Source organism: Passer montanus, unplaced genomic scaffold, assembly GCF_014805655.1.
Source record: "Passer montanus isolate IOZ18808 unplaced genomic scaffold, ASM1480565v1 scaffold16, whole genome shotgun sequence".
NCBI lineage: Eukaryota > Metazoa > Chordata > Aves > Passeriformes > Passeridae > Passer > Passer montanus.
The window spans coordinates 10,332,239-10,404,327 of NW_024363160.1; the positions used below are offsets into that span (position 1 = coordinate 10,332,239).

Sequence of the window (72,089 nt, forward strand, 5' to 3'; positions counted from 1 at the left end):
CTGGTATATGAGTATCTGGGAATTTACAGAAAATGCTGAATAAGCTCATTTGCCTATATCTCTCTACAGTGCATTAAAAAGAAAAAAAAACTCCTCTGAAAAGGATTCATTTTATCCTTAGGGCACTGTGCATCATTCATGGGAAAAGCCATTATTCTCCAGAGCTGGATCACCAATATGCTTTAAATACTAATTACAAGACTGCCAATGATAGAATTAAATAATATCACGGATTAAATGTTATTACAAATAATTCAGTTCTGTATATAGCTTTCACTGTGGTGCTTTTAAAATTTTGGATATTTCTTTTTTCTTCCCCTTCTAGATTATTCAGCAAGTAAGTCTGCAGTCATTGCATTGATGGAAGCCATACATTCAGAACTGTATCATGGAGGAAAACGTGGCATTAAAACCACAATCATTTGCCCTTATTTTATTAGCACTAGGTTAAGCAAAGGCTTCAAAAGCGCGTAAGTAAAGCTTAGATTTGTACTGTTTCGTATATAAAAAATCATTGCCACTCACTGGGTATATCACGTTCAGTTTCTGGCTGGTTGATTTGATTTTCAAGTCAGTATTTTTGCCCTGTTGGCACAGACATAAAGAAATGTAAGTCTTGCATACAGTGAATAACAAGAACTGTGCAATAGCCTTAACCAGTCTTAGGCAAGGAACAGCTGGGGCTACACAGCAGCACTTGAGGGTTAAGGGAACCTTATTTGTCAGGAGAGTGCTGGTGTTCTCTGCCCCAAGTAATTTTGGCAGTATAATTGCAGTTATGGCTGCCAAGATACCCATGTCCTGTCTTTATTAAGTGTCTGCACTGGCAGGGACCTTACTTCTGAGTGAGAACAGCTGTGGTGATGGTACCTGCTGGGTGGCTCTGTGGGTGCACTCATGGGAGAGGCTGCAAGCACTGAATGAGCCATTGCAGGAGTGCAGTACCAGTGATCTTGGTTTTTCAGTGCTCTGCTCCTGCTTGCACCACTCATCATCTTGCAGCAGCACATGTGTGCAGAGCAGAGCCCTTCTCCTGGCCAGTGACAAGCCTGGTCATGGTCTATCCAGCTGTCACCTCATCATTTACAGCAGAAAAGGACTGCTGGAGAGCAATGATGCATAGCACATTGTATGGTTTGTTAAGCTTGGAAGTTTCCAAAGCTGCAATCAATGTGGGTATCAACTTCATTGTGGTCAGTTTACAAAAAAGTCTTTAAATTCATAACATCGTCAAAGTGTTTTCAATTTATTTTGATGATAGCGGGAACAAAAAGGTTTGGAGATTCCTTTTCAAGACTATGTGAGGGGAAGTGGGGAAATGCATAAATTATTCAGTTATGTATGTCTGTGTATTTATCACAAAAGCTAAGTTTTATAATGTCATAACCCTTTTTTCTTGTTTTACAGAAGACCCTATTTGTTTCCTGTTTATGATCCAGAGTATGCAGCCAGCAGGATCGTGGAGGCAATTAAAAAGGAGAAATTTTATCTGATCATGCCTCCAGCTGTATGCTTACTTGGTCTCAAAATGTAAGCACATGACTTGCCTTCCAGCATTACCTTCTTTCCTTTGCCACTTGCCTGTAAAAGCAGCAGGAACATTTAGTCAAAACAGTCCTTTAATTAATATTTCTGCAGTCAATCCAATTATATGTACCCAATTTTAAAGAAACAGTGAGTTTGATTTTTTTAATAATCTAGGTGAATAACATTCCTCTGGCCTCTTCTGTCTCTAAGAAATGTTTTAAGCTGCAGTTGGGTATAGCAACTTTCAAAAATTTTCCTGAGATGGTACACTGGGAGCAATGTCTGGTCTAGCACTGTCTGCTTCCAGACCCTGCTGCCACTGCAGTCTGGGCTTTCACAAAATGTCTTGGTCTGTCATTCATTTTCCCAATTTATAATATTGAAGTGCCAAATGTTATTTGCCAAAAGTGTTACTACCAGACATTAGAAGTATTGAGCACATATGACGTATTTGTCATTTCTTTATTTGCAGAGTACCTTTACCTAAAAAAAAAAAAAAAATAGGCTAATTCAATGTTTGTCTCCTCAGTTTCCTTCCTAGAAAAGCAGCGCTATTCCTCGAGTCTTACGTTAAGTTTCCTGAGAGCATGGAAGAAGCCTTTGGTCAGAAGAAAAAGGATTGAAACAAAAAGTATTCTGAAGACTTCAAGTGCTATCTAATTGAACATTTTCAGTAAAAAAAAAAAAAGGATTTTAAATCCTATTTATTCCTTGATTAAAAAAATCATTTATTTTATGCTATTTTACATTGGCCAGCATGCCATTTAATTCTTCACAACTGTCTTTTAAGCCTTTAAGTATGATTACAGCAGTCAATGCAAATTGACATGACATTATGTTTGGGCATATATTGAGAGCCCAAACATCTTAATGCATAATTTCATTGCTGGTGCTGCAGAGCTTAAAAGCAGGGCTCATGAGGTGAGAAAAATGTATTTTAAATTATTTGTGAAACAAAACTCTAACTTGAAGTAGTGTCACATGCTAGTGACATTAATATATGGTTAAATGTTAAAGGTCTCAGGCTTAAATATTTGCAGGCAAGGAGCTCATTATAAGGGCTCACTTTTAAGGATGCCTTTCTTGTTTTCAGTTGTTTTAACTAAAGTCTATCTACTTTACCACCTACATCTGCAGTTATAAGTTCACCAACCATATAGGCAGGACGTGAGTAGGTTAAGAATAATGCAAAGGAAATAATACCCTATTTTCTAAGCTATATTTCAGCTATTCTGCACAGCCACCTTGCAAATCTTCGTTCTGTACTGCTGCAACCTCAGCCAAGGGCACTTTTGGCTCCATATTCCTTTCAGGCTAATCTGCTTGTCTCAAGAAGGAATTTGTAAAGCTTATACTTTCTAAGTCTCACAGTGATCTGTCAGATTTTCTTATCAGTCCTAGAAATCAGTAGCTCACTCTTTTCTGTGAAAATACCAGGAAAATAGTTTTGGGGTTTGGGGTTGGTTGGTGGTGGAGGTGGTGTTTGGGGGGAGTAGTTTCTTTTTCATACAGAAGTGTGATAGATCCAGTAATACAATTCTAAAACTGTAAGCCAAAACCTTCTTATTAAAGCTCAGAAGATGCATTTGAATGGTGTTCATGTTTTTTTAATAGAAAATATTTCATATTTTGAAATATTGTGTGCCACTTAAGTATCTCAGACTTCTCAACAACTCCTGAGAATTGTATCCTTTCTCTGAGGCTTTCATTTTATTTGTAATTCCTTCATGACAAAAACATTTTTACAGGAGAAATTCTGTTACTACAGAAGATGCAGATGAGACTGCAATAGTTTCTGTTAATTTTTTCTCATTGTTTTCTCATTCCTTGTTCTCTGCAAAACTGATTAAGAAAGGCCTGTGTTGCTGCACCAATAGTGAGATAATCTGTGATGTCAGTTTCTTGTACTTGTTTTATGCCCATTGGTGCAGCATAGTCCTTGAGAGCACATTTTTCATATAAAGGAAGTTGTAGTATTGTGTATCTTACGAAGAACATTAGTCATATTGAAATTATAAGCATTTTGAGAAAGAAACATCTGAATTATTCTGGGTCACTTTGTAATCTAAATCTTTGAATAAACCTTAGAGGCAATGATATGCAACTTTGATTTCTCATTAATTTCATTCTTCTACATTACTATGTTCCTCTTTTACTTCAGAGTTTAATGTTTCCACCCAAATTCATTATGTGTTCCCTGTAAGTCATTATTAGAGTTTTCATAGATGCTCAAGTTCTTCATTTATATACATAAACATGTAATAAAAGCCCAGAGACGCTGAGATGCAACTTGCAGGAAATCATAGAAACAACTGGACTTTCCCAGAAATTCTGATAGCCTGTTCTGCTTTATCACCTGAATTGGCATTGCCCCATTAAGTTTGAAAACATTCCCTTAAAAACCTCCATCTTTCTGAAGGCCTGATCACTCTCTATTATTTTAGAAGGATGGCTTTCATAGAAGATACTCAAAGAACACTCAAAGCTAATTTGAAGCAAGTTTCATATACTAAAATGAAAAACATATTTCCAAATCCTGCAATATTTGGAGTCTTTTTCATTAGTAACTTGTATTTTCTCAGCCTACCTCTGGAAAGATGTTTAGCTCACAGTTCCCACAGGTTATGGGACAATTGTGGAGGGATAGATTTGGCCCTGGAAGTCAGGAAATTCCATGTTTCTCTGTCACTTACCTTTGTCTTTGACCTTATTTGTACCCTGAGAAACACAAAAAATAGTGGAAGCTGCATAAACTATAGGTGTACTGTCCCTGTCTTTCATCCCTGTCCTGGGAAAAGGAGACTTCATGCTTATACAATTTTTCATGGTAACTAGAAAAAGAATTTTCATCTCTTTACTTTTACACCTAGAGAAATGTTACTACTTTCTATATTGCCTGATAATTTTCAATATTTCATATAATTTAATGAGGAAGAAAAATCTGAATCAATCCAAGGAGCCCAGTTATTAACAGATCAAAATTCTACATTGATTACTATTATGGATTTTTCTAAGTTCTTTCTTCAGTCAATACAATGCCTCTGATCAAGACTTCAGATCCTTCAGGATGCTACAGAGTACTAATAAAGAATGACTGTGTAATTTAAAAAATAATTAATACAGCTCTAATTGCCTTCTACCATTGCACAGAACTGTTGCTGAAGCCAAATAAATGGTCAGGTGGCCTTCCACTTCTTTAACTAATCTCAGCTGGCAGCAGTGCCTGAGGTAGCAGTGATTTTAAGTCACAAGGCATTGCTCAATGCTTTCATAAACTCCACACTTCCACGGTGCTCATTGATCAAGTGCACTGTGGTGGTGGAAGGGGCATTCTAGTTGCTCTGTTGCTTCCTCCATAGCTTCTTTCTCAGAAATGTAGTTAACAAATTAAATGTTAATAGTTCCGATAGCCATTTTGGATGGATATTGGATTTAAAATCCAATTGGGTATTGGACTTAAAGATACTTTATTTTCTGCAGCTGAATGGGGTGAGTAGAGCTGTCCTCAAGAGTCCACCGTGTTGCCTGTCTGCCTGGGATGATGTGCTAGCAGGTAACAGGAAATAAGGAATTAGATACTCCTACAGAGCAGGAAAAGAAGCCAGAGAGTGTGACAGTCCTGAAAACATCTTTGAAAGGTACTTAGAGGGTGAGAGCAAATAAATTAAAAGTAGGAAATCAGGCTAGACCTGATGTCTACTTTGTTGTCTAAAGCCCTTCATTATCTATAACTTGGATTTCTCTGGAAGCTGAAGGAATATGTGTGCCTCAGCTGCTAAACTGGCAAATCTAAGAGTCCCCATGCATGCTAAGAGAAGACCCATGATTCTAACCATGTCTGCAAAAGCAGGAGATGAGAGACCACACCATGGAACCATGCAGCAATGGAAATCAGAAGGAAATTGTTCCTCTTCAATATTTAAGCCATGTTACATAGGACTCTAGTTGCCTTACACACATCTGTTTACCACCTGGTAAACTGGTGATGGTTATTTAATATGCATAATTCTTTAATATATCATTTCATGACAGCTGATTTCCTGTTTTGCAAAGGTTTTACAATGACTTTCTAATCAATTATTTCCTTCCATTTGCATTTTTACAATCTGCTTTCCAAGCAAGGAATATACTTCTACACGAAAGTCAGAACCCACTGCAATAACTAAAGTAAGAATCTGAGAAATAAATACCACTTCTTTTACGTATGGAAAAAGTTTTTCATATATCAGCAGAGGCAACACACAAGAACAACCCCCATAATTTGACAATCCTGGTAGAGATGTCACAATGGAAAACTTAAATTACTTCAGCCAGTTATAACGGCAACTTGACGCATTGGAATAAATTCTCATCACACATACTTTGTAAATGAAAGGTGTTTCCATCTTGGAGATGGCATCATATCTAGTGACGTTGATGATAACAAGTAGTTTTAGTGGTTTGCATTCCACCACAAGCAAAATACCTTTAAAATAGCTTCTGCAATACTATTGCAACACAGATGCATTCAAATATTTCTTAACCTGATAAAATATCTAAAAGGGAAGTGTAGAAGGCTGTTATTAGAAGAATTTGATAATACTACACTTGCAGCATTGTGTTGCTTTTGTAACATTAATAGGAAATGTCATCTTTCTGGGGAAATATGAAAAAGAAGCATTTAATATTAGGTGGTACTTCATGCAAGAGAGAAGTTGTACATGTTTAATTCTTAAGTGCACAAGCCTTCTTTTTGTCTAGTATTTTTATGTTTCCAGCTTTTTGATTCTGGATTCTTTGCTTTCTTATTAGAAAATTATCCTTAGTATTTTTTATGTGCAATTTTAAAATTTTCTCAGAGACAGTTCAGTCACTGGCAATCTTCTTTGAAGCTTTTGAATCATTCTTATTTCCCCCAAAACAATAAAATCGGAACTTCAGGTTGTATGAAAGGCAGTTTGCCTTAAACTGAGACACATTTGGACCTACCCTAGTGCTCTAGGTCACTGACAGAGAATGCAAAAAAGAACATTAGGTTATCTGGGCCAAATGATGTGTAAGGAATGCTTGCCTACTAACACGGCTGCAGGAGTTAGGAGGAAGGCCACAGAGGAAGGACAGGATTTCTTGCTCATGTGTTGTTATTCATTAAAGGAGTAAATCTTCCAAAATCATGTATTAAATTGTGACATTTGGGAAAGGGGAGTAAACAAACAGGTCTATGGTCTTTCTCTAATTCAACAAGGAAGTTGTAAAAACCCATTTAAACTGTGTCTGTAATAAATAGCCTCAGAACATACTTCACTTTAAACTTTCCCATAAAGCATTTTAGCTGCTTTGGTCAAAGATCAGGATTAACTGTAAAAATTGAAGTTTTTCCCTTTATCTGGATGAGACTCATAGTTTCCAAAGGATACCAAGAAAGAAAAAGGAGAAGGAAACTTCTGGTTTTTCCCTTTATGTTTAGTCAAATGTGTACGAGCAGCAGTGCCTGGTATACTGTGGTTTCAGGGTGTGTCTAGGATCCAGGACAATGGCAGGGTCTCACAGAGCCTCAGCCTTGCTGCTGCCTCCTGCCTGGGTGGCACAACTAGAGGAAAGCTCTGCTTGTGATGTTCACCAGAGCTACTGCACAAAGACCCACCATGCTCTGCCTTCACTTGGCTCTTCTACCACACCTCTCATCAGCTTTGCTGTCTGGCACCTAAATGTTGCTAAAATCTAACAGCCAAACAATATTTCACTGATTGCAAATATGAAAAAAATCCATTTTCTACATCTCATGGCTTGTAAATGATGCCTATTTACAAAAGACAAAAACTTCAAAGACTCTTTCTTACAGGGAATACTTATCTCCACATTTATTTCAGCCTGTCAAAGTCAGAAAGAACTAACCACCTTGCCTACAACTGTAAGTCACAACAAGGCAAATGAAAAACAACAAAATACAAAGCTAAATGGAAAAATATTTTTAGCACCTTTGCCAAATCAGTGTGCAAACTCTCAGGTATGGAAGAGTATTCTTGTTTGCTTCCCTAGAATATGCTTTTAAGCAGACAGCAAGGAATTACTGACATGAGTCACAGTTTTGGTAGAAAGAGCCAACAATTTGGCAGAAAGCGGATTTATCCTGAATAGATGTTGGCAGAACAAATTACATCTGTGATACCAGTGACCTCCTGCTTCCACACAAATGTGGGGGGAAAAGACCCAGAAGTTTGCAGTTGTTTTGGGAAACACATATCAGAAAGGTACTGGATAACAATATGTCTCCAAACAATGTAATGATCTGCTGAAATATTCTGTAAAAAAATGGCTATTTCACTAGTAATGTACATTTTCATTTAAGCACATATCAGAAAGGTACTGGATAACAATATGTCTCCAAACAATGTAATGATCTGCCGAAATATTCTGTAAAAAAAATGGCTATTTCACTGGTAATGTACATTTTCATTTAAGCGGAAACTGTTCCTGCAAGCCTGATAAATGCCTACCTGACCACTAGTCCACAGCTTAAATTTTCTTATCCTGAAAAAAGGAACCAAGGAAAGAGTAGGTGAGTCAGAAAAAGGAAAAGTGTGTTTAAAGTTGGCTGCTGCCATTCTCAGCACAAACAGGAGAGGCTTGTGTTTGTAAGCAAGGACACTTTCTCTGAAAAATACTGCTTCACAATACTAAGAAAGGCAGAAAAGCTGTCTTCCCTGCCAGTAAAATTCTCTGACTGAACTAAAAATACTGAGGGAGTTGGTTTTGAGGTTTTTTTAACCAATCATTGTGAAACAGTTTTGATTAATAAATTTCAAATATATTTACAGCATTTTTCTAGATGTCCTATTTTTCCTCACATAAAAACCACAGAATAAACAATGCTAATTAAATCTGTTTGAATCTTTCCTAATTTTCACTTTATAATAACACGATAGCATTTACTTTACTTACACTTTAACATTTTCCTTTTAATCACCAACTATCATGTAAGATCCCTGCAGAGCCTAAACAGCAGAATGAATATTCCTGATGGTGCTAGTTTGAATTCAAAGTGCAATACATAGAATTGCGACACAATTTAAACTGAAGATTGAACTGTGCAGCACTTGCTTATTTAAGCCAAAATGTATTTGCTCACCTGAATGATCCTGCAACAGTAAGCAAGTGATCTGCCTCATTTAATTTTAGTTATCTGGAGGTGAGGTGGCAGACCCAAACTACTCATTTCACTGCCTAATTGCTTTCTGAGAGTAGCAATTTATTTCCACCAGCAGATGAGGAAGTTTGGATGGATTTCCTATCCTGAGGTGTCCACTTTATTGTTTAAAAATGGGATAAAGGAGTTTCAACCTATACTCTTATTGATATCAGCTCAAATATTTGGACATTTAATATGCACCACAAAACAGACAGGAAGGATATAGCTAATTTATATCCAAGTTTAAACATATTAAAAATAACATGTATATTATAGCTACATGTAATGCCAAAACATCACCATGCTGTCGATATGCTGGATTCTTCCTTCTTTCTTTACTTCAAAGATTAGCAATTACTTATAACTAATAAATTTGTTGGGCAAGCTGGAAACAATGGATTCTCAGTTGAGTGCAGCAGGCAATTGAAACACCAGATGTCTTCCCTATGGCTGTTGAATTAGCAATAGGTGTTCAAACTGATATTTTAGGTAAAAAACCTTCTTCTGGAAAAGTCTGACTGACTCATTCCTCATGGAGATCAATGTGGAGTGAAAGGTTTTTACACTTTAGAGGATATTATCCTCAAAAATGCTGCTGAAAGTTAGGAATGAGGTTACTTCCCATTTCTAAAGCAGCTTTGGTAAATGTGGTCTTGGCTGAAAGGTTTGCCTGTCCTTTCTTATTCACAGCTTCAGAAAGGAAAGAATGTCCTGAAATGCACAGATGTAGACATGAAGTTTGAGTTCAAGTTCTGATTTTTTTTAATCTCTTTATTATCATGCAAATTTCCAGGGTGCCCTTCAAGATTTTATGTTAATTAGAAATGCTGGCTTCCACTTATGAAAGCTAAGTTGTTATAAACCTGAAAATTAGGGCCCTTGTATAGGTAAACAGGGTAGGCTTAATATGGAAGAACAACTAGAAAGAGTGAAGAGTGAGTTGATTTCCAGAGTGGAGGTGGGCTGTTTGGGAAACCCCAGAAAAACCTGTGCTGAGGGCTGTGCTCATTTCATGTTTTTTTACTTATCTGGAATAGAGGATGAAGTAGCAAAATCATCTGACCATATTAAGGACACCTGAATTATTTATTTAACTCCCTTTTTCATTTGGCACTTTTATGTCCCAGGCATCCCTAGAGTAGATGTAATAGCTTAACTAAGGCAAACCTGTTTCATTTTTTCCCCAAATGAAAACTGGTCAACATTTTCAGGTTAGTTGATGGAAGGCATGACTCTGTGGGGATGGTGAACTGCTCTATGGTCAGGTATTTGAGCAAAGGGAAAAGGTGTCATGACCATGTCACCCCCAAGTGAGCCTGGCACTTGGAAGTAACTCAGCTTTACATACCAACAGTATTTGAGCAAAGGGAAAAGGTGTCATGACCCCTGTGAGCCTGGCACTTAGAAGTAACTCAGCTTTACATACCAACATGTACACTAAACTTCAGAGAACACCCTGGCACAATGACATTCCATCACAGACACATAGGTCAATGTTTTATGTTTGGAAAAGACCTAAAAGGTCATCAAGTCCAACTGTTAACCCAGCACTGCCAAGCCTGCCACTAAACCACATCCCTGAGGGCCACATGTACATGTCTTTAAATACCTCCAGGCATGGGGATTCCACCACTTCTCTGGGGTTCCTGATCCAATGCTTGACTACTTATTCAGAGGAGACTTTTTTCTTAACCTCCAGTCTAAACCTCTGCTGGTACAATTTGTGTCCCTCTTCCAATTTCCTCTTCTCTCTGGTTTCTCTCCCATACATTACAGTTCTCACTGAATTTTCCTGCAGCTCATCAGCTGCTCCTGAAATTACGGAGGGCAGGAGAGACCACAGTCCTGCACGAAAACAAACCTGCCCTAAACCTGCTCCCTCCCCCGGTTCCTAGCGGGGACGGGACGCCCCAGAGCGGGTGCCCGCCGGTGCCCCGCGCCCGCTCGGGCCGGCAGCGACCCGCGGGCGGCACCGGGCACTGCGGGGCTGTTAACACCCCCGGCAGCCCCGGCAGCCCCGGCAGCCCCCCTTCCCCTCCTGCTGCTGGGGGCGACCTGCCCTGCGCACCTCCGGGTCCGGGCTGCTTCGTGCTACCGACCCACGCACTCACGGCTATACTCATGGCGTATTCATGGCTACTTATGAATCCTGTTAAACTGGCATCCTCCACACCAGGAACATCACCTATTGATGAAACACCATATGAGCACCTCGTTTTTATTTTTTTTTACACATAATTTTTAATACGCATCAGCTGTCTGGAAAGAAGGAGAAAAACCTTCGAGAGTCGCCAAACCACAAGTGCACAGCCCTCGGCGGCGGCGCTGATTCCCTGGAGGAAGAAGAGCGCTCGTCCCGGGAGAGCAGAGGCGGCAGGCGGGACACAGGCTCCGCTGCCGGGGGTCGCAGCAGGAGGAGCATCGAGGGAGGAGCATCGGCCGCTCCGTCCTGCATCTCTAAGAGGCAATTTCACAGACTCTTCGTTTGTTCCTCGAGTCCTGTAGCCAAAACTTGAAAGGCAGAAGTGTACTTGTGCTTAATTCTTTACCTTTTTCCAGATGGTGGCGATTTCTATTTCCCGCTCACGCTGTGGTGTGTGATTTACGGCGAGAGCATTCACCACTGAGGGGTCAGTCTCTCTTTTCACTCCCTTCTTCCACCCCCGGCCTTCACAAGCCCCCAGAATGAGAAGATAGCCTTTCAGTGACACAACAGAGTTGTACATCAAGAAAGAAACGGGACGGAAACATCCTCACATAACGCTGTGAGGATGTTTTATAACGCTGTTATAAAAGCGCAGGATCCTAAATCCAGCCGATCTCGCCTGACTGTACTGTGCTGTACAAGCCTTGTGCACTCAGGAGTGCCCTCTAGTGAATAATAATATCTGTATATTGAAAGCAATATTTTGCCGTGAACATTTCGGAGTTAAGAGAAATTGTCACGGTTTTGAACTGCAACTAATTTTTTGCCTTTTCTTTAGAAAACTGTCCCATGTATGAGAAAATCCACATAGACCTTCTAAACCACCTTGTAGTCATTCATATGGCAGGGCACTTCTTTAAGATTTTTGGCAAGAGCATTTATAACACCTTAATAATTGAAAGCCTGGCAACTAGAAAAGAAAGGGGACAAGAGTGAAATCAGTGCAGCAAATTTTTATGGAAGTACAGCAAGATATTTAAAAAGAGAGGTGCAGATCCAAAAGGATCTGGATCCAAAAAACTAGACATGAGACAGAGCCAAATTTGGAAGCCCTCGGTAACATGAAATAGCAGAAGCCAATGATGTTGCCCAATGTTTATGAGGAAAGAGAAGGATGAACACTGAAAACTGCCAAAGAGTTGGGGATGGAGTACCTGCACATGGGGCAGTCTAAGAGTAGTGAAGATACAGTTATGAGTATGGAATAGCAATAGTGTCCTCCATGCCCTGATAAAGAGGCAAATAAATCACTAGTCTAATTTACAATAACAAGTCATGTACTTGCAGGTTACTGCAGGAGACAGTTGCCCTCATTCACATTCCAATGAAGATTTCCTCTGGCATTACACAGCTGAGATATCTTTAACAGAGGTTTTTCACTTGCTGTAAACATGAGGATATCCAGGATGAAGAGCAGTGTCAAAAGAGTGATGTCCCTGTCGCACAGGTCTGGCACTCAGGAAGACTTAGTCCTCCTTCTCATGAAGCAGATGAAGTTCCCCACGGAAATCAGGTACTCAGCAAGTATCCTCAGAAACAAACAAAAAAAAAATTTTGTCCTAGTGCAGACAAACTGTGTAAAACTGTAAAACACACAAGCTCTCTCACTTGCTGGCTCTGCAAAGCCTGCACATCATGTGGATATGTTTTACTGGCACATCCAAACCAGAGTGACCATGAAGATAATCTGTAGCTCTCTGAGGCACAGACACCCATTGCATGGCTATACACATTTGTGATAAAATCTTTGTATGTTCCCAATATGCTTCAGTTCTGAAAAACAAATGCTTTCTCCCCATCAAGTTTAGATTTGGTTTGAACACCCCCCCATCAAATAACATTGTAATTCTTCATGCTTTTCCTTCAGTTTCCATTGGAAAGCACAAGTATTTTTCTGAAGCGTAACAGGGCACAAGAAAGAAAAAATTACTTTCCCAGAAATGCTGGCATCCTTTTTAGTTGCCTAGACAGATGATATCCCAAGAAATGTTGATAAGGTTTGTCCCAGAAGTACAGCTCATCAGCCATGAGCCTCAGCTTTTAATACATTCTATTTAATGAATTTGCTGAGAACTATAATCAGAATTGCTGGCATGAAATCCCCTTGCAGCCAATGAAAAGGCCAAGAAAAGAAGACTGAAGGCAGGTAAGTAGTCTGAAGTACCACAGAGATTTTGAGCCCACTTTGTACATGTGAGTGTGCAAATTAGATCTGCCTTCCCAGAAAAGGGTCCATATTGCTGCAGGAAACTGCAGTCACCTTCAGCTGGCCCTGGTTAGGCATGCATTTACAGGCACAGAACCCTGAATATTTACACATAGCATGAGTTAGTAAACGTTTGAACAAGTCCGTTACTGTGGGAAAAATTCCTATAAATTTCACCAGGCTCTGGAAGAAGTGTTATTTATTCATTGTTAAAATCTCACAATGTCTGCAGCTGTTCTTACAGATTTTATTGAGGTAATTCTGTGAGACTGGAGAATGGATACTGAAATAATTTGCTTTAAAACAAGAAAAGCTGGAAGTGAAACTTTACACTTTTTTAGATCCCTATTTCTTATTTTATCAGGTGCACATTTTCATTTTCTACTTAGACATAGGGTACGCTGTCAGAAAGACCAGGCTTGAAGTTCAAGTGGAAAAACTCAATCACATTCCTACTTAAGCATTTAAGGATGTGTTTTCCTCCTTATGATCTCTTTCTTCTCTTTGCCAATATCAATTAGCAAATATCTATTGCTACAAATATGGTAAAACCGTGCAATAAAATGAACTGTCGTGCTCATGGTCATTTTCAATCTGAGTCACAAAGAAAATGTGTTTTCAAATTTTATGCTCTAGATTAATTAGATATAGAGACACATGCTTCAGATATATTTTTCCAGTCCTATGCATGCATATATTTAGTCCAACAATTTCCGTTAGTCTAAAGTAGAATGCTCTGGCAAAATGCCCTCTGCAGGAGGAATCAACAATTCCCAGTTTCTGAAGCCTCTGTTACTGACAGTTCTCTCAGCTACAGAGGATAATTTAAGTAAGGGTCCTTCTTCATCTGCAGCCTGAGAAAGTCAGCTAGGTCATGAAAATAAGTGTTGGAAATATAAATGCAAGATGGTACTTTTTTGCAATAACTATATATAAACATAAATGTTACTAATTTAGTGGGGGGCAGGGTTGTAGATATAATGAAGGGTTTTCAGATATCATTAGTGGGGGCAAAATACTATATTTTCAGGCCTAATTAGAAATGTCTCCTTGGTTTGGCACCTCCAAAACTGGTGCTCACATTGCTCGTTTACCTTACTTACAATCTTCCACTGAATGAAATTACTCAGTTTGTTAAAAACTCGTGATGAAAAAGAAATTATGAAAGAAAATGGCTCTGAAGACCTTAAATGCCAGCAATTTAGCAATTTCTATTACTGCATTTACCCTGTGTTCTTGGCCATATGGGTTCTTCTACTTTTGTTGCCTCTTGAGCAACTTCGCAAATACAACATTAATTAAAAAGCCCTGGAGACTTAGAAAAAATTACCATGGACCATGACTTAGCCACATTCATTTTAGATTGGTTTATTTGGGATGAGGAAGAAGAAGGTGACTTTTACGTATCTTAAGAGGAAGTCTGTATTTGCCACCTCACTTTTGAAACAAGGAAAACAATAATATTTCTTTTTCATTACTTTGGGATTTTCAACTGCCTATATAACACCATTGTTCAGAAAAGACTGAAACTAGACATATTTAAAATTTTGCTACTAGTGAATAAAACTTATTCTTTAGTCACTTGCAGAATTAATAAATTACTTATGTTTTATTTTTCTTTAGGTCATATTTTCTGTATGACACCCATACAGGTGTCATACAGACAGGTTGTTATTCTTAATATCTGTTTAAATAAAAAGATGTTGTGAAAATTTTTCTTCATTCTTTCATGCATAGAGTTCTGTTCATTATTTTTAAAAAAGCACATAACACATTGAGTTTCACAAGAAATCTAGCTGGACAATCATCTCTTTCTTATAAATCAGTAAAAGAAAAGAAGATATTTTAGTATATATTTATACATTGCAGGTAAAGCAGGAAAGGAAGTACTCTCACACAAGATCATTTTTCATTAATATCTGTTGTAAGCTCTGTAAACTGTGCTTTATTCATCAGTAAATATTTGGGAATTTGTTATTTGTAATTTCTAATCTTCAATTTGATGACATATGGGGCTGTGAAGAGTGTTAAATCACTGCCTTCAAACAATAACCCAAGAAAATATTTGAATACAAACAAGGTTACAATTAAATCAGAAATTAGTTTTAATTTTTTTAAAGGGATATGCTATTATGGAGCAGGTCTAATTTCTTTCTAAAATCTAGTTTTATCAATAGATTCAAGTGTAAAATGAATTTTTTTAAAAGTAATAAAAAATAAATTATCGCCTTGAAGTTTCCTGAATTTAGACATTTTTTTAAACAAGTATTCTAAAAAGGTCCTTTATTCCCCTAATTATTTGCAATTTATTGAATTACAATGTGGTACAAATAAATCACAAAAAGAATTCCTTGCATTATGGCATTCATCTGCAAATTCTGTATCATTTGCAGATATGTACAAGTTTATGTACACAGTCAAATAACATACACATTGAAATCACATTTAAATCCAGAGAATGATAATTCCTCTCACAGAGTATTTTGGATGCGTAAAAGTAACTGACTACAATTCCAATGCAATGCACAGTTAACCCCAGAATAAAGAACCAGTGTCCCAGATAACTTCTGAAATATATTTGCAGCTTCTTGGTAATTTATTGATCTCTGAAAACAGTAGCAGTGGATGTCTGGAGAAAATGGTCCTTGTAAAAGCAAAATTTTACCTCTGTGAAGGGCAGTTAACATGCTTTCACTGTACCTGCCTTTTGCTAGCATGTCTTTCAGCTGCTTCATCCCAAACTTAGTCCCACACCTGAAGAGGCCGGGAAGCCAAAAGAGCGTGCAAGCACAGTGGACTGGGTCAGCACAGGATGGTAGCTCCAAGAGCATTAGGCAGCTGCAGGCTTCATAATGAGACCTGCTGAGGAAGGACAAGAACATACAAAGTATAAAAATGATTCAGTGGTGGCTCTGGAAGTTACGAGGAGTCTAAATGAAAATAAGCTTCAATTAATATTGGGTAGACTTAAATATATAATATTTTAGAGAAAATGTGGTGTCATTTATTACTGGTGTTTGCTCAGCACTGTCTACAGTGGTCAAAATTATCTATGAGCTCTAAAACGAGTGTCCCTGTAGAGGTAATGTTCATACTTATTTATATATTATGGAAAATGAGACATGGGAATTAATTTACTCTCATGTCTTCCATGAAATTTTGACATGAATCTCTTCCACAGGTTTCCAAGATGCTGGTTCCACTGCAAGTATTTCTTTTGAGTGCATTTTAGTGAATGTCACTAAAATGTCTTACAGTTGAAGTGTTAAGTATTTTTAGGTTTCTGCTGAATTCTCAAGATGTAGATGATGAAGGAAGATGAATTCTCATAAAGGCAGAACACAAATACACGGGCACCACCTTCATTTAGTTTATTGCTCTATCAGTATTTGGTTTTGCACTTTCCTATCAACACGATAATCGTGTTCTTAGCTTGCGTGTTTACGTGTTTGTTAAGTCAGCCTAAGAGCTCTTGTCATGGATAGGAAATCTGTAAGCTTAACAAAAAATTTGGCAGCTGGCAGAGGGAGTAAAAGGTGGAGCTCAGGGGTTACAAGTCTGGGGCTGAGCACAGAGAACTCAAGGTGTTTTTGCAGCGTCTGGACCTCAATCACTAAAACTCAAATAAGAGAAATATACCAATTTTGCATGTCATGTCCCATGATAGTACTGCAAATGTTCAAGTAGCAGAACCAAATGCATTTGAAGAAAAGGGTGTGCTTACTTCCTCAATGCCATTTACATGTTGCCCAAAAAAGCAGGTATCAAGGCTGCACTAAAAAACCCAAAAACTTACAGCATGGGAACTAGGCTGTGAGCAACTTTCTACTCAGTTTTGCAAGAGTTCCTTATACCTCACTAGCATGGCATTGGAAAGTCATTCCAAAATACATTAAGCAGCATGACTTCCTGCTTGCTGCATGCTGTTTGTTCTCTCCTCTTCTTCCCAAGGGAAGATGCTTGGACAGTGAAGTCTCGTCTATTTGGTACAGTTGGTTTGATTATAAACAATTATGTTGCCTCAGTGTTTTTGCTAGAAGTCAAATAAATATGCCTTGAACTTTGATTGGAAGGTCAGGTTTGTGACTGTCCTTATATCCCAGGATATTAATTCCACTGTCTCAGAGTGGTCTCCAAGAACATTCTGTCTCCTAGACAGACAACTTTTATGACAGCATTTACCCCTACTGAGGTGGAGATAGTGAGCAAAGGGAACAGTCTGCATGGACAGATGAATGCAGTTGTCAACACCAAGCTCTAGACACTTTTTTGGCCATTGTGGAAAAACCCCACGGCGATGAGAAGAACCATCTTCTTGTGGGGAGAGATTGTAGACAGCTGAGGACAGGTCTGATGATACACTCAAAGTAAACAGAATGGCTGAGGGCTTTTTATTGTAGGTGAATTGTTCTAAGTGCTGAAAGCCTGGTGACCAAACACATCAGACTCCTGTAGTCCAGCCAGGAAGCAAGTGAAGCATGAATAACTGAGTAACGTGTCATCGTCTGCCAGCATGGGATGGGATCTTCTAGCCAATCAAAGCTTATAGAAAGCATTACTCATGGCTAATGCTATGTCCAAACTTAGCACAATCAAGGAATGCAAAAGGACTTCTAAATTATAGATTCAGCTGATCAATTACAGATGTGCAACAACTAACTCCAAAGTAGACTGCACTCTTCAGAACGGCTTTCCTCACATCATGATTCTTGCATGGGTTCAGTTTCACACAGATGTTTTTCATCCTTGGGCTAACTTTGTCCAACTACAGAGCCGACAAGGCAGAAACAGCAGCACAGTTGTATGGAGCAAGTAACAGAGCAGTATCTCATCTACCATTTTCTAGTACTTGAGTTTATGTCACCTGATAAGCTTGACTTGATAATAAAAAAGACCCAAGAGACATCCTTCTTGAACACCACATGTGAGTAGCCTGATAGTATCTAGCAATTATTCATTAGTGCAAGCCTGCAGAAAGGACTCAAAGCAGTTAATACATTCTCCCGCATCCTTCCCTTTCAGAGGAAACAACTAATTTTCATGGCTGACCATCTTGAGTGCTGTGGATATGGAAAGGATACGAGAGGGTGTGAACATGCTAGCTCTCTCTAAGTAGTCCTTTCTCTTCATGTTTGTGACATTTAGCCACTCAAGCTTAATGGCTCTGCAGGTCAGTGTCCAGACCTGAGATCAAGTAACCTTATTTCTTCTGTAGAATAAGTACTTGCTTGTGGGAACTCCCTGGGGGCTGACATGTCATCCACCCCTTAGCTCTGTAATGCCTGGCATTTCATTTTCTTTAGTTAATTGATCACAATGAAGACTGAAGGTTTAGTATTTAAATACAATGAGTCTGTCAGTATTTCCTTTTCCTAATTCCTTTCCAGTCATGACAGTCCTTCACTTTCTTATTCACATCAGAACAAACTAGTGCTTAGTCAAAAAAGACTTTCTGTAGTATTGCTTTACATTTTCCACATCTTCACTGCAATGGAGTAGGAAAAAAGTAATAATATCTGTTTACTAAAGGGTAGTTGTCTCTGCATAAGGACTCGGGAAATTCTTGATGATAAAATATAAATTCCATCAGCAATATTTCTTGACTGAGAAAATTGTGAATGGTAGATGTGCAATGTATACATTGCTGCAGCTCTATAGAAGATCATTAAAGCAGTGCAAACAAACCAAGTCAAGTCCAGAAATATCTTTTTTCTGAATGGTTTCAGGTGTCCATTTCCACTCATATCATTCAATGTACCTCTAGATATACTTAGTATATCTGTTTTCTGCAAATGACTGACACCAGAAATAGAGAATAAATGCAGAATTTAATATACTTTAGGAAAGCTACTGCAATTGCTTCACAGATGTATCTCTGAAGTAACCAAGAAGCCTACAGACAAGGGTGAAAAATTTAACAGTGTATACAGATTCTAAAAGACATTTGACAAGATTTTTTTTAAAATTACACTGATAAGGGCTAGCAGGAAAACCCCTTGTGCTATTACAGTTGTTAAAAAAATAGGAGTAAATGCCAACTGCCACAAACCGCATGGTGTTCTGATCCAAAGTGTTCATCATATCCGAAATGACCACAAAAAGGTGTGACTCAGAAGGAGACATGGTGTGCTGCTGATGGGGTTATTCAGCATCATGAGGCCTGAAAATGAACCACAGAAAAGCCTCAGGAGATTGAGTGACTAAGTACAAAAATACCAGAGGAAATCACTTTTATGTAAACAAATGTAAAATGACACATGAAAACACAATCCTAACTTTGCAAACAAATCTAATTATGGCCCCAACTTGGCTTTTACTACCAGAGAGGTTTTATAGATATAATACCTGGTTACATAAAAATATCGCAAATACAAACATCAGATACCATTGTTTTTTAATAAATATTAAAACAATAAAGATTGTTTTAATCTTTATTAAAAACTAAAGATTTTTTTTTAATACAAACTCAGGGAAATGCTACTAAATACTAGGAAATGAATACTGAAGAAGACAAAGAATGTGATTATGCCATTGGATAAAATCAGTTATATGCATTATGAATACCAAGACCATGACTGAAAGGGCATAGCAGAAATGAAAAGGTAGAGAAAAACCTAGCAAGGGTAATTTGGAACCACAAAGTGGCCTTCCTATAAGGAAGAGGTAAAATAGATCAGGGTTAATAAACCTGGTGAGTAGACAGCTGAGAATATAAGATGTCAAGAAATCAAGGGTGGCATGGAAACAGTGACTAGAGAATCTGTATTGAAACATCTGGGAAACATCAAATGGTACTAGCAACAAAATCCACTATAGATACAAATGTGTAAATCGTTACCGTTCTTTTCATCAGAAGAACAGCTGCAAGCTCTTAAATAATCTTAGACACTAGATGAGCAGTTTTTATGGTACTTGAATTTACTAGCAACATTTCGATGACTGAACACCTGACTGAATCTTCTTTATGTTTAGTGAGACACCTGAGAAACCTCAATCTCTTATTTGACTCCTCACAGATACATAAAATCTTTGACATTTTCATGTTGCAACAAATAATAAGTAGGATGTCTACTCACTGAAGTCTACAAACCTAAATTATGTTCTCAAATGTGGGTTGGCCTCAGTGAATGATCCCTGGCCTGTACTGTCCTCAAAACCATGACCATGCACAATTTAGGGGAGGGCTGACTGATAAGGACAAAACCACTAATAATGGATGAAGATGAAAACCAAGGATATGATGACTCTTCTCACAATCCCAAGGGAGCCAGGGAAGTCTGTGGTGACTGGTCACTACTTTCATGTGACTCATGGGCTACTTACTGCAGAGCCTTTTTAAAAACTCATAGTACAGAGGTGCTCTCTATTATTCTGGAGCACACATCTGCAAATATCCTGGGATGAGAACTGTAAGGGCATCAGAGATATTTCTGTTATAAATTTGTGCCATATAGACATATATCAACAGACAAAGAATGATAGCAGAGATTCTATGTAACCATTGTACAATCCAGAGCTGTGTGAATGATGTCACTGTGTTTGGAATAATTCCTAAATCACATGAAAAATACTCATGGCCTGTACTAAGCACAGTTGAACTTTGCCAGATTTCATTTCAGGCAGGCAGAATTTTCTTTTTCAGAAGACTTATCACAGAATCATAAGCACATCAATTGGAAGGTTTCCCTGGGGGTTTCTAACCCAACTTTCCACTCACCACTACAAAGTAGTTTCTATTTGAAATTTGGAAAGAGATTTCTCCATGTCCCTAGACTTACTCTCTAGTACTACACTACCAATGTAGTAAAGTTTTCTCAAGTGCCCATCCTGAACATCCCAGGCCAAAGCCTTGTGGTTATCTCACCTTGTGGTTATCTCACCTTATTATTAGATGAGCAAAATAACTTCCCACAATTTGCTGGCAATGCTTCTCCCAGTGCAGCCCACTATGCAACTGGCTTTATTGTGCACCAGAACACAGTCTTGGTCCAGATTTGACTCCTATTTGTCCACTGTAACATGCACATAATTTGCAACAGGACTGCTACTCAACCTTCAAGCATCCCTTTGCTCAGAGAAGAGCATGTCTTTCTGTCCATAAAAAAGAACAGGTTGCTTTTTCCACCAGATATTCAAACAATGAATGGGATCCAGCAGTCGTCTTCAACAGCATCACTAAAACCAGAACCTCTAAATTTAATTTTTTTGGGAAGATAAGATCAGTCGTATGCTATTTTAGGCCACATATATATATGTGTGTGCCATGCACACCAGACTGCATGGCAACATCAGACATATTAACAGTTTTATTTTTATTCTAGTATTCCTGTAAGAATTTTAAGATGTAATCCAAAAATACACATTATTAAAATATGTGTTATAAATAAATTAGAATTTACTTATGCACAGCATTCTTCCTTAAATTAAGAAAACAATACTTCAACCTCAATATTCATCTTTTAGATGCATAACCTATTTTGGAATGAGTTTCTGTGGTTTACACATGAAAGTTGGCCTAATAAATACTAGTTTTATGAAAAAATAATTATGCCAATGGCATGAAGAAAAAGGGTAATTCTAATTCAATAAAAGTTTATTTTTTCTAAGTACATTTTGGGAAGTTCATATCAGGGAAAAGCTTTTGATTCCATCAACAATTTTTTTTTTGTAAAACTGACTGTATATCAGAGCCAACACATTACAGGTGAGATCAAACACTATTAGACAAAACAAAATCTTATTTCATGAAAAGGCTTCATATTTTACATGCAAATGCTGTATTTTAGTGCTGAAAATTAGCTCACAACCAAAATATGAATAATTTTGAGATACAATGGATCAAAGGCAAACACTAAAAGTAGAAGAAAACTGCCATGACTGGAGTTCTTAATTACAATAGCAATTTAAGATATTTTAGATGCTAAACCTTCCTGCATAAGTGTCTGCATTACTTTTATTCAATACTTCTTGCAGTTTTAAGGTGTAGTTCCCAAGTTTTTGAAGATTTTCTACAGAATATATGAATCCAGCTCTACTACCGTCTTTTTAAACAAAGAATTAATTTACCACATAAGCTGTGTGAAGTGGGATATTCTCAAACTCTACAAATTGCTGGTCTCCTTATAAGATATCAGACAGTTGTTCCCTGACATTACAATGTGTGCTTCACCTAATTCAGACAGACAAAAGACACTCAATTGGTATTGTGAGTATATTTGATTATACTGTATGAGGCTGTGACTACATTATCACACTGATAATTGGTTCCAGAAAATACCAAGTAACACACACGATGAAAGCTACACTTGCTCTTTGCAGACCAGTCAAAGACCAGCATATTGTTTTCAGCAGGGAAGAAAACAGAAGAACTTGAATACATAATCCATTCACTAAGAACCGGAAACTTTTCTGAAGAAAGAATAGTGCACAAAAGATCAGCAACATACTGAAGCCAGGAAAAAAATTGAATACATCCCTGCAATTCAGAAGCCAAGCTTACCGACCATAAATCTGCAGTGAAATGCCTGGAAAACCACACAGCAGACTTTCAGCCTTGACAGTGCTTGTTTCTGATTCTGATGTTTCAGCATCAGCAAGCACAGAACACTGCTCTGATATTCTGGGTGCAAATGGAGTCTCTCCCTTACCATTTGTCCCAACAGTATATTCTTTCTCAGACTTCTCTCCCCATCTATATAGTCATGTCTGTAACATGCCTGTGTTGTTGCATTTAAGTTGTGAAATAAGCTCTTGAGCTCTGTATTCTTCACTTCTATTTAGCTACAAAACAACCAGAAGCAGAAATCATAATAACCGGGGTCAAAAGTGTCCAGGTTCTTACTGGAAAACCAGGTGGTCTTTTGCCCTGTTCTCCTGGATGGCAAGTCCTCTTGCCTAATCGAGTTTTTCATGTCTGACTGACCTGTGCATAGAGGCTGAAAGGAGGGGATGCACTGTGCTCCCTCCAGTGTCATTACCTGCAGCAATTTACCAGGTAGGCCTTGGCCAACCCTGTCAGGAAGGCTGGAATTTCTCATTTTCCACAAAGTTCAGCTCTATTTCTTTTCTAAATTCCATCACCTTGTTTGTCTTGATGTATTCAGCAGTGGGCCAGCCTGGAAGTTAACTTCCTTTTCATCCCACTCAAAACCATTTTTCTCAAAACCTACAAAGCACTGCCTGCTTCTGCTTCACCTTCTGACATACCAGATCTCATCTCTCACACTCCTGATTCCTTTAAAACCTGGTGTTACCATAAGACATTTATAATAATTAATTGCTATAGATTGTATTGATACAGGTGGTAGAAAAAGTTTCCTGCTTAGATTATGTTGCACTGTGAATTTTGCACTGAAATCAGTGGCAAAATGTATATAAAAATATACATTCTTTAGTCATTCACACTTTTCCATACCAACAGAAGAAAGGGCTGTGGAAAGTAAAAGAAATGAAGATGTGCCTAAAAGATAGGGATCTTCTGGTGATGGCATTCCATCTTCCAAAACCAGTTCACTTCTTAGACAGATTTTTGCAAGTGAAGTGGCAGAAAAGAGCAAACATCAGGACCCTTCAGCTTGTATAAATCTTTCAGTCTCACCATCAGGCTACACTTATACAAAGCTCTGCTGAAGGCATTGATGAAAGTGTGTTAGTTACTCACACTGCCTTGACTGCAAGGATATTTCTAGGGTGCAAAAACTTTCCTGGACTGATGAACTTGCTCATAAACAGCGGTACCTTAAAGCCCAGAATAAATACTAAATTTGAGAAACAAATTTCATTTTAACAGAATTAGATAAGAGCAATGCCTTTTTACAAAGCCTAAGAAGCACTAGCATGCCAATTTTACTGCCACCTTCTTCCCAAAGCAACTTCACTTTGCAATGCCATTAAGAAATCCTGATACTAAGTTCATGGTAATGAATAAGTTAAAAGGAATAACATGAGTATTTAATACTCATCCTTTCTAATACCACACTTCAAGAGATAAAAATGCACTTTTTCTAACATATCATAGATATCATCAACTATTTGCTTGAACAGGACTAATTTAAAGCATCAGAATGAATCATTTTACAAATGGTCTTCTAGATTCCTTTATGAAAACCTACTTTGATTTTACAAAAGAGAAAGATGAAAGTGCAGGGGAAGGGAAGGGAAGGGAAGGGAAGGGAAGGGAAGGGAAGGGAAGTCATCCCATTACAAACTGTTTCCTTTTCTTAAATTTCTTAGAGAGAAAAAAAAATCAGAGCTTCAAAAATACTGATGTTATTAATTTTTTCCTCTTTTTTTGCAGGGGCGGGGGAGTTTTTGGTTTTGTTTTTGGTTTTGTTTTTCGTTTTGTGAGGTTTTTTTGATTGGTCTTCCACTTCTCCTTCCCCCCGCCTTTTTTTTTTTTTTTGTGTTGGTTTGTTTGTTTATTTTTGGTTTTAAGAGCAAGATAGTTTTCCTGTTTTGCTTTGGATTCCTGCCAACACAATCTGCAGCTTTTCTACCATTTGTTCTGCTAATTCAAAAATAGCCAGTAGATGGCCTCAGTGTATAATCTATTTCATTTCTCTCCTTTCAGTGATTCTGCCTGTTTTTTTCATTGCAACAATTTTATCTTAGAATCTCCTGTGTTTATCCCTTGTTTTCCTCGAGGCTCAGAGAAACACTTTCTTTAGAGAATATGAATATTATCCAGGTCCAGATAGACATATGGCCTGAAAAATACAGCAATCCTTGGAGTCTTCAGCTCTGGATCTTTCAAAGAACAATTGCTGAGTCTGGTGGTTCTCCCATATATCCACCTTCAGAACATAACTGACTTCTGGGAATCAGTCAGCCCCCGACTATGAACAAGGGTATCACCTACATATGTCATCCTATCGGAAAGCCCGTTCAGGTAAAGAAAGGGAAGTTCTTCTGATTTAAAAAAGTGTTAAGTATGAGATGAATTCTTAACCAGATCAAACATCTTAATTATCTTGTTTATTGCATTTAAGTATTTAAGACATATTGAAATTAATGCATCTACCCAATATCACAAAATAGGAAATATTGAGCTCTGACAGTGGGGTCACTTCTATAATATATTACTTTGACAAGTTTCTGTATTCAGTCTGCCTCGCTAAACATCATGCAATACATTCTACAGACAAGACCAGTTGACATTTTCACTGTGACTTCCTACACTGAAAAAAGTGCCCATGCCTTTGTGAAAAATATTTATCAATTAAGTATATTTGTCTCTGATGGAGTCCCCAAATTTTTTTACCTGATTTTTGTAGTTAATTGATGTGTAAACTCAGTCTTTGGCAATTGCCAGTAAGCTAATAAGAAAGACAGTCTTATAGTTTCCTTACCATAATGAGGCCTGAAACCAATTTGGCGGGGATCAAGGAAATATGAAGCCTCCAAATATTTCCGGAATTGCCTCACTATAAACTTTTTCAAAAAGGCAGATTGAAATGTCCTATAATAGATGTGCCTGTCTGCATCAAGAAGGAGATATTTTTAGATTTGTGTTAACAAGAGCTTCCTATGGAGAAGTTGATAGTCCTATCATATCGTACCCTAACACCACTTTCAGCTAAGCTTGTGACCTTTGTTGTCCAACAATGTGACTCCAGTACGGTCTTCATTTAAGGTTTCATTCATATGGGGCACTAAGGAAAATGTCTGCTCAAGACAAATAACCAGACAATGTATGTAAGCAAGGCTTAGAAGAAGGGCAGTTTAATTTTTTTAGTAGGCTAACTATGGGGAGTTGTGTTACAATGACTAAGAACATCCACAGAGAAGTTTAGTGCAACTTAGCATATGTGAAGTAATTTATTTCATTTTAATGTTCCAAAGTGTTCCAAAGTGTAGGCAAGCGCTGAGAAAACAACATTAGCCAAAATGAAAACTTGGGTTTGCATTTGTTCCCTCCATAGCCTGCTCTGCTACCATGGAGACAGACAGCTCTGTCACATCTAGTAATCTCATCTTCAAAGAAACAAAAACATTCTTGGTGAAAGAGCCTGCAAAGCTATATTAAAGGTCCTAAATGTGATCTTGCACCCTTCACTGAAATCTCACTTCATCACAAAAGAAAACAGAACTATTCTCTGCCCCCCTTGTTTTCTTCTCATCTCTTTCTCTCAGTTGTAATCAGAACCCCCAAATTTTTCCATGGGCAGCACTATTAATTATCCCTGCACAACACCCTACATGACCCCAGCAACACCAACACAGCACCCCTGTCCAACCTCTCATATCCCTTCCTAACCCTTCCAATTCTTCCCCATCAAGGCAGGACCCTGCCACACCTTCAGTCAACCCTTGCATGCCTAGCTGAGGCTATTTGGTTCACACCCTTGATATCTCCTCTCCATAGCTCAGTCTCCTCTCCATAGCTCCTGCAGGCTTGGCTGGGGACTGAGAGCACCCTGTTCAGACAGCACTAGAGGACTGGCCAAGTGTTGGCTGCCTCTGAACAGGCAATGACTCAATTTTTCCTGCATTTGTCTCTGTTCAAATCTCTCCTCTCCTACAACTCTTCACAAAAAGTATGGAAATGCAACTTCTATGCCATTCTGCCAAACGTTCCTGATGATATCACTGGCAGAGACATCTTGGTTACTAATGTGTCATTGTGGTCAGAAACCACGCTCATGAGATGAGGGTCCTCGGGTCTCAACACATACTAAAAACCAAGTTTCACTGTGCTCCCTACAAAGGAACCTCACTCCTCGTTTCTTAGTCTATTAACAGAAACATGAAAGAGCCTATTAAAATTAAAATTCAGAAAGGTGTTGGGAGTTTAAGACAATGCTTGTACATTGGCATACTGATGTTTTTAGCACTGAAGAAAGAACAGAATAGGTCTTGCAGTTCTCAAGAAAACACTGAAATAAAGAAATTAAAACTACATTCAAGTACGTGGGGATAATTGCAGTTTGGGGGTATTTTCTGAATACCAAACATAATTTTGAAGGAACTCCAACTATTTTTAAGGAGAGAAGTGACACATGGAAGTTATTTTCATGTTAGCTGGAAAGACATCGAAGGAAATGCAAATTTAACCCTCAGAGTGGGAAGGGCAAAACTGCAGCACATTCCACTTTCATGAGATTTAAATAAATCTCTTCACTACAGACAAATAAAGCTCTTGCAAGCAAATCGCAGATCTCAGCTCTGCTCCTTCCAGAGGCTGCTGCCAGAAAATCTTGACCTCTTATTTCTTTTAACCATGTGGTTATACATGATTTGGGTGACTATAGCAATCACAAGCTCTTTGTTAACATACCAGCACTGTGCATAAACTACTGAGGAGTCAATGACCTGGGCTCATCTTCCACCCAAGGCACTGATCTATCCTGATCAACATAGTGATTTAACTGCTGCAATGCATTCACTGTTTCAATCAGATATTGGTATAAATTCACTAGGCTGAACATAAGAAGAGTCTCAGCCTTTTCTTTTCAAAGGAAAACTATGAAGCTAATCACACCATTATAAAGAGGCACCTGCAGGCACATCACACACCTCACGTAACCCAGAACTCCTGAACCCCAAAGTAAACAGACATTTATGGTGTGCCCAGCAACACAAAATGCGAGATGGAAAGCACTAGCTTTTTACATACTTGCATTGCCATCTACAAGACTTCAACAGGATAAGGAGGGTGAGCTGGGAACACTGTCTGAGCAGGTAAGTGGAAAGAAGAAGGATGTCCCCAATATGCTGAAGGGATTTGGAAGTTAAACCAATTTTTTTGTTTCTCTCAATGGCCCTAAGATATTTTAGCTATTTTGAAGTATGAGCATTAGCTCTCTTCTCCTATAGAGTGGTGTACAGGAAGAGGAAGGCTAAGAATAAGGTCATACACCAACCATGCACCATGTTCATTGTCACTCAGACTTTTGAAAATAAGCAATAATGAGTTAAGATGTATGCCAAAATCACCTAAATTCTGCTCTCTTTGAACATCTGTAGTTTAATTAACATGAATATATTAATTAACATTAATATATTTTGCCTGTGAAGATACCACTCTAGAATTGAGGCTCTGATACTGATTCCATCCCATTGCTAAATCTAAGCACATGTCTACATGAGACATATTAAACCAAGCATCCCACACAGCTATGCACTCAGACTTTTAGTCGTGGGGCCAGAGTTAACCCTGCTAAATTTTCTAAACTGTTATTTGTTCTCAGCCACACCAACCCTTACACAATGTTATCCTTCCACAGGCCTGCCATGGACCCCTACAACACATATGGATCCCTGTATATCAGAAGCCCTGACAAGAACACATGAATTCACCACTGATACATGCTATAAAACATGGCTCTGGCCATACTTAGCTCTGGATCGCTTAGTAAATCTTGGGAATCTCTCGTCTTCTTTTGATCATATAAATGGGGTGGATCATACAGTGATAAAATAGTTTGGGTTGGAAGGGCCTTTTAAAAGTCACCTAGTCCAACTCCCTTGCAATGAGCAGGGACATGTTCAACAAGATCAGGTTGTCAGAGACCCATCCTACCTGAATGTTTCTGGGGACAGGGGATCCACCACTTGTCTGGGTCTTTCACCATCCTCATTGTAAAAAATGTCCTCCTTATATCTACTCTTAATGTACCCTCCTTCACTTAAAAATTTTTCCACCTCTTTCTATTGTAACAGGCACTGCTAAGATGTTTGTCCCCATCTATTTTACAAGTGCTACTTAAGTATTCAAAGTCTGCAGTAAGGTCTCCCTGGAACCTTCTCTTCTCCAGGTTGAACAACCCCAAACGTCTCAGCCTTTTTTCATAGGAGAGGTGTTCCCTCCTTCGAATCAACTTTGTGATCATCTATTGGACAGGGTCCTGAAGAGAGGCCATCCTCCATCCTCTACTGAAGGATGAATCATCTCATGTCCAATTAACAGCTTTCTCAAACTGTTCCAGCAGATTCCCCTAATTCCTCAATTCAGCACCTTCTAAAGATAGGGACAGACAGCATCAGGCAACTCCAAGTGATTATCATGTGTTCAATGAGGAAGAGCTAAGGTTACATTAGCATGTATCTTGATTCCACATTCTGGTTTTCAGGGATCAGAATGTTATAGAACTGCACATCCTAAAAGAGCATGAGACATTACAAAACAATTTTGGCAATGTGGTAACACATTTTTCTGCAGTGAAATCTGAAGGACTATTGAGCTAATGGCCAAGCTTTTTAAATCACAAGGTCAACCACTTCTTCTTCACCCCTCTGTATGCAATCCTCTCTTCTGTCATGTGGCAATCAGGTTCAGAAAAATTAAGACAGCTTATATCTCATGAGTCTTTCATGCAGCATTGGCCCTGTTTTTCTGGTTTAAGAGCTTATGAATGGTGTTACAGTGAGTAAACTTAGTCATAAGCCTAACAAGCTTGCATTTTACCTATGCAAACTATTCTGTAGAGTACAAACAATTTATATTTTCTTTCCACAAAAAGAAATATTATTATGATTATTTATTATTTTAAAAATATAGGAAACTGATGTGGAATAGTGGAAAATAACATCCTGTAAAGACTGTGTTTGTTTTGGTTTTGACCTGCAACTGTTTTTAAATGTTGCAAAACACACAAAGCAAAACCTGAACAGATGTAGACAAACTTGAAAAGTTCATGAGGTAAATAAATCTATCTACTGATGACACAAAATTATCTTATCTGTATGAGGCAACACACTGACTGTTTAAAATCTAAGGTGGCCTTTTGACTTCTTCCTATAGTGAGCTCCAGTTCATATTCTAATTTTGAGCCTTCTCATCTCTGTGTCCATTCAACTCCAGATCTTTCAGGCCTTGAGAGATGGTCATGAACAACTGGAATGGAGTGAGGTCTTACCTAACCTCACACAGCAGGATGACAATCATTCCTGCTCCATTCCACATGTGTGTAATTGCTCAAATATGCAAGCTCAGGACTTCCTTATTACAGTTGTCCTATTTTTCTTGGTAATAAATCAAATTAAGGTGTCATTTTATTACATATCAAATATCTTGGTGTGTACCTTTTACTGTGGCTGCTACAGGTCCTAAACAAATGAAGGAATGCATCATTACATCTTCACAGGAGCTGGCAGGACACACAAGAAGAAATTAAAAAGTTCACAGGATACAGTGTTAAAGAAGGAACAGGAGACACAAAATGAAGGTGAAAATTTGCTTCAAGGACATTCTACAAAGAGCCACCAGCGAAAAGAAGATTAGAAGATTGAGAAAATAATGGCTCCACTGGAAGGACTGACTAGTGTGGGCATTAGATCTGAAAGCCAGGCACCGCTGGTTTGAACTCAGCTGTTTAGGACAGTCAACTGTTCAAGGAGTCGCATGCCCTCCACTGCAGATATTTTTCACTTTAGCAGTAATATTAAAATTACACACAGAGAAAATTTCTCTACATGAGCATAAATATATCTACTTTAAAATTAGATTGTTTAGAGAATCATATTAACCTGCTAAACCTGAAACGTCTGTACTGCACCAAACTTTGTACATACAATAGTCCAGTAATTTCCAAAAACATCTCATGGCCATCACCTCTTCAAACATCTACTTTGTCTGAATTATGACATTCAGGAAGTAATTTTATTTTTTTTAATTATCGGGCCATCAGGAAATAATATTGAGTATTACAAAATTTTGTATGGATCATGTTAAATAATTCAGAGGAAAAATTAGAAAGATGATCTAGTTTCAAAGTGGTTACAGTTCAATTTTCCACATGTGAAGCAAGTTTGCCAAACATGAAGAAGGTTTACAGGAAAGTATATGAAATAAACCCCAGCAGATTTCATTTTCTATCACACCTTATCACCGTGATGGCAGAATAAATATCTGGCAGACAAAGAAACACAGATCTCTTTCTGTAAAAGAAACAAAACCAAACAACCAAATAACCACAGAAAATGAGCAAGCCACTGAGTGAATTGTTCTTGAGCATTTTGCCTCCCAACCAAACTTCATTCACAATTCATTACATGCAGAAAACTGTTCTATGGTAGTTAGATACAGAAAAAACTGAATTGAGGAAGAAGTGGACAACAAACATCAGCAAATTGTGGAGATACACCTAAATATTTGAACATTTAGCAAGATCTAGAAAGTATTTAAGTCAGACATTATTTTTATGGGTTTGGAAAGAGTTTGCCTGTGGCCAAGGTACTCCTACAATTTCTTATGAGAGAAACTTTGCACTTTACAGTAATCTTTTAGTAAGTTACAAAGGGTAGTTTAGTTCATGGTTGGCATTATGCAGGTCAGCACCTTCCCAGTGCCAAGGAATAGAAGTCAAGGAGCACAGGTGCTGGTACAACACTGCTGCTCCCCACTAGCTCCAGTTCCAGCCCATGCAGCAGAAGTTCTCTTATACTGCAGTTCTAACCTGTGTAAGCCTGGCTGGCAAAGCACATTCCCATGTGCTTCACTATCCTGGCTTTGACTGCTGTTGTTTCACCTCAGAGATGAGGCTGCTCTGAGGGAGCAGCTGGTGTGTGCATCGGAGCTTCTCCTGACCCTGCTTTCCAGAGCTAACACAGAACAAAGAAAGAAACAGACCCCATGGGTCATTAACAATGCATTCTCCATTCTTACATCCCTTATGCTTAAGAAGATCTCTGGCTTTGCTGTATAGGGAGCTGATCTGCTAGCAGCCTTTCATGATCTTCTGCACACTTCTGTGTCTTGATAGTCAAGTGTCTGGGCAACCTCCTCTGTGTAAGTATTTTCTTAGATTTCTGAAGTCAATGGGGAATGACTGAAACATGGGTACTATTTTAATGTTGCAACTTGTAAGTAAAGGATTGATTTTTTTAAGATGTAAAGAGATTAAATAAAAACAAAATTGAAGAAAATAGTTAAGGGTAGAAAGAATAAAACAGTGGTGAGCTGGCTGGGTAGGAAGTACTGTATAGTTTTAGGAGTGTTGAAGGGAGTGGTGAGAAGAGCTAAGAATCTGGCCATAAAAAGGTGTGTGTATGCCACACATCCAAATGTCAAAGAGGTGATACTTGGGAGACTGATAGGATTACCACATGTATGGGTTGGCTAAGGTCCTCCTCAGGGGAACTATATAGGATTCTGGTAAAGGACAGCAGATCTGTTTCTGATCCCAAAAGAGTTGAGGAGAGCACACAACCACCAAAAGAAAGGCTGTGGGGAAGACAAGGCAAGCCAGTAATTGTGGATTACTTGAGCTTTTAGCATTGCGGAGATGCAAAAAAGAGATTCCAGACCTGGTTACATGGAGCAGCAGGTCTGGCCTGTAACATTGAATCCTGGCACAATAAAACATGAGCACAGGGTACAAACTCGCCTGCATGTAAGCGCCCAGGTGTGTTTCCCACCCATGGAAATGTCCTCACAGGGCACACCTAAGCTCGAGGCTCAGAGATAACATTTGGGCACCCACGTTGTTGTACCAGGTGCCTATTGCTCTATCAGCCCTCGTTGCTTAAGTGCCACCATTGCGGTAACGGGGCCCATGGCCCTGAGGGACGGGGCCGAGCCGTGCGCGGCGCCCGCCCGTTCCATCCGGCAGGTGCCATTTTGTGGCACCACAGGCCCGATGGGCTCCCTCGGCCCCCGCGGGTTTCCCCCGCCGCCGCCCCCCAGCCCAGGGCTCTGCGAGCGGGGACACGGCGGGGACCCGCACTTCAGCTCCGCCACGGCCACTCCCGGGCCCCGCAGGCCGGGCCAACCCCGCCCGCACTACATTTCCCGGCAGCGCGGGGCGGGGACCGGCCGGGCCCGGCTGGGGCTGCTGGGAGGGCCGGTGCCTCGCCTGCTGGCTTTCCGGAGCGTCCGGAAGGGAAGGGTTGTTTGGGGTTTTTTTATTGTAGGTGCAAGGCGAAAGGGGAAAGCTGCGCAGCCTAAAAAAAGCATCACGGCTTCCTCAGTTCCCAGTGGGACCGGTAACGGCAGCGCCAGTCCCCGGGGGCGGCGGGGAGGGGCTGCAGCCCCTTCCCAGGTGGTTCTGCGGGGGAAGCGGTTCCTCCCTCTGGAGGGCTGTGGCACTTCAGAGGTCGGGTTTGGAAACAGTTTGTTTAATTTATGGTTTCTGTAATCACTTCGCAGGCATCCTGCCGACTAACAGCTGTTGGGGCATCGTGGTGGCTCCGGGCTGGGACTGGTTGTGGGTGTTCGTTCCAAATGCAGTCAGGCCCTGTGAGGCTGTGGCTGTACACCGCTGTACACCATGCTAGGAAAGACTGGGAATGTGAGTTTGCCATCTGGGCCATCTCTTTGGCCGTACCTTCCTGACCAATGTTTTGTTTCCTAGTGTTATGCCAGATGTAAAAAAAGGCAGTCTATGAAGTTGCATAAACATGCAAAATAAACCTCTATCCACCAGTATTTAGGAGTGCACACAAAGAAATGCAGACAACGTGAAAATAAGAAGAGAATCATTAAAGCTCAGATTTGGTTTTGGTTGCTTCTAAGTGAAAACTGGTGCCCAAGCTGGCCTGTGCATTTTCTTTGCTCAGAAAGTTGAGAGATCACTGTTCTTCTTCAAGAACTATGAGTGACCTGTCAATTAAAAAAAAAAAAGTATTTTTAAAGTATTTTTTGAACATGATGGAAAGCTTTTTCCCACCTTCCTTACTGACATTCCCTTCCTAATATAATTTTCAATCTCAGTTTTCAGATGTCTAGAAATTTTCCAATGGAGCCACATGTCCACATATGGCAAATTTAAGCCAAGTGAGAAGAGTTTTAGTTACTGTTGTCATATGTTGGGCATGATCCAGATAAAACAATCCATGGATGACAGCTTAAAATGCAACAGGTAGGCAGGTGTATATTGTTTACCAATTCAGTGGTACCTTCAATAATTTATAGTTCTTCTAATTGCACAATATAAATATTATGTGCCTATTCTCTAATACCTACAAGGGCAGGTCCCAAGACTTCAATTATAGTGTGTGACATACTAACATGGACAAACCAAAAACATGCACCTTACATACAAAAGGTCTTTTTCCTAAGGGAAAATTCACAGACATTAACTGGAGATCAAAAGGCATAAAAACAACATTTCTGTAATTATTCAGAAGCTGCTGTAATGCACAAGCATGTCAATTATATTTTCTCCATTTATCCATTGGGAGCATTAAATGCAAAAACTGTTTTCTGTGGCTTAGGAAGTCCCTGACTGAATGTGTCCATATGCACTGAAGGAGCACTTGTTTGCTTTCCCTGTTCTTACACTGTTTGCCTAAGTACGTGCTGCTGGCTGCATGAGGAGTAAGATGCAGGGTTAAATAGATGTTTTGACTAACACAGTACGGCTCTTCTGCAGTGAACAATGTCGCTGCCAGTGCTGTATCGAGTCAGATCAGCTGTGTAATTTAGCTTTCTGAAATGAAACATTTCTTTCTTCAAACTGCTGCTCTGAGCAGTAAGACTGTTCTCTACAATCACTTTGCAAAGTGTCCAGTACTTATTACATACATACGTAAAAGACTGTTGAATCTCTGAAATGGGACTTCTAGTAGGCAATCATTAAAAACACTGGGTTTTTGTACACTTTTTCCTGTGTATATATTCATTTTATAATCAACCTGCATAAAATAATTACAGTTTTGCCATGAAGATCATGTCTGCTTTCCAGGACTAAGGGTGTAGAGGGAAAGGGCAATTTCTTTTCTTTCTTTTACACCTTGAGGATGCCAGTCACTTGTTATCACCTGCTTGTTTATTGTGAGAAACTGAACAAGCATTCAGTTCATCCACACCATTTGAGATGTTATATTCCTTTATCACACTTCTCCCCTCTCAATTCTTCCAAGCTGTTGAAATGTCTCTTAGGCAAAAGCTATTGCACACTGCGAGAGCCTGTTCACTCTTTGGCATACCTTCCAAGTTGTTCTAGATCTTTTCTGAGATGGGAAGAGAAAGCAGGAGAATTAGTTCTCACTTAGCATGGAAGATGTGGCTGCATGATGGATTCATCGTGGTGTGATTATTGCTTTATATTTCCTTATCCTTTCTTCCCTGAAAAACTATTATGTCACTTTGCATGTTATTCTGATATACTTCCCAATGCTTTCCAAACTCCCTTCTTTAGAGACCATTGATTTGGGTTTAAAAGGCAAGCAGTTTTCAGCCTGACATATTTTGAAACAAAATCCAGTCAAAAACGAGGTGGTCTTGTGGTCTTGTTTTCTCCAAGTGTAATTTTCAGGGAACAGGAAGGAGGCTGAGGAAGATAACGTTGGTGGAACTCTCCTTCAACCACAAGAAATTAAATGGGCAACAGTAAAGCATTTTAAAATGGCTTTCTTTAGCTTTCAGCTATGGAATTAGCATGTTACAAATTTCAAGTCTAGTACAGAAAACTATTTCAGAAATTCAGTGAGCAATAGGGAGAAATACAGACCTTTCAGAAAATATAAGTGGCTTACTTTATATTCAGATATATGAGAAGTGACACTGTGAGTGATCAGATAATAACCTGCATTCAAATGGAACAAAAATGGGAAAAATTCTGTCTCTGTAATATTGAGATGATTTCATAGGATTTCTGTGGGTGAGGTTCCACACTTAGCAAATGATGTCTTGGGGGAAAAAAAAATCACAAAATCAAAATATCCCATAGCTATTCAAAGTCAGCCGTGGAAAAAAGTTTTAATTTCTCCATTTCTAGTATAAAATGCAGTGACAAATGAAGGACTACAAATGTAGTGATAAGATTTTTTTCGTTAGGTTAGCTGAGCTAAAGATCTCCTGGACGGGTTTCCTTTCTTCACAAACTTCCTTGAGACTTTTTCATCCTACCACTTTGTGCTGCTGTGGCATCACATGCATTGGCCTTTTGCCACCAACCAACACGATGCTCAGTTTAATCCATCAATAGCCAGCTACTACAGGCATTACAATCAGAGCTGAAATGGGACGACAATGAATTTTAAAATAAGAATCGTACATATAATACAAAGATGCAACAGTTTATTGTAGGGAAAATGCATAAAAAATGCATTGGATACATTTCAAACAAGTGTAGGCAAATGAATATAACAAAATCCTCAAAGTGTAAATATAGTAATATAATGCAACAAAATGTAGTATAACTTAAAAAAAGGTTGCAAAATGTGACTAAAAGAGCTGGACAGGGTTTTTCCATCTGCTTTAGGATTTCAAACATCTTTTTCCTTATACTCTCTAACTTTCTAACCAACAGATTACTGCATAGGTTAATAGATAATAACTCATTAGTACTCAGGACCTCAAAGTACTGATTACAAATCATGTCCCTAGTTTAGATCAGAATTTTACATGATGAAAACAGCAGTTTGCACAGCATGTTGTATCATGTGTACCATGCAGCACAAGTGTGTAGCACTGAGGCACATCTAGAACCACCATGTGGAAATCAGGCCTGTAGTCTTAGCTTCTTTCGGGGAGTTGTTCAACTTAATATTTAAGTGGACTATTAAGTGGATGATAGAAATCCAGATTTGGAGATGAGGGAGAGTGACATTTAAGTTTGAATCAAACCTGGCAAAGCAGAGGTGATTTAGTCTTTGGTCCCTCAGAAATCAGCTGGATCATTCCAAAGGTAGCAGGTTTGAAGTAACTTTTTTGAAGTAACCAGGGGAACACAGTGAAACACAGTGCAAGCCAGTACCCTCCTGCAAATGTAAATACTTCATGCTCAATGTTCATGAATTTGTATGTTCTCTGAGAAAATAATTTTACCAACATGTTTATGTGCAGATTTCCTCTGTAGCTGAAGACCCTAATAACTCTGAAATTGTAGAGAAAAGGGCAAGTTAAAATCCAAAAGCAAAACAGTGCTGTGATTTTGCATGTAGCAGAGACACGAGGGTTAATGTCATTGCAGCTAGCAGCTAAGTAAGATATCATGGACATAAAAGTTAGCATAAAAATATAATCAATTTTTCCTTTCATAGCATTTTTTTCCAGTTTACAGGCCAACAATGCAGAGGAATATATCACCCTTTATTTTCTTCACAGACATTAGCAGCATTATCTCAGCTTTTGAGAAATACACTGCAAGCCAAAATCAACCATCACAAGACATGGCAAGTATATTCTGGCACTCACAAAGTTTTTCTGAGGGACAGAGGGTACTTTCTGTCTTATTGAGAGGCACTTACATGAGAATAGGTAAAAATCTGATACTTAATAATCACATCAGCTGATACCCTAAAAAGTGCAGAGCTGGAAACCCCTGTGTCCTTTAGACCTACAAAAAACAAAGTAACATAGGAGCAAAGGAGCAGGTTTTTTTTTTCATGGCAGCTTAGAGTGATACAGGTATGGAATGAAGCTGAACACTCAGAATTAGTAGGCACATTTTACAGATTGCATTAGAATACACTACAAACTCTGCACCTCGCTCTCCCCAGGCTGTTTAACATCAAAAACAAGACAAAAAGCAACAGAATTTGAAAAGAAGGAAAAGCAGAGAAATGAAGATTAGGTCTGGTGCAGAACCCTTATTCATTTCCTTCTCCCCCTATCATTTATCTTCACTTCTAGCCCCTACCTGCATGTAAAGCTGCCCTGACTTTCCATCAGGGCACAGATCTGCAAGCTCAGGTGAGATATTCATGACTGCCACACTTGGAGTCCTTCCTCCAGCACATGGAGGTTTAAATTAGTTCTTTGGTTATACCTTGCTGTTTCCATTCTGTGTTCTCCAATCCCTACTCATCCCTGTACTAGAACACACTCTCCAACCTACTGCTTTCTTATATATTCAATTAATAAATTAAAACTTCACTAACTTTTATTTCTGTTAACTGGATATCAGCCTTGCTGCTTCATTTCCTAGACATCAAACCTCTTTTGGTGGTTTTGCTTCCCTGCTGTGTTTCTAATTTTTTCACATCAGAAACCTTGCATTACTGTTTATTAGGAAGCATTTTTTCCAAGTCCCAAATGTAGGAAACTGCCTCACTCTCTTTACTATTCAGCGAGAATTACTAATTACCTTTTTTTTTTTCAACTTCTCCCTTTAGATCCATCCTGACAGCCTGTACATCATAAGTGATGTTTTAGCCCAGACTCCTCCAGTAACTATTCACAGATTATTTTTTTCATGAAGAAAGGAGAAGAATCTTTTGTGGAACACTTCTTTCTGCAGTACAGGCAGGTACTGTAGTAAGTAAGGATGCTAATAAAGAACATACCATGGGCACAGAGAGGACCACGCAAAAGGTCTGAGCAAAGAGCTACATAGCAGGAATCTCTTTGCAGCTGATTGTGGCAGCCAACAAATGACCTGTGTTCACTGTGAATAAAGTTACAGCTTATACATTGGCAAACAAAATCCTAGTGCAGAATCAGAAAACACACGCTGCTAAACAAAGCTGATTTATAAGAGCTCTTGGACACATAATATTTAATATTTGAGCATATGCTTTAACATTTCTGCATCACACTAGAATGAACATTTTTCTTTTCATTCATCTCACTGTTCTGAATGAAGTGGGTTAATTCTGGAGATGGGAGGACAGCCAATGCTGCCTGATTACCAGACTGATTTAGCAGGCATTTGTGTATGGGTAAAGAACATAATTTCACACACACCCTTGTGTATAATACTACCTGTTGCCTGGTTAGAGGCAAGAGCACCACACCACACTTTCTTATGTCATGGGAACCCAAATTAAGTAGTCATGTTTTGCAAGCTTCACTCCTCTTGCCACACAATCCTCTGCACTATGTGAGCATACAACAAATTTCATCACAGAGCTGGCCCATATCAACACATTTTCTTGTTCTGATGAGGTTCATTGCCAAAAATGCGTAGGGAATTAAAAACAATCTATCAGGTCCTGACATTGGAATCACATCTTAACAGGCACTGAACTATGGGACCTGAGCATCCAGTCGCTAAGTCATGGTGATACTTAGTGCTGGCATATTCCTCTTCCAATAAGAACTTGTCCCTCTCCTAATGTTTGAGAAACACCAGAGCTGCTGGTTGTATTTGCTGTGTAGTTTGTAAATACTTTGGACAGATGTTAATGCAGCACGTCTCAGCCCCTCACCCTCACAAAACAGGACTTGGCACTTCTCCCAGATGAAATGAATAGGACACCAGTGGGTAATAGTTTGTCACTTTTACAATTCCTCTATTTTTAAATCTGCTAATACATGGAACTAGAATTCCATAACCCTCCATTAGATAGTAAAAAACACTCAAAGGAAATGCACATAGTAAATGAAAATTCAGAATGTCACTTAGTCTTCTGTGTTCAGGATCCTTCCTCTTGACTGGAATCTCCTTTGCCCCAGCTGTTTGTCTTTTGCAGGAATAAAAAAGGAAAAGTCAATTTTGGTGAACTCTGGCTAAGTGGTGTTTGCCCTGTTTCCTTCAGAGACAACACGGGACACATATGACTTCTATGAGCAAGGCACTAGGGTTTTTATGAAGGCCCACTCCTCTCCTAGAAGTTGCAAGGTGTAACTAAGGATAGGTTTGTGTAGGCTGCAATTGCAGTGACATACCTACAATTGCTAAAGCAGCTGATACTGCTAATGAAAACTTAACCATACAATTACAGAATGCACTGAGTTGGAAGGGACCCACCAGGATCATTAAGTCCAACTCTTGGCCCTGCACAGAACACCTCAAGAGTCACACCATGTGCCTGACAGCATTGTCTGAATATGACTGCACCAAGCTTCTTGAGCTTGGTGCTGTGACCACTTCCCTGGGGAGCCTGTTCCAGTGTTCAGCTGCCATCTGGGAAAAAATCTTTTCCTGAGATCCAACCTAAAACTATTCTGACTCAGATTCATGCTGTTTCCTTGAATCCTGATGAGAGTGAAGAGATCAGTCCCTGCCCCTCTACTTCCCCTTGTGAAGATGTTGAAAAGCACAATGAGGTAATTTTAGAATTCTACAGTAAGCATTCAAAGAAAGCAGAAAGATCAGACTGTTTACAAGCATATTACACTATTCCACTTCAATAGCTGAGGTACATGGGGGATAACTGATGCTTTAATATCAAAATATTTATTGCATTTTGTATGTTCTGATAGAAAAAAAAATAATATGAGAGCTTTTAAGAGACTATGGCTCCAACAGCATGACAGGATATTCTTGTCTTTTTACTCTAAAGTGAGGATGAATATTCTAATCACCATGCAATTGCATTTATCCAGCTTAGACCAACCTTAACTCTGTTTGCTTTATCCATGCTTCTTGTGACACATCTATAAGCAACATTAAGTGGTGGTGAAGTCAGGTGAATGTAATAAAAGATGTGCCATAAATTCACATGAAGTGTAAACAGCACTCTAGTGTGCTGCTGGGTACACTGTTCCTGCAGAGATGCCAATATCTACCCAACAACAGATGCCAAGTGCTTTCTTGAAGTTAAGGTTGGCCGAAATACAATACAGCCCTCAGTAAAAAATGCTACTAGACTAGCAGTACACTTACACAGCATAAGTACTATAGACAAGCAGAAGTGACAGCACTTACAAAGTGCCTCAGACATGTTCTTAGGACTTGAATGACCTTGGGTTCCTTTGAAGACATCCAGTGGGATGTTACACAAAAACACCAGACCCAATTCTGCACTCCTGGAATTTCAGCACTCAAAAATCAGTCCAAAAGTAACATGTGGCAAGAGGGAGACATCCTCATCTGATACAAATTAGCATGGTACCATTTCTAGACTAGAATCAAGAGTAATGATTCCATTTGTGTATTCTCAGACACAAGACTCTAAAATATGCTAATCTGACAGCCTTAAAAATAGTTTCTCTACAAACTAGTTTTAGTCTTTCATAAGATAGACTAATAAAGTGAAGCTGTCTGGTGAATTTTGTTTCAGCAAGTTTTATTCAACAAGTTTCTTACATGCCCAAAATCTTCATACATGGTGGGGAAAGGGGATGTGTCTCCCACCTTCTAGCCTCCAACTCCAATCATAAGGTCACTCTCAATGTTAAATACTATTAACTGCCAGGTATTGATGCAAAGCTCATATTTAAACCTTTCTAAAATTAAATAACTAGGGTGGTTTTTTTTACACCTTGTTTTCAGTGAGCCACTTTAAAAAGAAAATTTTCTAAAAAAAAGCAGCAGCCAGTGTCACTGTTTGACTATCATTAGCCTCCCAAATGTACTGCTTTAATACAGTAATACTGTAAATTAGGCATATTAACAATCATGATAATGATTTGCCAAGCAAATGCCTTCAGTCATACGTTTTCTGGTGATACTAAGCATTCTCTCATCATACAAAATTTCCTTGAAGTTGTGAATGTTCAGCAACTTACAGTTGAGAGTTCTACTACCTAAGTATGAGCATATGATTGAAAAAGCCCTCCAAAACAATGCCTCCCTAAGGGACTTAAGTGAATATATAGCAGTAAACGAAGAGCATTTCACTGAATTAGCAAACCAAATACTCTAATTTGGGTAGAGCCAAAACTTATTTTTTAAACGGAAGTATCATTCACTTCCTCTAAAGGACACCACCCTGAAAGGTGCACGCTCACCCCGCTGCAGCCACTGCCAGGCAGCATGGCTTCACACAGGCCAGGTGATCTCTTTACAGCAACCTCGCCTTTAGGTGCAGGTGTCAGCACGGAGTGAGAATCACCTCACGTGTATACTTTTTTTAAAAACAAACAAAAAACAAAACCACAACCCCAACAAAAAACAACCACCAACCCCAGAGAAAGTGCGTGGGAGTTCGGGCGTTGTCCCGACGGCCTCCACCCAACAAACTACTCCATCCTTTGAGCTTTCGACCCTGCTCCGGTCTCAGCAAAAGAGCCCACGGAGGCTAAGCGTCCTCATGGCCGCCCGGGGAGGACCCACCGCTCCCCCGGGCCCGCTCCCCCTACCCGGCTAGATCCCATGCCGGCAGCCCGGGCGGGGCCGCGGACAACCCGGCGCTCTGCCGCTGCGGAGCGCACACCCGCCCGACCCCGGGCATCCGCTCAGCCCCGCGCCGGGGCGGGCTGCCTGATAAAGGCAGGGCTGCCTCATGAAGGCAGGGCGGCCCGATAAAGGCAGGGCTGCCTGGCTCCGCCCCGCCGTGCTGCCTGCTCCCTTCGCACCGCTGCCGCCCGTCCGCCCCAGAGCCGCTGCGCTGCGGCGGAAGTGCTCTGGCTGTGCCTCAGGTCGGCAGGCGAAGGTACTCCCGGTGCTGGGGCGTTGTGGGCTGGGGGACGGGACAGGACAGCGTGTGCGGGCACTCGGCGGCAGGACCGAGGGCCGGGGGCAGCGGTGCGGCCTGGGGAGGGTGGTGAGCTGGTCGCTGCAGCTGAACGCTGCTTGTGGAGTTTCTTACGGTGCTGGTTGGGTTGGTAGACGCGCTGTGCTAAGTGAGAGTGAGGTTATCCAGCATCCCCCGGGGGCTGAGGAATTTAGTGCTGCACTTGGGCAGCCTTAGCTACAGGACTGCTGAACTTTTGTGGGATCGCAGCTCTCCCAGTACAGTGAAAAAAATCATCCTTGTCAAACGCTGCTCGGTGATTGCGTGATCAGCCTTTAGTCCTTCGACTAGCAAGGGTGGTGTGCCGTTCAGCTGCCAGCCTCAGTCCTGCTCCTGTGATTTGTGAGCAGCGATGGTCTTCAAAACCTGTCCGGTCTGCAAGGGCCTGTCAGTGATGAGGGCTGGCATGTACCAATAAGACTTTGCTGGCCAAGTTATCTGCACTTGAAATCTGTCTGATAAAATGTGGCAGCAGCTCTCTGGCCACAGAGAGAAACAGCTTTCCCAGGCATTGGCCTGGGGAAAAGTCTGTGAGAAGATCAGAGAAAAGAATGAGAAACAATTTTTATCTTCACTTGCTACACTTGTGTTGTTGTGAATATAAGGACTGCGTTGTGGAGATTTGTTTATCAAAGGGTGGTTTCTTAATTAGCCAATGGTGATGGATTTTGGATTGGTGGACCAATTAGATCCAGGTGTATCATAAGTGTCTATGAAAGCAATGGGTTTCTTAATGATTATATATTATAATAAAGAGATTGATCAGCCTTCTGAGACTCGTGGAGTCAGTGGTAATTGTTACCCAGCTGGGGGCCTGGGAGGACCATAAAACATCGTAGAATGTCTGATATTCTCTACTGCATAGAAGCCCTCCACACTTATGTCTGTGTGGACATAGGCATACTAAAAAACAATACAAGGTATCAGAAGTGGTCTGAGATTTTATATGTGCCAAAGACCCCCTTAGTTAATTCACTTGTAAATGCACCCCTGCTCACTTTAGTTGACAAGGCAAAATCGGCCAGGTGAGTGGCAAATTTAATTGTCTGTATGGATATGCTTGGTTACAGTAGCTGGTTTAATTAGCAATATTGATGCATTGAGTGACATTGGAGGCCCAGTTAAATCTGGGTTAGGGGAGAGATGTGTCTGTGGGAATTAAGCATCTTGTTGAAGGATGCAGAGTTGGTCTTCTAATAGGGGGCCTCCTGTGGTCTGTATGCATAAACAATTCTACTTCATTAATTGATAGGTATACTTTTCTGAAAGATCTAATGTGCCTCTGACCTGTACAAGCCTATTTCTTACTTAAAGAATTACTGTCATAAGTTTTAAACTGAGTTCAGATTGTGTATTGCCTCTGAAGGCAATTGCCTCACTTGGTTTTCTGTAGGGATTAACTTTAACATCTTTATCTATGCCAGAGGTACCACTCTCCTTTCATGCAAGTGGAGGATTTTATGTTAAGTGCACTAAATTAGTGCAATCAAGTTAAATTCAGAAGCTGCATTTATTTTAAAGACTTGTTTCTTCTATTTTAGACTCAGCAAAGAACTCAGGCTTCCAAAAATTTGCACTTTTTATGTGCATGAAATTTAATAACATTTTTCCTTTATAACTCTGTTTTCACTTAGAACTGTAATACTTGTATACCTAAGAGAGCCTATTACAGGAAATGCTAATATTTGCTCTAGAAAAATGTTTCAGTGCTGTTTCAATATTAGTTTCACTTCTTACTGGAGTTACTGCCTCTGCACGCATTTTGTCACATTTTAATGAGAATGAGGAATAGAAAGTACTCAACAGAAAGAATTCACCCCATGACTTTGCCAGAAAGAACTTCTCATCGTACCCACTATGTCTGTGGCAAATGTTTTTTCTGTTATCAGAACAGTTTTAAGATGTCCCAATGTTTCTGCCAGAAAACTGTCTAAATAACTAGCTCTGCTCTAGCAGAGGCCTGTTTCTTTTCAAGGCTGGCCTGCTTTCCCATGTAGAAAACCTGAGATTCGTGGTAACACGTGTATGTTCACATGCCAAATTTCATGAACTTTGCTCAGAGTAGCAGAGACCTGGGTTACTTATCTGCTGGCACTTGTCAAACACGATTACCTATACACATAGATAGCAAAGTTAACTAAGAGTTGTAATCAGGCTGATATGTCTAAAGGTTGCTAAAGGTGCTAAATGTCCAAAAGTGCTAAAGGTTGAAGTGTAGGTGCCAGCGTGCTCTACCTTTTACCTGAGAAAGAAGATGTTATTGCTTCATAATGTCGTTAGTCAAAGATTAAAACCTGTTTTAACCAGGATTAATTTCTTGCACAGCTTTTGTATACTGGAAAATGAAATAACATTCCTCCAAGGACTTAAAGGCTTGTTTGGTGTCGGCATTACTGGCATGTGTAGGGATTGCAAGGTTAAACAGGTACCTGAGGTGGTATGATTCAAGCCTATGACATTTGCTTAATGCAGGGAGGTGAAGAGAAGAAACTCAACAGCTTTGCAGTGCATTCTCAAAGAACTGTGTTCAAATGCAAAAGCAGGCTGCCCTCAATAATGGTAGTACAGGTAGCTGAAAAGTCAGTAGTGACAAACAGGTATTTACCTAGTGTGCTTTGGAGATTTATAAGCATATTGCCTTCTGAAGCTCCTTATGCTTAATGTTTTTTCAACACAATTGGGACTGTGATTTGTTCTGCATGTGATTTCATAGTGACAGGGAGTGCCTACAAAGCAAAAAAGATTGTGGTCCTAAAAGCAGATTTTTTTCTGTCATATAGGACTAGTTTGTGAGCACTGAAGTTCTTTGATCAAACCATAAGTTTTGATTTGTAATTGTCATGCATTTCTGTTTGAGATGCTCAATGGGCAGATTTTTATTATTAGTAGTAATATGTATTTATTTTAGATTTTTGTCCACATTCTGTCAGAGCAGAGAATGAAACCCATGGCATGAGGGATGGGGAATTTCTAAAGCAGATGAGAGCAGGTGTTTCCTGTTACTGCTGAATGGTAAATGAATTGTATACTGCATCCTGGAGGAAAGTGGAAGCAACCTGAAGACAAGATAGAAACAGGCCAAATGGATTAGATATGCAAGTGTAAGCCTATATATTTCTTTGAAACAATACTCAAAAGCAGGGTAGAGAAGATATTTAGAATGGATCTGAAAATATTTTTGCAATGTTGATGTTTGCATTTTCTCCGTGGTTTACCCTATCTGGTAAATGTTTTGGGTTTTTTTATCAGGTATCTGAAGAAATAGCCTGAAGATGAACTTCTTCCTGGAAACATTAAAAGTTATTGTACTTGTTGTTTACTACTTGCTGGAGTCATTGGTGTTCTTGGTTGTTCCTGGACGGAAGAAGAATGTTAGTGGTGAAATCGTATTAATAACAGGAGCGGGAAGTGGCATTGGAAGACTCTTAGCGTTGAAGTTTGCCAGCCTTGGAGCCACGGTGGTCCTCTGGGATATTAATCAAGAGGGGCTCAACTGCACAGTTAGACTGGCCAGAGAAAAAGGAGCAGGAAGAGTACACTCCTATGTCTGTGACTGTAGCAAAAGACAGGATGTCTACAGACTAGCTGACCAGGTAAAGTGTATTATTTGTTTATTTGACATTATTCCAAGATGAGTGCAAGTGTGGGTGTAAGATGCATGAGTAAGTTTTCTAGTGGATTCAAAGCAAGAGATTAAAAGTCAATTCATTCTGAATGTATTGTACTTCCTATCTATTTCAAGAATTCTGGTTTTTAGAGTTGAGTTGTGTGTCTCTATTCCTTAAAAAATAAAAAGAGCTGGCTCTTTTTTTCAGTAGCTCATTTTAACTGGGTAGCTTCTTTTTCATTCATTCAATGACCGAGCAGGCACTTAATCGTGAAGTGCGGAAAATCAATTTATTGAAGCTAAAGCAGTATTTCAAGTTCTGGCAGCCTTTTACCAAAAGACCATACATTGTAAAAAGGATTAACTGCTTAGGCAATTTCCAAATAATTCCATTGCTGTGAAGAGATTTTGGCAGACTTATTTTATCTGAATTAATAAATGTATCTTGATGTCTTAAATATTTCTTTCTTTCATTTCTGAAAAGTTTTGTAAACATAGCATGTGGTTAGATAATTTGGGCAGACTACCAGTATTGCCAAAAGCTAGAATTGTCAAACAGTTTCAAGTCTAAGAACTTGTTCTCATTCACTTAAAATTTGCTAAACTTAACTGTTGAACTAAGAGATTTTCACAGCGAGTCTTGCGTGGGGATGATTTTTTTAACAATAAGTTCAGCTGTCTTCAGGAACATCTTTTGGTTGAAATAATGTTTTGGTGCTTTTTAATAAGCTCTAGCCTTCTGTCTTTTTCTATCTGTGCAAAAATGACTATGATAGGCTTTCTGATATGTGAAACTTGTGTGTGTTGGAGGCTGGTGCTATTGGTTTTGTATTCCAGTAATGCTGATCAGCCTTGGTCCCCCTTGCAGCTGTTACACCAACTGAGCTGGACATCTGCTGTCCTTGCAGAGAAGTTGCATGTCTCTCCATAGGCTTGTAGCGGTGCTTCCTGCTGAACTGGGAGAGCTGGAGGAGGAATATTGTAGTGTGAAGGATAGTGCAATGAAGCAGATGAAAAGTAACCTTTAGGTTTGAGGATTTGAATCAAGGGCTAGCACTCTGGGCCTGTGGAGAAAAGCAGTGGCTGAGCCATGCTGGTGAAATTTCATGCTGCTGAAAAAGAGAACAGGATGTAGATCTGTGTGACATGGGTTCAGGATGATGCAAACAGAGCTTTCAGGAACAAAGAATTTGAAGTAGGGTCCAGTGTGGGGTCCCTCATTTAAAACCTTCTGTCAGCAGTTCAGCAACTGTCAAATTCACTAATAATCCTCATGGTGATCTGCATAGAAGAAAACACCTTACTACCATTATTTCAGAAATGTCATGTCCTGCTGATGATGTAGAATCATCCAATCTCACCAGCTACAAAAAGACTTTAGTATTAGATGGTGCTTGGTGCCACTGCTGAATTCATGCAGCATAGTAGACTTTGGCTCTTAGTGTTCATATCTTTGGAAGATGTGATAGCATGGTTCCAGGTCCTTTTTCCTCTTCTGGTGATTCAGCTTTATGCAGGCTTGGAGTTTTGCAAGACTATGGCGAACTAAATTTTTGCTGGTAGGGCAGGATATGTTTGAAAACTTTGCTTCTGATAAAACAGTTTTAAAGCCAAAATGAAATGTATGTGGATCTTTAATATGTGCTTTATCAGCCACACATAGACAGCAAGAAAAAATTACTTATGTAGGAAAACTCAAAGGCTCTGCTTGTATCAGGTCATTGTTTCTTTCCTGTACCAACACGATGAAGGACAGCCTTTTGGCTATTAAAACCTATAGCTTAAAATTTATTTCTAATGTCTCTGTTCCAGAAGTACCCAACTCCTAAAGCTTAGTTTAAAAAAATAGACATGGTTAGAGCAAGTTTAAGGAATACGAGGAAGTTAAGCTAGAATAAAGGATAGGTGAAAAATTATTCTTTAATTCTTCACTGTGTTACTCATTTCATTTTTCCCAGATAGTTCAGATCAATGACCTGTATCTCAAATTCTATATTAAATATTTTCATTCTCCTTTGGCAAGCTGAGATAATACCTTGCAATCAGCTGGCCTACACTTGTTCTCTCAAATGGGTCTCTTCATGAATGTTCTCAGTCTGGAGCAAAAATGAAAACTATACCTCCTCTTACTGAGTTTAATGTGTATGTATTATTTTTTAGCCAACTTAATTTCTGGGGGAGAGTGTACCAGATTCTAGTCCAGAATTGCTCTTTAGTTTTAAGATGTGTTTACCTAGACATAATAGAAAAATACTTGTTGTATTAGTTAAGCCTTCTGCATTAAAGACTTACCTGGATCATTTGTCCTTGGAAACAGAGGTGCTGAAAGCAGAAGCTTGTGTGGAGCTGTTGGGTTCCACAAATCTGAAGAAAATCTATTTGAGAGCTCACCTTTAAAAAGGCGTCAGGTGAGACTGCAAGAACCTGATGTGTTTGGATCCATAAAAAGCATAAGTTCAACTTATTTAAATGTGTAATATTTCTGTTTGTTAAGTTTTCATAAATAATGCTTGGAAAGAATGTTTTGTATTTATTGCACACTCTCTTGATGCTTTTTGTTTTAGGTTAAAAAAGAAGTTGGTGATGTCAGCATCTTGATCAACAATGCTGGTATTGTAATTGGGAAGAGATTTCTTGATTCTCCAGATGCACTCGTAGAAAAAACCATGGAAGTGAACACAATGGCACACTTCTGGGTAAAACCTGTATTAGCCTATACATACTAAGACATCCTTTTAACATGTTTTCAATGTTAATTTTGCCTTTTGAATTGAGGAAAACATGCAAGGACATAAAGCTCTTTGGAAGTTCAGTTAGAAATTATACAAGAAATTATTTATTTGCTCTGGAGTCTGTAAATTTTTTTTTTTGAAAGCATGATTATTTATTTGCTCTGGAGTCTGTAAATTTTTTTTTAAAAGCATTGAAGAATGGATTCTTTGGGAATCTCTAGTGTAGGCAGGTGGAAGCACTTCACATTTAGAAATTCTCTTAAGAATTGAAGTCTACTGTCTGCTAAATTCTGAGGCTAGTCGTGAGTTACAGTCTCATTATTAACTGACATGAAGCAGGCCCATGTTAATAGTTGCTGCCCCTAGTAACAGAGAAGTGTTCAATTCTACTTCAGTTCTTCTGTTCTGTTAGTGTTTTGGTTGTTCTGTGATAATTTCAGTAAGAAACACCACAGGTTCTGATAATCCTCTTGACAATAAGTGAAGCTTTTGTCCAGAATGACTAACCTCTGTGCTTTTTCTTCCTTTTAGTGAAGGCAGGTCACCTATATGGTGCTTCTGTCATAAAGAATTATAAAGAGAATATTCAGTCATGTTTAAGTTTATTTAGAAATAAATTTCATCTCAATGATTTAATTAATTTAATAGAAGGAAAACATGAAATTAAAATCTTTGCTGTTTCCCAAAATTTGCAGTGAACACTTAATTCTCATTTGAAAGAAACTTCATTACTAGATTAAGCCATATATTTAGCTTTCATCAAGTTACCATATGTCTTTGGTAGTGCTCCTGAGGTGGGAACTCCCCATTTAAATAGTTGAAGGTTAGAGTTCAAATAACATGTGGTTCAAGCTCCACATACACACACACATCCTTTCCATAATAGAAGGGGGAAAGCTTATTTAAACTGTTGGGAGAATTTCTTTAAAACCACCTTCAAAATATTATGGCGTGTACTTACTTGGTAAAATGTTACATGGCAACTCTGATTTCCTTTGCAGACTTACAAAGCCTTCCTCCCAGCAATGATTGCTGCTAACCATGGACACTTGGTTAGCATAGCAAGTGGTGCAGGACTGTGTGGAACCAGTCAGGCTTCAGGTAGTGTATTCAAGCTGATATTAATTGAAGTGATTAGTGTGATTTTAAACTCTGCAATCAATATCCATGAGGGAAAAGAAACCTAACTTATTTTGAATTTCTGGATCTTTCTGTATAGTTAAAGCAAGTAGACAGTCTTTCAAGACAGCTGACCTTAAACAGACCATTTCTTTACAAAGCATTTTCCAGAAGCTCAGCAGTGCTATGAAACAGGTTTTTCTGCCAAGCAGAAGGATCTAGAAGCCATATAGAACTTTGGAAGCTGAGAACCTCAATATTGTTAAAATTTACTTGCATGTTTCTGATAGGGAAGAGGTCACTTTAGATTAGAGGAAGCTCAGAAGGCATTTCTGGAATATGTATACAAAGAAGGCAGAATATGAAATAAGGTGACATAGCAGTAAGAGAAATCTAGCTCCAAGAGGGTGATCATAAGTACAAACTGAATTTCAAGTTGAAAGCACATTAGAGAGTCTTGAAAACAGGAGTTGGATGCATAGTGAGTGCATGGATTTAAAGAAAAAATGGTATGAAAAAAATAATTTCATTTACCATAGTTTGTTAGAGTGGAAAAGTGGTAGCAGGGATGTCATGAGAAACTGTCTGCCAGTCTAGAACAACAGTTGACTTAGGAGAGGAAAGAAAAGGAATGAATCAGATGAAAAGCAAATTTTAACCTAATCCTGAAAACCACTCCTATTTTGATTTGAAGTGGTTTAGTATTGGACAGTAAAGTTTAATTTGTAAATTTAAATATTTAACTATAATTAATGTTTTATTTTACAGATTACTGTGCAAGTAAATTTGCAGCAATTGGTTTTGCAGAATCAATTGATATGGAAATGAGAGCTCTGAGAAAGACTGGTGTTAAAACAACAATTGTGTGTCCTTACGTCATAAACACGGGAATGTTTGATGGTGTTAAATCCAAGTGAGTAAATTCTTGTGAGTTTTTTATGAAAGTTGCATTTTTAGCATGTTATAAATCCCTATTTCCTTTATGAAAATCATGAGTCAGGCTTTTTTCTGCTTGTATTATGTTTAAGGCTTCAGATGGATGTTAACAGTGCTGTCCAGTGACTGGGCAACTCAAAAGGCCTAGGTGCTTTAGTATTCATTTAAGCTGAAATGTGAAACATAATTGGTGTCCTTTCCTTTGCAGAAGCCAAATGCTCCATTAGTTCTCTCTGGTTTCTAAACCTCCATTCTCCTCCTGAAATTGATGGCATAGCTTTGCTCAGTATGCATGTATAATGACAAAGTTTAGGAGCCAAATAAAAGTCTGGTGTGTCTTAATATGAGGTCTCTGGTTTTCTCTTATGAGAGGTCATATGGGGGAAAATAACAATGTCCACCCTAACATAATGAAGATTCTGTTGTTCATAGGACTTGTGGTATTTATTTATTTTTTGAGTAATTGTAAAATTAATACTTTTTTGAAGAAAATATGAATCCAAAGCAATTTGTATTGTAGCAATAAATATTCTCTTTTTCAGGTGGCCACGTATGGTTCCTGTTCTGGATCCAGAGTATGTGGCCGAGAGGATAATCACTGCTGTTCGGCAGAACCAAGAAGTCTTGCTTATACCACGCCTTACTCATCTTTTATGTTTTTTGAAAAGGTAAGTTATGTTTCTTTCCCCCTCTCTCTTTTCTGTCTGGGGATGCTTAAAGTACAAAAGAGACTTCCACTTGCTGGTTTGAATTTTCATTAAGTTATGCACATTCTTGGAAGGGGTTTGTTTGTTTGTTTCTATGGGTTCAGTCTACCCTTGGGCCATAGAACAATGGCAGAAATGTCTAACTGTGCCTTGCTGACTCCACTGGGGTGCAGTTTTACTGGGGGCTGTAGAGACCACCTGCTTCTCCATAACTGCATGTCAGAGAATTATTGGTTGGAAAAGACCTCTGAGATCACCGAGTTCAACTGTAAACCCATCTGGTGTCTTGCTCTAGCATTTGGCCACTTTTGACTGTTGCAGGTCAGGTTGGAATACTGATCTAACTATAACTCAGGCTGCCAAATGAGTATAAAGGATCTTTTGAGAGGACCAGTGGGTCTATATTCTAAAGAGTATACTGCCTTTGCCAGTATTAGCCAGGTTAAACCAATTCTGTGATAAAACTGCACAACTCTTCTGATCTCTCTTTGTTTCTTTTTGTCTTCTTCTTCCATGTCCCTACCTTACAGCTTCCTACCAGTGAAAGTACTGGTTCTTCTTTTAGACTACTTTGGACTCGTTGAGATCATGAATACCTTCAAAGGTCGACCAAAGAAGGAGTGAAAAAGCACAAAATTCAAGAGACCATCAGCTCTAAAGTGGGTGTTGAAGTTAGTTAAAGGTGGTGGTGGGAAAAGTTCACTTCACTAGCAGGTTTGGGTGCCTCATTTCTCAATAGTAACAAGACTTTTAAGAGTTGCTTTTTAACTGGCTCTTAATCAACAGCTTTCATCTGAACTATTGTTTTTGGTCCAGCAAGTTGTTTTCTTTTCCCCTCATTATGAAAATACATTAATTGAATTTAGTTTCTTTGGTTTATAATGCCTTAAATGGGATCCTGCATCACAAACCAATAACTGGCAACTTTGGGGGGAAGAAAAGACCAAGAAACCACATGTATTTAGCAAGTATCCAGAAAAGCCTGTAGTCAATCTAACTTCTGGCTGCCATTCAGTGAGCCATGAGGATGGGCTGTACTGCTGGTGCCATTATCATTCCCAGATAAGCTGAAGAATTCAAGAATTTCCTCAAAGAACAGATTCTAACTAATACAAATGACATTTTTGTAAGATAAAAAATATACACTGTGTTGGTGAAAAAAAAATTACATTTATTATTTTTTGGAGGTGTGATCTCTGAACTCACAGGTGGCAGTGGATGTTGCGGCAGGGACAGGGAAGGATATGTAAACTAAGCATTTGTGCAGCTAATCTATTTTGTGCCTAATGTATTTTAAAAGGTAATACTATGACTGCAACTTTGTAACAGAAGTCTTTGTATCTTTTAAGTACAGTATTTTAAGAACTATTTTAAATTGTCATCTCCTAAGTATAAATTTGTATTTATAAAGCATGAGACTGCCAGTCTAGGTGGGCTATTCAATGTCTCATCAAAAGAGACAGCGAACTACTAAAACCTAGGTTGTTGTGTTGTATAATTGGGGTTTCTCTTGGGATTATTTCAGAAAGGAATGATGTTGACAGCATGGAATGGTATCATTAGAGCCATCCTTTGGGTAACAGCATAATGTTTTGCTTCTCTGAGTTGGGTGACAGGTTGCCTTGTGTCTACAGAGGCTTGTTTTACTTTTCCTTTACTCTTAGGACTGTCCATTTATTTTCAGCATATGCTGAGGAGGCGTTGCCTTTTTGACAATGGGTGCTTAGAAAGCTACCTTGACCTTTTGTAATCCAAAACAAGAAAAAGGAAGCTTATGTGTACATCACTTTTGTACATGCTAAGTCCACTTCATCTCACAGTTCTCTGCTATCAATTGCTATAGCTCTTGAAACAGTATGGAGAACAGGGGGACTTTTTTAATGGGGAGTCTTTTTTCTTTCAGTGATGGCCTCGAAACTACCTTAATTTCCCTTGTCTTACAAATAGTAAGGTTTATTAGCAGAGAAAGGTTCACATAGAACTACTTTACTACTGATGAGCAAGCAACACTGAGTAGAACAGGTGTGTTAAAAATCACCTTACCTTTACAATGGATTGCTGAGAACTAGAATTTGGACTGATGAAGAAGAGATTTGTTTCAATCTCCTTTCAGTTCTTCTGCTTTTCTTCCTCAAAATATTTACTCATTTTACAGTACACCTCAGGAAACAGAAGTTAACCAAGTAAAAAAGAGATTGTCTCAGTGTGCAGACCTTACACACATTGCAGTGTTCACAAATTCTACCACTTATAACTATGTGCTGTATCTGTGTCTTCAGCCTCCTCACATTTTTATACTAACAGAACATGCTTTTCCCTCCTGGCTATGAAGTACTAAATATGCAGAGCTCTGGAGCAAAGGGGAAAAGTGAGCTCTGCATATGAACACTGAGTATCAAACTCCAGCTTGAGAGCAAGTAGCTTTTCATTTTTAGTGTCTTTGTGAACACCTTCTGCTGAGGAAAATAAAAGCAGTGGGTATGGCAGTAGGATTTGGGGATTTTCAGCAGGTTCATGTTTGTCACAGCCCTAGGAGGATTTTATCTGATAATCTGTGCCAGATAAATACATCTCCATGGAATTTTCCTACTTCACACAATCAGTGGAAAGGATCTGTGCTCAGTTAAGTTTTGTATATCTCTAAGGTTAGAAACTCTACAACCTCTCTGGGTAACCTCTTCTAGTGTTTATTCATGCTCTCTTTAAAAATAGATAAATGAAAATTATGTCTAAATTGAATGTACTTTATTTCATGTCCTTTCAGAGGATACCAGTAAGAGTCTGAGTTTCACACCTTCCTTTTAGGTATTTATGCACATTGGGGCTCAACGTTTTCTCAAGACTAAGCAGTCTCAGAAATTTCAACCCCTCCTTGTATGGCAGGTGCTCCAGTATCTTAATTATCTTTGCACCACTTCACTGCACTCACTGAGTATATGCAAAAACTAGTTATGAGTATATTCATATGTCTTAGAGACCAATTTCTGTACTAGCCTGAGCATGCATAATATGTCATACAGAGCTTCAGGAGAAAATCTCTGCTTGCTAGCTGTCCTAGTAGGAGTACACAAATAATGGCTTTTATATAAATGTGCTGCTACCACATTAAACATTGTGATCACTGGTAAATTACATCATGTACCTGGAGGATAACAGCCTATCCTGTGGTGGTGTTTATCTCGCCCATCTCCTATGATGGCATGACAGATACGGAGTTGTATCCAGGAGGTCAAACAGCACACATCCTTCCCCTGTGTTCAGGAGGTTGCTTGGAGTGGGTGTTTGGATCTTCAACTGAGATAATAAATATCTTAAGATAAAAGGTGGCTTACTTCCAGCATAACAATGATCTTGACTGATTACTTTCCTTCTGCTCTTGGCAAGAAAACTCATGGAAGGATCACTGTGACAGCTAAACAAGAAGATAAAACTTGAAAAGGAAGAGCATTTAATTTGTGACAGCATAATGTCTGACTGCTGGATGATATATCAGTCAGCTCCCACAAAAGACTTATTGGTTTCATGGCCATTGCCTGAAATTTTAAATAGTCTCTCCCCAAAAATGATTGTCCCAAATTTGACTGGGATGGCTGCATTAGCCTAATAATAATGGTTATGGTGATTCAAAATCAATCCATGGTATTTTATGGCATGCTGTATTTCTTTTCCATGTGAGATCATATTCCTGTGGTAGCAGAAATCTTTCTGTCCCCTAATACTTCAAAACATGGAGAACAGAGTGCCAAGAAAAATTAACTTGATTAAATCCTCTGAACAAGATTGAGAAGGGAGACAAAAAAACAGCAGCTGAGATACAAGCTTCATTATTATTTTATTAATTCGGAATTCATACCCAGGACCTATGTGCATCTGCTTGGAATCTGCTGTTCATGGTTCCTTCATTTCAGGAAGGAGCCAAGCAGGTACCTCTTCTCTGGTAACTTTCTTCAGGGCAGTTGATCTTCCAAAGACACCAGTGTGGACTGCATAGTTTGCTAAGCAGCTGTTCAAAGCCATAGGCTTTGTAAAATAAACATTTCAACAAAATAAACAAAATAACTTAACTGTTTTTTTCTTTGCTGTGACAATAAGAGAAATTATTTTGGATCCACAGTTACCAGATACTCTAGGAAAATGCAGGATTACTGTCTGTCAGGTGACACTTAAAAATGTGTTATCAATGCTTCAGTAGGTGGGGTAGCACTACAGGCAGGGACTTTTGTCCACTCGCTGCATGACACACTTTCTCTCTAGTCTCAGGTGTCTCCAGCTTGATTATATTTTCTCTGCCTTTTAAAGCTTCTGAGTTAACAGCCTGAACTTCTGTGATAGCCTGTGGCCTATGGCTGAGGAAAACATAGCTCTGCCTAGAGAAGTGGGAAAAAAAAATCACACCTTCTTCCTTTGGCCTTGGCAATAGCACACTAGGAGGAGCGCCCTGAGGATTGCTACAGAGCTATTGAAGACAAAAGTGTGACAAGGACAGCCGTTCTATGCCAAGGTGCTCTGTGTTGTTGCATCTGCTGGGTAGTTACTGCTTGATTTAAACAAACCTTGATTCTTGGTACGGAAATTGCTTGGTTCTGTGTTGAGAAATTTCACCCCTTTTCCAAGGTCAGGCATAACCACATCTAAGGAACCATTCTTCTGCAGGATTTGTAGTGGAGTAGTCTTCCATAATCCCTGCCCAGGAACGAAGAACCCTAAGACATATTGTTACACTTTTGCCTCTCCATGTCTTGGGATCCAGAGGCAGCAACTCCAGCTTTGGCATGGAAAGAAGAATCAACAGAGCCAGAGCACGAGCAGCAGCAGCAACCCTGTCAACACATGCAGCCAGCGACAATTAGAGGTTCTAGCTGAACAAGTTTGGCCTGTTGGTACCATAAACTTTGTGCCTAGAAGGTGCCATTTTCTAGGCTACCTGGGTGATGGTGCAGTCCCCCTGGGCAGGTATCACCTCTGTTAACTATTGCTGTAAAGGCAGCTTGCTCAGAGATCAATGCAAGGTGATACATGATAGCTGAGGAATCTGTTGAGCACATGGTCTTTAATGATTGTTCCCCAGAAATGGGAATTCTTGTTGGAAGGTTAACATGGAAGGGCTTCTCTATATTAATTCTAGAAAACACACTTTGCATTATTTATTGTCTGCATATTTCTGTCATGATAATGATGATTAACCCTGAAGCACACTTATGCAATGCACCATGCACAGCTAATAAAGTCACAAAACTGGTTTGAATCATGCTACAGTTATTGCAGGATGTCCTACCTGTGTTTTGTGGAGCTTCTATCAAATTAAGAGAAAGCTGTCAATTCCAAGCAATCACGTCTGTCAAGGGTTTTGTATCCAGAAAGAGCAAATATCATTAGAATAGCCAGGTGAGATGCTTGTTTGCAGGTTTTCCTTCAGGAAGTATGTCATTTCTACCCTCTGGGATTTAGTCGGTCTCTAACAGAGGATGGGAGTAATTGACAATGTGCCTAGTTGAAATTTCTGTGTTAAAATTTCCTAAAAAAAAAAAAAAGTTAATTCCACCAAAAAGAAAATAAAAATACTTGAAGCAGTTAGAGCCTGCTGTAGCAATTATCTCCACTGGCAGCAAGAGGCAGAAATCTGTTTCCAACCTCGCTTCTGAGCCAAGGGCTTGGAAGACAACTATGAAACTAGTTTATTCAACCTTTATTTTTTCCACGTTGACAATGAAATGTCTGACTGCCCTCTTTCATGCTTTTAGATGCAGATAATTTTATCTGCAATGACATTTATTACAACACCTTAGGGATTATGGATTGGTTCTTAGCATTCAGATAATTGAAAAAACAAAGTATCTTTGTTTTTAATTTGTGTGTGATTGTAACTCTGCCTGTCTAAATGGGTCAAGTTTTCAGCTCCCATTCAAAGGGGAGAGAGCACTTAAACAATTGCTTCTCATTCAAGAAATAATGTCCTGACATCTGCTTTTTCCTAGATTTGGAATGAGGCAGCTACAGTTGTTGGAAAAGAACTACAGTATCCAAAGTGGAAAACCCCCTTAGAAAAGAAAACTGGAGGAGGGATAAAAAAAAATTGAGGAACTTTAGTTCACCAGTTCAAATGGAAATCCACTAAATATGTGGAGAGTGCAAGAAAAGAGGGAAGGGTGATATTAGTGATATTGTTGATGAGTAATTAGGTGGTATATGGTCTCCTTGTGGGATGTATCAGAAGTCTTCCTTTTGGTCCACAGGATTCTTGAAGGCTGGATCAGTTTCTACTGTTCTAGAGAATTTCCAGACCTAAAATAGGGGTAGGTTTGCATTGTGTCTCACAAACAAGGCATTTTGTAAAAAAGGATAAGCACTTTGGAAGAGTGGAATACAGGATATATAAACATTCATAATGTTTAGAATTTTTTTTTTTTCACACTTCAGTTATACATATATGAAGTATAATGTTTAGATTTTGTTTTGATTCTGCATGCACAGCAGTATAAAGAGACAGACAGGAAGGTGTCCAAGCCTATCCCCTTTTAAAAGTATTTTCATCTAGTTTTTGCAATTTAGTGTACTGTAGCCAGTTTGAGATTTACATCTGAAGCCAGGTAGTGACTTGTCTGTCAGATTAAATAATCTCTTATCACAAACATTTTATGGGGTAGCACCCCTGACTGCTAGGAACCTAGACTAAGGAGACAGTGGCACGTTCATAGCATTTATTTTTATTCAGCCAGCCACAAGCCTAGCCATTTTAACATTATTTTTTAGAACATGGTATGGAAACAATGGATTTTTCACATCCACAGGAAGAGCTGTTGCATTATTTCCAGTGTGAAGGCCTGTCCTGTATTAATCTCTTATATATATGTGTATATATATATATATGCTTTTCCGTTTTGTTGTATTACAGCAGAAAAAGCTACATACCAGGAATATCTACCCATGTTCTCCACCTGAGTTTTAGATTGGTTTAGATTTTGGTTTTTTGTTGTTTTGGTTTTTTGTTTTTTGGTTTGTTTTTTTTTCTTTTTAATAGTGTTGTCTTAAAATCCAGAAAATAGCAATAGAAGTCTGAGGAGACCAAGAGAACAAGCTAAGGGATAAGTTCAGGGTTCACACCAATTCTTTTTCTGAGGGTTTTGAAGGAGACAGAATAGTGCAATAGATTATGCCTTTGCAACCAAATACAAATTCTCATAACTGTGTTGAAGCACGTGATCTTGCCACTTTGAAATCCAGGAAATCACCCCAAGGAAATCTACAATGTCCATTCTTACATTCCTGCATGTAAACCATTAGAGCTTCTGTGGTGGTTAATGAAGTTCAGGATTCATTAGGGCTTCTCCCCCGTGTATTCCATTAAACCTGTTTTGGGAGACTTTCTGCCACAGGACTGGTGTCCAGATTTTATACACATACTAATATTTTTTAGGATATTTTCACATCAATAGATGTATTAATCTTTTAAACTGTAAACCAAATATAATGTGAATAAAAAATGACTTGAATTGAGGGAGTGACTTAGAAAATGTGTTAACTAAAATAGTCTTTTCAAAAGACTGGGGGGGTGAAAACAAATACAAATTCTCATAACTGTGTTGAAGCACGTGATCTTGCCACTTTGAAATCCAGAAAATCACTCCAAGGGAATCTACAATGACCATTCTTCTATCCCTGCATGTAAACCATTAGAGCTTCTGTGGTGGTTAATGAAGTTCAGGATTCATTAGGGCTTCTCCCCCGTGTATTCCATTAAACCTGTTTTGGGAGACTTTCTGCCACAGGACTGGTGTCCAGATTTTATACACATACTAATATTTTTTAGGATTTTTTCACATCAATAGATGTATTAATCTTTTAAACTGTAAACCAAATATAATGTGAATAAAAAATGAATTGAGGGAGTGACTTAGAAAATGTGTTAACTAAAATAGTATTTTCAAAAGACTGGGGTGAAAGAGTGCTAAAAGCTTGTGTTTTTTCCTAAATGGGAAAGTAAGTATCCTTTTTCTTTCCCCACTGTAAGCAGGCAAGAATTTTTTACTTTTTTTGGGATGCATTGATAATTTCTGCTAATCAGGGGCAGAATGGCCTGCATCTTTCATCAAGCAAATATCAGGGCACTGCGTCAGTAGTGACTTAGTAGCACTTCAGGATTTCTGGAAATTCCTTGGCTTTCATCCTGTTGCCACTCCCTAGCTGGACTCTAGTGAGACTTGGATGGAAAATTTTAAGAACCTTTGTATTTTGCCTCTATTGAGAAAGGACTGCTATAAATTGACTACTGTTACCTTGGATATTTTCAGAGATTAGCAAAATTGATTGATTGCAACTGGACTATAGTCTCTTAAAGTAATTGTGTCTTAACAGAAATAATTGTCTTAGAAGAAAAAGATAAATACCTATAAACTTACACACACATATGTTATGTTTAACTTTAGATTACAATTAACATAATGATAAATAGTTAGCTTCAGTGGTATGGAGACTTCCAACATTAAAGTGGCTGATGGTTTAAAAAGAATATGAGGTAGAAAGACAAAACAAAGGCAAATCACAGTCAGTACAATGCTGATAGTAATTGTTTGTATTGAAGATTTGTGTATGCTGTGATGCAACTAAGCACACACAATTTAGCAATGGCTTTCCACTGAGGCTTGAATGGGATTGGAGTAGGCAGCACTTGGAGAGGTGTGTGCACCCTTGCATTTGCTTTTCTGCATATATATGGATATTTGCATTCTGCATGTTTTGGACCGCTAGTTCTGTGTGTAAGAACTTCAGAAAGCACCAAGTCCAATGTCTGCTATTCCAGACAAAAGACTATTTTTTAATATTACTAATGTGGAATACTCATGGGAAAATAAGTGAAGGAATGCCTTTGAGTAAATCCCCTATCTGTTTTTCAAACAATATGCTTGTCATAAGACTAGTTTGAAGGCTTATTGAGAGATTATATGAGCAAACCTAGCTTATATTGGGATTCTGCCACATCCTTGGATCTTCCCCCACAAAAATGTTAATAATATCAGACTTGTTCCAAAAATAAGAATTGATAGAAATAGACTTGTTTGTTTACCTTGGTCCTGCCAGGTGGTGAACCCTCTGGCTTTGCCACAAGGAGAAGTTACACAGATATGTAACTTTGAATAATCCTTTTTGGCTCTGTTTTCTCCACCCTACATGACAGGGAATTTAACCATCATTGTGCAGCCACTGGTTTGAAAGAGGGTGTTGGCTCAGAAGATGCTGACAAAGATGATGATATGTTAGGAAAGAGTGACCTGGATAACCAGCTAAACACGAGCCATGACACTGCTGTTCTCCACATGCTGGCTCTCTCCTGGGGCCACAAGAGAGGCTTGAGGATGATCTCCTCACAATGTCTGCTCATCAGCAGGGGCAGTTGGTGCTGCTTTTGCTGAGAACAGGCTGCTGGCATGTACACAACTACTATACACTGTACACTACTACTGCCTGTACAGGCTGGGGCAGAGTGGCCGGAAAGCAGCCTGGTGGAAAATGACCTGGAGGTGCTGGGCAACAGTGCCTGAACATGAGCCAGTGTGTGCCCAGGTGGCCAAGAAGGCCAGTGGTGTCCTGGCCTGTATTAGCAATAGTGTGGCCAGCAGGACCAGGGCAGGGATTGTCCCCTCTACCCATGCCTTGAGTCCTGTGTTCAGTTCTCGGTCCCTCAGATCAGGAGGGACATTTTGGTTCTGGAGCATTTCCAGAGAAAGGCAACAAAGCCGGTGAAGGGTCTGGAGCACAAGTCTGATGAGGAGTGGCTGAGGGAGCTGGGGCTGTTCAGCCTGGAGCAAAGGAGGCTCTGGTGGGGCCTTACCACTCTCTGCAATTAACTGAAAGGGGCAAGGCAGGGAGTTGGCCTCTTTTCCCAGGTAACACATGTCAGGATGAGAGCACACAGCCTTAAGCTGTGCCAGGGGAAGTTCAGGCTGAACATCAGGAGGAACTTTTTCATAGAAAGGGTTGTTAAGCATTGAATGCCCAGGGAGGGGATAGAGTCACCATCCCTGGCTGTGTTTAAAGAAAGACTGGATGTGACAGTACCATGGTCTAGTTGACATGGTGGTGTTTGGTCATAGGCTGGACTCAGTGACCTCAGAGATCTTTTCCAAGCTAAAAGATTCTGTGACTCTTCGACTACTAAGGGGAAGAAGATACCAACACTGAATAAAATAGTCCAAAAGGCACACTGATGACATAATTTAAAAATTATTGTAATAAACTAACATTGGTTTGTATCTCTCAAACAGGCTATGTTTGTAAAAGACATTTAGACTTGCCACATAGGGACAAGTTTTTCATGTTTTTCTCCCGAGCAGCTGGTTGTACATGTAGGGATGTAGAGCCTGGCAGCTTTCCATGTGGTTTTTAGTTTTCCTTCCGTCTTTCTCCACCACTACCAATCCAGAAAACAGTAATTTGAAATAGCAAGATTTCAGAAGAATTTACTAGACCTCATATATTTTTCTGGAACAATCTCCCTGGTTGGAATATTCTCTTACTTTTCAAGTCACCAATAGGAAAACAGTGAAACATCACTTAGGAGTATTTCTCTAGTTACGTTGTACATGAGCCATTCACCAACCGGCTGTCTCATGAAAACACTTTTGAGCAATGCCTATGAAAAGCCCTATCAAGAATAAGCAGTTGCACAAGGAAGTTTTTTTAGCAAGCAACATTTCAATAGGCATTTTTGAAATCTGTGCAACCTGTAATAGCAGCAAATCAAGATGTGCAAGCACAAAAATTCTCCCAGCTGCAGAGGATTATTCTCTTGCCAGTCTGCCTTGACAGTTCACTGTTGCTTGAGGAACTGCAGCCAAGCCAGCAGTTTGAGCACTTCAGCAGGTGATTCACCAGCAGCTGAGTCATCCCTGTCCAAAGCTAGCACATGCAAAACCAGGGAGGGGTGGGCAGCTAGGGAAGAGAAGCACAACGAACCTTTCTCCACTAATGCATGCCATGTGGGAATGACAGCCCATAGGCCTGCAGCTTTGATTGCCAAACATTGTTTACAATTTTTATTATGAAGTCCATAGGGAAGGAGACTTAATTTTATTTAACAGTTCATCATCATTACACAAACTGTTGTTCTGGGTTTAGCTTCAGAAAACAGGAAGCAATACTCATGATTAGTTAGTCAGCCTTCTTTTTTTCAGGCTTTTGTTGTTAAACAATTAGATGGGAAAATTGGAATTGAAGTCACTGACATGCAACTAGAGTCTTCTGGTGTTAGAGGTCTCTCTGGTGAGCCACAGAGGATGTGAGCTGTTGCAGTCTTGACTCATCACTTTGGTTGGTGGGAATCCAGGCTTACAGGGAAGTCACTTGGCTTAAATGTCCACAACTGAACAGAAGGGCAGAAATCTCAAATGGTTATCTGTAAGCAGATGCTGCTTTGTGCCTGAGGCTCACGTGTCCCAGGGCTTGCATGATCATTTTGTTTAAGTCTGAAATTATGTAAGACCAGTCACTGCCCACAAAGAAGCTCTTCCCTTTAAGTTGCTTTGTTATCAAATGTGAGCAGTTCAGTGAAGGACCCAGCAAGTGTAAAAACTGGTGAAAGGTTGAAGATTGTCAAATGAGGAGACCCTGCTCCCTTTACCCTGTTCCTGTTCCTAGGAAATGGGACAGGGTAAAGGGAGCAGGGTCTCCTCATTTGACAATGATGAGCTGTTAGCTCAGCCCTTCAATTTATCTCACCTTACAATGTTTTGTCTACTAATCATGGGTACCACTTAAAAAATCCAAACAAACTAGTAATAATTAGTTGCTTTCCATGTTCTGCAATGAACAATTGAAACACCAGACTTCGCAGCATAAAGGTACGCAGTGGATTATTCATTAACACACAGTGCAGAAAAACCAAATTCACAGACTGTGTAATGCTTTAGAACACTTGGCTACAGTCAAAATAAGTCCCAATAATCACTTGGTTCTGTAGTTTCCACAGAACAAGAGCATTTACTGCATTTCCACTCTGACCATGCAGCCTGGGTTGAAAACAACTTCTGCCATCAAGGGTAGAGGTGAATAAAGTGAATACACTTGTCTTCTCAAAGGCATACTTTGGGTTTACCTCAGGACAAGAAAACTGGACCAGAACCAGGCTCCAGCTTCCCAAGAAAAGCTGTTTCTCTAAGGGAACATGAGTAGACGCAAAATATTGCCATATCTTCTTTTTTCACACCAACTTCTCCAGATGGGAGGAGGAACTTGAATTTACCATGTGGTAAACATGGTGACCTCTTGAGGAACTTGGATGAAGGTGTAAGAACATGAGGAGTGTGACTAAACTATTGGTATAGGTACAAACTACCCATCTTGATAATAGGGTTAGAGATGGTCTATTTGGAAATGCCATTAGCTGCCATTACTTGCATATTTTTTGTTTTAGTTTTTTTCAGCCCAGCTGGCAGAATATGGTCTTTATGAGGAATTTAGAAGTTCTTTTTCTGCTTGTAGTTAATTAAATCTTAGCTGTCCTCCATAGCAGGGAAATATTCAAGGCAGATGCGTAAGAAGCACCAAGCTACTGACAAACACCTTTTTCTCTCAATTTTTTCTCTCAAGAATTAGGGATTTTTAGTACCTGAGTTAAAAAAAAAAGGTACCAGTAATATGATCTGCATACATACTATAAATACTTTAAGAAATGTATAGGTGGAAAACTTTGTTTATATTACCCTTATTTGTAGTACAGGAACTCTGTATTATGTCCTGCTGTTCCTGGGTAGGTATCATTCTCCCAGTCAAACAGAGCTTACTAGACTGCCAGAATGACAGTTTTATACCTTATTATGAAGACAGGTCCTTATCATGGCTTTTCTCAGAGTAAGGCATCCAAAAGCCCCGTGTTTCACCACCCATGATACCACTTCATTACTTGTACACTTATTACATTATCCAGCATATGCTGACTACTGTTTTAGGTAGGGTCTCTTGTGGCATGACATGAAACAATCTGGCAAACCAATAATAGATGTCACTACTTCAGCTATTGGAATAGCGGGTTGAGGTGGGAAAGGCTATGACCTTCATTTTGTTTCTTTGAATAAGTCATTTTAAGGTCATTTGGATAAATACTGTGGGAGTCAACACTATCTGTGAGCTACCTGACAGGCCACCTGTTAGGCAAAATCCAAAGCACATGATCCTTAATCCAAGATCCACTGTGAAGAAAAGCATATCCCAAATATCACACATATCTTCCAGTAGAGAAAAAGATACAGGGAGGCAATTTCTGATAGAAATTTTTTTTTTCCTGCAATCATCTCTCTTTGGAGAAATCACACTTAATTATAAAAAATGGCCAACTTCTGTGGTACTTGGGGATACAGACAGATAACTTGTTGCCCAGATGTTGAAATCTGTATTGAATATGGATTTTTCAAAGACTCTGCATATGCCAATACAGTCACTACCCACGAAAGGTTTTGTGCATGTGAATGTAGCACAGTAAATGGTACCCCTTGTTAGAAACCCCAGAAATAATTATGAGAATGGAAGCAGAGTCTTAGGATGCCTTCTGGTATTCTGACAATTTCTTACTTTAGCTTCTCTCTGGTGTTTATCACTGATGAAATGAAAAGCAGGAAGCAGGCTACCAAACAGCTCAGCTTCCTTTGGTTTTCATGTCAAGTGATATTTTTGGGATGGGTTGTGTAGCAATGTGTTGTGTCCCTCGTTTAAGGACGCAGAGGAGGAGCATCTCTGCAGCAGGCAACACTGTGCTCCCAGCAGAGCTGCCCTCTTCCAGCAGGAAACCTCCCAACACCACCATGCTGCCTTCTCACAAACACTGCCTGAACCAGAGAGCTTGGTAAGCAGAAAATTATACTGCACTAATAAACAACAATTTCTCAGCAAAGTACCTGATTTGGTTCCATCTAGTTTGATGAAAAGAGGTTTATTAAGTCAATTTCCTTACCTAGAGATCTGCTGAGTATGTTCCTGCAATGCCACATATCAAATGTCCTCCTAAAGGCTTGTGCAAGAACATCTGTGAGCCTCCTGTGTCAGGCACATCTCATCAATGGTGTTAATCCCTTACTGAACAGCAAATGTGTTTTCTCTTGGGTTGGTGCAGAATCTAGCAATGTGAAAGCTGAACTGGAAATAAAGCACGAGGAAAAACTTACCCAAAGAACAATAATTTTCTACAAGTAAACAGCAATTCTAGACCCAAGAAAGGATGTGAACAAAACCAAATTAATCAATATTTTAAGTTAGCAAATTGCTTTGATTTTAGAAACAGTGTCAATTTCTTGGGGCTTTACAGAGGCCAGTTGGTAGCAATAATCAGCAACAAATGACCTCACCAGCACAATCAAAAATGACCAGCCTACATTTCCAGAACTGTACAAAATTGGGCTGATCTGTACCCAGCTGGGTCAGAGAATGAGATTATCCTGACTCAAGGAGCAGCTGCCTGTTTGCTAACATCCAGCTTTATAGCAGCTTTTCTGGCAGGCTGATTTCCTGCAGCTGCCAAACTGGAGGAGAAAGAGACACTGATGCTTTCTACCAAGTCCTGGCTGGAAATTTTCCTACACCACAGAAAACCAAAGCATTTTGTGAACTCTTCTTGTCTCCCAGTGACACTAAAAGAACTGAAGTATTATTTATTATTGTAATTGATTCTCAGGGTTTTGAACATTAAAATTTAAAGGACAGAAACCTGAAAGCTGCTTTTGATGCAAATGGAAGTAAAGATCTACCAGTGAGCCTTTTCAGTGGTTTTCTGCTCCTCATACACATATGCTTGCAGCAGTCAATTGCAGTGTGAACACATCTATGACGAAATAGGTGAGCACACTGTAAAGACTATTTAGAGTGCCTAGCTGAAGGTGCTAGGACACCATGGTTCCTTCTAGGTTCTATCTGCTATCTGCTTTCCATCTCATAAAGTACAGCAGAGAGAAAACAGCCCAGAACATTCCTGGAGTGTGGAAGAAAACTTCCTACGACAGCTGATGAGGGAGCCAACTAGGGAAGACACCCTAGTTGTTTGTGAACAGAAAAGGACTGTTGGAAACCATCTGGGGCATGCAGTGATGAATGAGTTTTTGATTCTCAGAGAACAGAGCAGGCAGAGAAGTAGAAGGGAGATGTGTCCAGCAAAACTGCCACACTGGACACCCATTAATTGAACAGATTTTGGGCTGTTTAGGAGCCTGGTTGATACAACTGATTCAGAAGTAGCCCTGAAGGGCAAACAAGTCCAGGAAGGCTAGACATTCTTCCAGAAGGGTCTAGAGTACGAGTTTGATGAGAAGCAGCTAATGGAATTGGGGTTGTTTACCAGGAGAAAAGGACGCTCAAATGAGGGGACCTCATTGTTCTCTGCAACAACCTGAAAGCACCTTGTAATGAGGTGAGAGTCTCTTCTCCTAAGTAACAAACAAGAGGAAAAGGCCTCATGTTTTGCCAGGGGAGCTTTGGACTGGAGACTGGAAAATTTTCTTCACCAAAAGGATTGTCAACCATTGGAGGAGGCTGCCCAGGGAGTGGTGGAGTCACCATTCCTGGAGCTATTGGAAGGATGTGTAGATGTGATGTTCAGGGACAGGGTTTGATGGTGGACTGGGTAATGGCAGGGTAACATTGGACCCAATTTTACAGCTCAAGTTTAAGAATCACAGCCCCTGAGTGCTCACAGCTGTGAATAGCTAAGCCCTTTTTCAAGCACAGAAAGCCTTCTGACTTGTGAGAGCAGCTGTGACTTCAGTGTTTGCTTCCTGAATTTTGCTGCTTACTCGGACACCCTACATTGTCCCTTCCAGCCCAGGGATATAAGGATGGCTGCAGCTCTACAGAGAGGTGCTCAGAGGTCCAGCTGGGCTGAAGAGCAATGGTTATCCCCTTTTCCCTCTGCTATTGGGCAGCTGGATACATGCCCCAGGATAGAAGTCTGTGTTAGCACTGATGCTGGGGATCACACAGAGGCACCTGCTGGAGGGAAGAAGGGACATGGAACAGCACTTGCTGAAGGGAATGACTATTAAGATGGCCATTCAAACAACACCTTTCAGAAAAAAACATTTCCTTCTGTTCACCTACACCCTAGCAGACTTCACAGTCAATCCTCAAGGCTGATGAAATATTTTTCCCATAAATCCCAGCAGTGTTGAGGTAGGAACAAGCAAGTCCGTCAGCACTGTCAGCACCAAAGTGCAAAGCAGAACATGAAGCACCAGAGACTTCTGGGATCAAAGTTTGTCATCCATAGGCTTTTGATGTCTAAGCACAACAGCCAAGCGGTGTAGAACCCTCAAAACCTGTCCATTTTCAATCTGAAAGTCAAAAGGGTTTTTCCCCACATCTTGAACTGTCACCTTTAACTTAAGAACCACTTTAGTTTACCTGTCATAGATGAATACTGAGACACAGCATTTCTTAGATTATCAGTAACATCCATTCTAATTCATTCAGCATTAGGAAAAATACAGCCAGAAAGTACTCAAAACTGATATGCAGGATATGGTAAATCCACAGTGTATCCTCTACCTAAGGATTTATCTTGCTAGCTTCATTCCATCCTTTTGTAACTTCTAGATTGAGGCAAGCACTGTATGACTGACATATTCCAATACAGCAACTTCATTCAATTCCACTATTTAATAAAAATAGCAGAAAATGCCACCCCCTACTTGTAATATGCAACCACATTCGCTGACAACTTCAACAGCTGCAGGTAACTCTGCAAAGACTGCTCAGGAAACCACGCTTCAGGGAAACAAAAATTTGAGATCCATGTGTGGCACAATAACAAAATATTACCATATTTCCATAAAAACACTGCAAAATCTTTTTTTTTGCTAAAACAATTGCAATCTTTTATCATCAATTAAAAATTTTTAGATTCTTCAAAGTCAGGTGTGAGCGGATGGCTGCTATTGTCCCTACATTATTTCTATTAGTGTAAATTTGCCTTAGAGCTGTGAATTGCTTTTAGAAATGAGGTATTGACTGAATATACTATCTTGAGCATAATTTTCTTTGTCATTCCACATCACCTTGTTACAACTGATTTCCATTTTGACAGACTCAATAGCTCAGTTTTGTTCTATGCAGAATTCTGTTGTGTTCTGCCAGTCACTTGATATCAGGAAATGTTTGCAGTGCTTAGCAGTTTATTGAAGTAAAATAGGTAAAGACACAGCTCAAGGGTAATGGGACTTCTAAGAGCAAGCAATGATTGAGGATCTTCAGAACCATTCTTCTAAAAAAAGGATTTTAAGATAGGAATCATCAAGGTAGAAACCTAAAGGATAGATAAAAATTACTTATTCACAATCTGATGGTTTGAGTTACTACATATGTTATCATATATGTCAGAAAGCAATTAAGTTTAAGTGATCTACTGCATTTAGTTAATATAAATGCAGTACTTCTGTTTTCTTCATATCTAACAGGTTGCAATAAAAGTTAAAATATTCTGAAGTAGCCAGCTTGTGATTAAATTTTTACTAATTTAATACTTACAGAACTATTTCTTCCAGTTGCCCGAGATTCTTCCAAGAAAACAAAAGCCTGCAATGGTGTACTGGTTTTCCACACAATAATTACTTCTTTCATGGCTATTTTGGAAGACAAACTTTAAAGATGTAGATACTTTTAACATGAGTTAAGGGCTGTCTCCAAATGCATTAGAGCAGCATAACATTTTGTACTCCAATGCATATGTTCTTCATCACTTGAGTGCAAAAGTTTCATTACAAGACCATGAAAAGGACTTGGAGCAGCAGCAGATTCAACGCCCTGCCTTTCAAGCTTCAGCTAAATCCAAAGAAATTTTCAGCACTCTAGAGCTAGGCTACTTGGGCTCAATGATCCTTGTGGGTCGTTTCCAAATCGGCATACTCTGCAATTCTGTGAACTTCCTTTGAACATCTTCAAGAGCACAGACTCACCCCAATTGTGGTAGCAGAAAACTCTGAGCCAGACAGGACCTTGCACTGTAGGGTAACAGAAAAAATGAAGGCAAAAATGTACAGATGGGAATCAGGATATTCACCCAGACCTGGGAGAAAGCCTACAGCTCCTGTTTAGTGCCTAGTTGTGATCAAATAACCACACTGAAAAAATCTATCAAGGACCATATTCCAAGGCTTCTCAGGCTGCACAGAAATCTATTTCCCAACAATTATTTAGATTCCTGTCCCCCTTTTCTGTTTATAGTGTAGAGACAGGACCAATCTCTGCTTTCTTTTGGATGAATTCTGCTACCTCTGTAGGAAGAGACCAAAAAAGCTTGAAAGAGCTAGTAGTGAGTGGGTGGAGTGCTTCTGTTTTCAGTCTGTTGTACAACAGCACCATCCAGCTGTCAAACAAAAAAATTATCAAACATTAATGCCACTATCCAGATTTGGTCCTTGTATCACAAGCAAAATGAGTAATTACACATATTTTAGAAAAAAAACAAACCAAAACCCAACCCACTGGTCCCTTCCCTGTTTCTTAATTATATTGATCCACTGTGTTATACTTTCTGGTTAACATACAAGAGTGTGCTTTAGGGAAATTAACAATGCAGCCCAGTTTTGGTTTTTTTATCACAGTAAGAGTGGCAAGCTGCAGCTTACCTCTGTTTCATGAAGTGTGGAATGTAAGCTCTCAGGTATGAGGAAACGACCATTATCTTTGGCTCACAACCAAAGGTAGTTAATCACACTACAAAAATTAATGGAAAAATCTCAACCCGTAAGAGCCTATGTTTAAGCTATCACACTTTACCACTCGAGCTTCAGCAGTGAAAGCAAGAACAGCAACCTCAAGTGAGGGATAAAAATAATAAAAACTCATACTCAAGTAACAGATCACTCCTGAGAGACATTACGACATGAGGAAGAAAACTCCTTGCTCCCCCAAGATTTTTTATAAACTTGTGTTATTTAACAGTAAGGAATATGCAATGGAAATAAATGACATTCCCTACAACAGATGACTGATTACCTGAATTAAAGCAACAAGGTCACTGCTTAAATTTCCCTCAGTTCTACACTAAGCTCATTTCTGTTGTAACATCCACGGGGAGCCTACCATGTACATCCACTAATGATCAGAAGTTCAGTTCTACACTAAGCTCATTTCTGTTGTAACATCCACGGGGAGCCTCCGTGTACATCAGAAGCCTAATGTTAGACTACTGTTCATGCATTACATGTGCCTTAGCCCATCCTGTGAGCCCACATTCTGGCATTGACACCTGAAAGTAGTAATGCATCTCCTTCTCTGATTTTTTGAAGACAAGTACTCGTTCTTTACAAACACTTTACAAAGCAGCACAGGGTACCTATCAACGCCAAAAGATAGGCTAGTCATCCTTTAAAAGAAAATAACATCAGTGGAAGCTTCCCGAGCAAATCTTGTCAGGAAAAAACAAACAAACAAACAAAAAAAAAACCAAAAAAAACTTATAATAACATCAGTGGAAGCTTCCCGAGCAAATCTTGTCAGGAAAAAACAAACAAACAAACAAAAAAAAAACCAAAAAAAACTTATAAGTGCAACAGTTAACCTAAGAGAAAGAGCATTTCTACATGCAAAGAAAACCTGAAAGGAAATCCTAGGATAAATGAGATAACGTTAAGGAACTTGAGCTTATACAAAGAAGAATCAGCATACCCACCTCAAGAACAAGAAGATGTTTTTCTTGCACATGAAATATACTGTAGATTTTAACATAAGCCCAGAATTTAAGAGCACAACAACAAAAAAACAGCAAGCACTAGAATAGTAGTTAAAGCCATAGGAGCAAAGAACATGTCCAAAGATACAACAGAGGTGGCAAATGACAAACCTGTGCCAAGTAGGAGAGAAGGTGCCCTTAGACACCGAGGGAGGCAAAAAGCCAGAAAGGCAGCAAAGGCAGAAGAGTCTGAAGAGACACAGCCCTAGGGAAGAGGACAACAGCTTCCCAAAATCCGTAGATGAACAAGATCAAAGAGAGGCATGGTTAATGAGGAAGTATTATGACTAAGTTTAATGAAAGCAAGAAGTTCTCTCACTATGAAAGAGAACAGAGAACACACGACCTTCAAAAGGAGCTGTATGAGAAAGTCACTGCAAGAACTACGTCATTAGATCAGAGACAGAACAAAGGTACTAGAAAAAACTGCAATGAGGAGAGACCAGAATATTAAAATCAGTCAAAAAAACTGGTGTCAAATGGGCAAAAAAATGAGGAAAGATTGGTATGTAGGAGGGTATTAAAAGATAGCAAGGATGTGGCAGAAAGAGAAAGCCCTTGAATGTAGAATGAAAGTATTTTCAGCTCCACACACAGGGGAACAAAACCAAAACAATAAAAACCCTAAAAACAAAACAAACCAACCAAAAAAAAAAACCCCACCAAAAAACAACCAACCAAAGACGACAACAACAAAATAAAAACAAAACCAAAAAAACTACAAAAACAGGAAAATGTCGAAGTTTGTACTTTAGGTGAAGAGAAAGTAATTTGAAATAAAGAATCTTATGGCCTAGATGGAAGAAAGTACATTTTCCTTGCCAGGAACTGACAAGAGAACTTGTGACATGTTTGAAGGCTGTACAGCTTTGCTTGGAGAATTTCATACTCAAAAGGCATAAAGTTACACATTCATTCCAACGGAGAAGGTAGGATCAATCAATTTCAAAACT

The 72,089-nt window shown here is 39.3% G+C and overlaps 2 protein-coding genes and 1 long non-coding RNA gene across 3 annotated transcripts in view; all 3 read left to right on the top strand.

Annotated features, from left to right (window-relative positions):
• Nucleotides 1-2,150, top strand: part of LOC120499302 (epidermal retinol dehydrogenase 2-like) — a 10,611-nt gene extending 8,461 nt beyond the window's left edge. The window contains exons 5-7 of the mRNA XM_039702968.1: nucleotides 326-470; nucleotides 1,408-1,530; nucleotides 2,057-2,150. Coding sequence (XP_039558902.1) covers nucleotides 326-470; nucleotides 1,408-1,530; nucleotides 2,057-2,150 — 362 coding nt within the window. The remainder of the gene's footprint in view (nucleotides 1-325; nucleotides 471-1,407; nucleotides 1,531-2,056) is intronic.
• Nucleotides 2,151-32,917: 30,767 nt separating this feature from the next.
• Nucleotides 32,918-39,351, top strand: LOC120499290. Its single transcript, XR_005626841.1, has 3 exons — nucleotides 32,918-33,140; nucleotides 33,758-33,905; nucleotides 38,107-39,351. It is a non-coding gene; the product is annotated as an uncharacterized LOC120499290 (long non-coding RNA).
• Nucleotides 39,352-42,137: 2,786 nt separating this feature from the next.
• Nucleotides 42,138-52,861, top strand: LOC120499285 (epidermal retinol dehydrogenase 2-like). Its single transcript, XM_039702936.1, has 7 exons — nucleotides 42,138-42,252; nucleotides 45,583-45,926; nucleotides 48,505-48,636; nucleotides 49,674-49,773; nucleotides 50,560-50,704; nucleotides 51,270-51,395; nucleotides 51,965-52,861. Exons 2-7 carry the CDS (start codon nucleotides 45,606-45,608, stop codon nucleotides 52,056-52,058), a joined length of 918 nt encoding a protein of 305 aa, XP_039558870.1. The 5' UTR covers nucleotides 42,138-42,252; nucleotides 45,583-45,605; the 3' UTR covers nucleotides 52,059-52,861.
• The last annotated feature ends 19,228 nt before the right edge of the window (nucleotides 52,862-72,089 follow it).

What these genes read in the sequence shown, in the direction of transcription:
- LOC120499285 (XM_039702936.1), top strand. Translation starts at nt 45,606, where the DNA reads ATGAACTTCTTCCTGGAAACATTAAAAGTTATTGTACTTGTTGTTTAC. An exon ending in TCTACAGACTAGCTGACCAG is followed by an intron (nt 45,927 to 48,504) that starts GTAAAGTGTATT and finishes TTTTTGTTTTAG; the next exon opens with GTTAAAAAAGAAGTTGGTGA. An exon ending in CTTTTATGTTTTTTGAAAAG is followed by an intron (nt 51,396 to 51,964) that starts GTAAGTTATGTT and finishes CCTACCTTACAG; the next exon opens with CTTCCTACCAGTGAAAGTAC.